The sequence below is a fragment of the Arachis ipaensis genome, chromosome B8, assembly GCF_059453495.1.
Source record: "Arachis ipaensis isolate K30076 ecotype BB chromosome B8, ASM5945349v1, whole genome shotgun sequence".
NCBI lineage: Eukaryota > Viridiplantae > Streptophyta > Magnoliopsida > Fabales > Fabaceae > Arachis > Arachis ipaensis.
Window position 1 is genome coordinate 81,860,593 of NC_142443.1, and position 72,089 is coordinate 81,932,681.

Below are 72,089 nucleotides of genomic sequence, written 5' to 3' on the forward strand. Positions count from 1 at the left end.
GAAGATCTCAGGAGTGGAAGAGACTAGAAAACAAGTCTAGATCTCAAATCCTTCCTTGATCCAACAAGAGCAATTGCAAAAGGAAATAAAGAAAAGTAAATTGCAAAATTAAAGAGAAGATGAAGCAGTAAAGTAAACAAAAATGGACATTCAATTATGCAGAGAAAGTAAACAAGAGATCTCAAGGTGAGATTGAAACAGAAGTTCTTCAATTCTTCACCCAAGATACAAAGCAAGAAAAGTAAAAAGTGCTCAAGCAAGAACAAGGAAGAAGAGAGATCAATTCTCCTTTCCAATTCTCTAAGATCTAAATTCAAAGTAAAAGCTCAAAATTACAAAAATGAAAATTCTTCAAGAAGTAAAAGGTAAAAAAGTTTTTCTTCTAAATCAAACTAACACCTATTTATACACTCCCTAATTTAGATCTAAGAATTTGGGTGGGATTTTTAATGAATTTTTGGCCCAATATTGCACCTCCAAGGGACGGCTCAGTTGGAAAACCAAACTGAGCACCCCAATGTTGCTGTCCGTGTCCAATTTGGTGCGTCTAGCCTTGGTTGAGTTGATTTTCAATAGAGCTCAGTTGAAAAATTGAACTGAGCTCTATGCTTGCCTTTGGTGTGTCAATGTTGTGCGCATCATGGCATCCTTGGCCGTGTCAATGTGCGCTTCTTATTGCTCCTTGGCGTGCCAAAGTATGGGGAGATGGGGAGGAGTAGTGCTCAGTTGGAAAAACCAACTGAGCTCCCCATTGTAGCGTCCTCATGCTTCGAAGTTCGAACCTTGGTGGAAGCAAACTAAAGCTAATTTCCTTGGAAGAGTGGAGAGTGAGGAGTGCTTGTACAAGGAAGCTACAGGTTCGAGCCTTGTTGAGTGAAATGTTGTACCCATTTTTATTTCAAGGAGTAGCGCTCCTTCCTCGCAAGTGAGAGACTCCCACTTCGATTCCCAGTGAATGCAATTTGTGGAGCCAATTTTCCTTATGCCTAGCAATATAATGTAGCGCTCGGTTAAGTAAAGCAAATGAGTGCCCTTGCCTCCTTGGAGTAGCGCCATCTTGTCATCCTTTAGGTGCAAGGTTCAAGTCTTGGTGAATGCTTTTTGGCAAATTTTGGCTTATTTTTTTCCTTGCAAGCTTGGTAGCGTGAGGTTCCTTGTTCGAACCTTGGGGAAGGCTTTTTGGCCCATTTTTCCTTGTTTTCCTTGTAAGGAGCGTTCCTTGCCTCCCTTGGATCATTGGTTCGAAACTTGGTGGCTTCATACATGGGAATTTTGCTTTGAATTAATTCTTGAAGGAGCCCGATAAAGCTCACTTAGTGAACTGAGCCTTATGTTGTTTCCTTGCTTTCTTCAGCGCTCAGTTAACTAATTGAACTGAGCTTGGTGCCTTGTTCTCTCCCATTTTTCCTTGTGAAGCTCAGTTTGCTTTCTCAACTTAGCTTTCCTTCTTCCTCAATGTTGCCACGCTTTTTATTCCCTTGGGCACGTTTTTTGCTTCCTTTGGACACGTTCCTTATGCCACGCTTTTCTTATTTTCTTCTTTCTTCACCTACAAGTAATCAAAACAACCAATCAAAGTATCACCAAATTCACAGAGTTTATAAATCAATTATTTATCAATTAAATTTAGCTTAAACCTCATGATTTTGTATCAATTAAAGGGTGGTTGGTTGATTCAAAGAAACCATGCAATTCCACTCCAAATTACTTACTTATAATGCAAGAAAGTGCATAAATCCTATTAAAAATAAAGAAAAAGACTAGTTAAACTAGGCTAAGATGACTTGTCATCACAACACCAAACTTAAAACTTGCTTGTCCCCAAGCAAGAAAAGAATTATTCTCCAAGGTTCTTTCAATTAGAATGGATTTGAAGAATAACATGTAGTGTCTTCTGAGTGAAGTGATTAAGTGACAGTGGGGTAAACTCTAAATTATATGCTCATGCAAGGGCTTCAGTGCTTACTAGTCCCCACATCTTGGAAGTCTTAGGTCTTAGGACTTTCATCCAAATGGTATCATGGAGATCTCTCTATAGGTAATCACCTTGAAGCAACTTATAGTTTCTGTGCTTTGGCCTTGACTCTAAGTGTCATGTCTCAAAGCGGCTCTTTAGATAAGCTTTCAATCAATACTCCTAAACCAGTTGGTTTTAAGGTATTAGGTGTTAAAAGCACCCCTAAGGATTTACTTGCTCAAGCCTCTCTCTTTGACACAATTCGACCACAAGCATTTACTAGGATAACAACTTTTTGAGTTTTTGTTTCTTCCTTCTTTTCTGCCTAGTAATTGATGCTCAGAGCCTTGGGCCATGTTCTTTCATTTTTGTGTTTTCTTTCTTTTGTTTGCTGCTTCTTGGATCAATAAATGTTTGAGAATCTCCACAACACTTCTTTGAACTCTATGTCCTGCCTATGAGCTCCCATGCAAGTTTTCATAAGCATGCAACCTCAATACATAATTATACAACTAGAACCACCACTTTCCCTAATCTTTTGCTTGCCTCAAAATTCTTAATTCCTCAATCCTTCTTTTCAAAGAACTGTCCTGTGATGCCTTTTTGAGACATTGAGTGCAAGCAAGTTTTGGAGAGTATAGTGTTGTAAACAACCAAGTATCTCAATTATTGAATTACAGAGGAACTATACTAGACAGACAGATAGGCGTACAATATCACTTTCAATCCTAGCAGTGTTTGATGTAAAATAATCACTTAACAGTACAATCTTTTGGAGTTTACTTGCTTTACTCCTCATCATCATTGTTGGTCTTCACATTCCTCTTTCATCTCTTTGGTTGATGATGCTTAATCCTTCCAAAAACTTGTATGAACCTCTGCAATGATATTGAAAGTTGCTTGTTCCCCAAGCACTTGAAAAATGGTTAGCATGCATGAATTATTTGTGGGCTTTTGAATTTACTTTGGTATGGGAACACCAAACTTAGTACCTTGCCAATGGTTCTCATGCATCAAATTGACCATATGTGGAACTCTTTTTATTTGCTAAAGGCAATAAGACTAAAAAAAAACTAGAAAACAGACATTGGTTAAGTAGTTTCTCTGCTTGCTTGGATCTAGCAACCATTTATGTGAAAGGTGAGAATGTGTTTTTAAAAGAGATTTTTGGTGGAACACCAAACTTAGCATTCTTCATTCTTCCTTAAATTGTTTTGGTGTGCAATACCAAACTTAGCACCTAACAATATAGAGAAAGTTACTTAGCCTTTTATTAAATAGAAAGAAAACTACCTTAGGTTGGGTTGCCTCCCAATAAGCGCTTCTTTATTGTCACTAGCTTGACATCCTCCATTCTTTGATCATGGAGGTTGAAAATCCTGTTGCCTTTGATTTTCTCCTATCACTATGGACTTCCTTCCGGTCTCCTCCATTTCTTGGTGCCCTTCTTCAGAAATTCCAGAGGTGGAGAACTCTCTCCTGGTTCATGTCATACAACCAAAATAGCAAAGATACACAGAGCACTCTGTAGCTTGAGTGCAGTGGGAGTTAGTAGAGACAAAGTCTCAAACAGTTAGTGTGCAAGTTAGAAATAAAGAAAATGAACAAAAATAAAGAAAAAGTGCTTAATCTAGATCTCCACTTCACTTAATCATTGTCAATCTAATCAATCCCCGGCAACGGCGCCAAAAACTTGATGTGTGGAAAACGATCCAACACAAAACTCACCGGCAAGTGTACCGGGTTGCATCAAGTAATAATAACTCACATGAGTGAGGTCAATCCCACAGGGATTGAAGGATTGAGCAATTTTAGTTTAGTGGTTGATTTAGTCAAGCGAATCAAGTATTGGTTGAGTGATTTGGAATTAACAGAAACTAAATTGCTTAGAATGTAAAGGGAGAGGGAAGAATTGCAGTGAATTAAAGATAACAGAGGAAGTAAAGAAGCTGAATCTTAAAGAACAAGTAAATGAAATTGCAGAAACTTAGATTGCAAGAAATATAAATGGCTGAAGCTTAAAGTGCAAGAAATGTAAATTGCTTGAATCATAAAAGGGATTGGGAATTGGGATTGCATAATTTAAACAAGACAAAGTAAATTGCAACAAAATAGAAGAGTAGAATGTGGATTGAAGTAAAGTAGATCTAAACAGAAAAGTAGAAATGCTTGAGAAATTAAAAACAGAAAATGACTTGTGCTTAAATTGCAGCAAATTAAAAGAAGTTGAAGATCTCAGGAGTGGAAGAGACTAGAAAACAAGTCTAGATCTCAAATCCTTCCTTGATCCAACAAGAGCAATTGCAAAAGGAAATAAAGAAAAGAAAATTGCAAAATTAAAGAGAAGATGAAGCAGTAAAGTAAACAGAAATGGACATTCAATTATGCAGAGAAAGTAAATAAGAGATCTCAAGGTGAGATTGAAACAGATGTTCTTCAATTCTTCACCCAAGATCCAAAGCAAGAAAAGTAAAAAGTGCTCAAGCAAGAACAAGGAAGAAGAGAGATCAATTCTCCTTCCCAATTCTCTAAGATCTAAATTCAAAGTAAAAGCTCAAAATTACAAAAATGAAAATTCTTCAAGAAGTAAAAGGTAAAAAAGTATTTCTTCTAAATCAAACTAACACCTATTTATACACTTCCTAATTTAGATCTAAGAATTTGGGTGGGCTTTAAAATTTGGTGAAGAAATGAATTAAATTGGATTTTTAATGAATTTTTGGCCCAATATTGCACCTCTAAGGGACGGCTCTGTTGGAAAACCAAACTGAGCACCCCAATGTTGCTGTCCGTGTCCAATTTGGTGCGTCCAGCCTTGGTTGAGTTGATTTTTAATAGAGCTCAGTTGAAAAATTGAACTGAGCTCTATGCTTGCCTTTGGTGTGTCAATGTTGTGCGCATCATGGTATCCTTGGCCGTGTCAATGTGCGCTTCTTGTTGCTCCTTGGCGTGCCAAAGTGTGGGGAGATGGGGAGGAGTAGTGCTCAGTTGGAAAAACCAACTGAGCTCCCCATTGTAGCATCGTCATGCTTCAAAGTTCGAACCTTGGTGGAAGCAAACTAAAGCTAATTTCCTTGGAAGAGTGGAGAGTGAGGAGTGCTTGTACAAGGAAGCTCCAGGTTCGAGCCTTGTTGAGTGAAATGTTGTACCCATTTTTATTTCAAGGAGTAGCGCTCCTTCCTTGCAAGTGAGGCTCCCACTTCGATTCCTAGTGAATGCAATTTGTGGAGCCAATTTTCCTTATGCCTAGCAATATAATGTAGTGCTCAGTTAAGTAAAGCAACTGAGTGCCCTTGCCTCCTTGGAGTAGAGCCTTCTTGTCATCCTTTAGGTGCAAGGTTCAAGTCTTGGTGAATGCTTTTTGGCAAATTTTGGCTTATTTTCCTTGCAAGCTTGGTAGCGTGAGGTTCCTTGTTCGAACCTTGGGGAAGGCTTTTTGGCCCATTTTTCCTTGTTTTCCTTGTAAGGAGCGTTCCTTGCCTCCCTTGTATCATTGGTTCGAAACTTGGTGGCTTCATACATGGGAATTTTGCTTTGAATTAATTCTTGAAGGAGCCCGATAAAGCTCACTTAGTGAACTGAGCCTTATGTTGTTTCCTTGCTTTTTTCAGCGCTCAGTTAACTAATTGAACTGAGCTTGGTGCCTTGTTCTCTCCCATTTTTCCTTGTGAAGCTCAGTTTGCTTTCTCAACTTAGCTTTCCTTCTTCCTCAATGTTGCCACGCTTTTTCTTCCCTTGGGCACGTTTTTTGCTTCCTTTGGACACGTTCCTTATGCCACGCTTTTCTTATTTTCTTCTTTCTTCACCTACAAGTAATCAAAACAACCAATCAAAGTATCACCAAATTCACTGGGTTTATAAATCAATTATTTATCAATTAAATTTAGCTTAAATCTCATGATTTTATATCAATTAAAGGGTGGTTGGTTGATTCAAAGAAACCATGCAATTCCACTCTAAATTACTTACTTACAATGCAAGAAAGTGCATAAATCCTATTAAAACAAAGAAAAAGACTAGTTAAACTAGGCTAAGATGACTTGTCATCATGAGGAGAGGTGGGAAAATGTAAAGGGTTTTTATAGGGGTGGAAAGTGTGGTCTGAATGGTGGGAATTGGAAGCAATTCAATGTTTTCCCACTTGGGGAGTGGCGCCTAGCGTGGGAAGAGGCGTCAATCCTTATCCTACTTTGCTTCCTTCATGTGTTGAGTTCCAAAGTGCAAGTACACTTTGACTCTCTTCTTGATGACTTATCAATCATGTGGGCCCCATTCTCTCTCTTAAAAAGTGAAACAAAAATCCCATCAGTAATGACAAAAGAATCCTTCACATTCCTTGAGCAAATGAACTTGCAACTGATGAGTGTCCCTTGAGACACCAAACTAAATCCCATTATATCTAATAAATTTGGTTCATCCTTGGGTTTTTAATGTGTTCATAAGGGTGGATTAAATCTCATCTTTTCACTTTCCTTTGCTTCCAACCCCTTCCGATCACATTTAAAACCAACTTTCATGCACTTACCAACTTATTAAATGCTTTCAATTTGGGTGGTATTGGGTTTGCTAGATGGGGTTTCGTATGGTGATGGCCACACCAAACTTAATCTCTGGGCTTACTTTCAATTTTAATTTTCTCAAAAGGTTGTAAGCCTAGATTAAGTGGGTTGGTGGCCACACCAAACTTAGCTTTTTAGCTAATTGTTAGCCCAATTACTCATCATCAGAAAATATGTTCATCAAGTTGCATTTTCAGAAAATGAAACTATACTGAAGATCTTCTAACTTTCAAGGACTGAAATTTTAAACTTCTTAATCTACCTCTTACATCCTACCTTTAGAAAGCAATGAAACAACAATATTAAACTGAGATTTAAACTACCTAAGTTGACAAGTTTAATCTACTTCTAAGAAAGCAGTAAATCAAAAGGATATAGCGTGTTGGGTGCCTCCCAACTAGTGCTTCTTTAGCGTCATTATCTTGACATTCTTCCTTCTTTAGCTGAGATGGTAGCTCACTCTCTTCTCATCTAGTGAGTTTCCCAAATAATGCTTGAGTTTATGGCCATTCACAGTGAAAGTTCTTTGTGTTTTGTCCTCCATGAGCTCCACATGACCATAAGGTGATACTTTGAGGATGGTGAAGGGTCCAGACCATTGAGACTTAAGTTTCCCTGGGAAGAACTTAAGTCTTGAATTGTACAGTAACACTTTCTGTCCTTCTTTGAACTCCCTCCTTGCTATCCTTTGATCATCCACCTCTTTTTGTTTTCCTTGTAAATTTTTTCATTGTCATAGGCATGATTTCTGAATTCCTCCAGCTCATTGAGTTGCATTAGCCTCTTGTCTCCAGCAGCTTGATCATCAAAGTTCAACATTTTTAGAGCCTAGAATGCTCTATGTTCAAGCTCAACTAGTAAGTGACAAGCCTTGCCAAACACCAATTGGTATGGAGATATCCCAATAGGTGTTTTGAAGGCTGTCCTGTAGGCCCATAACGCATCATCCAGCTTCTTAGACCAATCCTTTCTTGAGCTTCCAACAGTTTTTTCAAGAATTCTTTTTAGCTCCCTGTTTGAGATCTCAGCTTGCCCGTTAGTCTGTGGATGGTATGGAGTTGCTACTTTGTGTTTCACTCCATATTTAGAGAGGAGTGCTTCAAGTTGCCTATTGCAGAAGTGTGATCCTCCATCATTGATGAGAGCTCTAGGAACTCCAAATCTACTAAAGATATTCTTTCTCAAGAAGTTCATCACAACCTTGTTGTCATTTGTTGAAGTGGCTATGGCTTCTACCCATTTTGTCACATAATCTACAGCCACCAATATATAATTGTTTGAGTAGAAGGGTGGGAAAGGTCCCATAAAATCAATTTCCCACACATCAAACAATTCTAACTCCATTATAAACTTCTGTGGCATATCATTTTTCTTGGGTAGACTACCAGCCCTTTAGCATTCATCACACCTTGACACTAATTCCTTTGCATCCTTGAACATGGTTGGCCAATAGAACCTACATTATAGTACCTTGGCTACAGTTCTTTCTCCACTGAAAAGGCCTCCGTATGCAGAGCCATGACATTGCCAAAGTACTTCTTGCCCTTTTTCATGGGAAATGCACCTTCTCAAGATCCCATCAGCACACTTTTTAAACAAAAAAGCCTCATCCTAAATGTAGTGTTTAGCATCTTTTCTTAGCTTCCTCTTCATGTGTTTGTTGATGTTGGTTGGTAGTTCTCCAATAGCCTTGAAATTGGCTATGTCCGCAAACCAAGGAGCTTCTTGGATCATCATCAACTGCTCATCAGGGAAACTCTCATTCAATGCAATTTGGGGCGCATCATCTTCTTCCCGTGGGATCCTTGAGAGGTGGTCAACCACTTTGTTCTCTGCTCCACTCCTATCTTTTATCCTATCTTTTATTTCAATGTCAAACTCTTGGAGAAGCAGGATCCACCTTATTAGTCTGTGCTTGGACTCTTGTTTGGTAAGCAAGTATTTGAGTGCTGCATGATCAATTAATACAATTACTTTGGAGCTAATAAGATATGATCTAAATTTATCAAAAGCAAAAGACAATGGCAAGTAATTCCTTTTCTGTAGTGGTATAGTTTCTTTGATTCTCATTGAGGACTTTGCTATAATAGTAAATAACATCCACCAATTTGTCCCTCCTCTATCCTAAAACAGCACCAACAGCAAAATCGGATGCATCACACATCAACTCAAAGGGTAGATCCCAGCTAGGTGGTGCTATGATAGGTGCAGAGGAGAGCTTGTTCTTAAGCTCCTCAAAGGCTAGCATGCATTCTTTATCAAAAACAAAAGGTACATTAGAGACAAGCAGGTTGCTCAATGGTTTGGCAACCTTGGAGAAGTCTCTAATAAACCTCCTATAGAAGCCAGCATGTCCTAGAAAACTTCTAATTGCTTTGACATTGCAAGGTGGGGGTAATTTTGCAATCACCTCCACTTTGGCCTTGTCCACCTCTATGCCTCTTTTTGAGATCTTGTGGCCAAGAACCACCCCCTCTGTAACCATAAAGTGGCATTTCTCCCAGTTCAAAACAAGGTTGGTTTCTTAGCATTTCCTTAGGACCAAGGCCAAGTGGTGCAAGCAATTAGAATATGAATCACCAAAAACAGAAAAGTCATCCATAAAAACCTCAATAAATCTTTCAATCATGTCTGAAAATATAGAGAGCATGCACCTTTGGAATGTTGCAAGTGCATTGCACAATCCAAAGGGCATTCTCTTATAAGCAAAAACACCATATGGACAAGTAAATGAGGTTTTTTCTTGGTCCTTGGGGTCTACAACAATTTGATTGTACCCAGAATAACCATCCAAAAAGCAATAATACTCATGTTCTGCCAATCTTTCAAGCATCTGATCCATGAAAGGTAGGGGGAAGTGATCCTTCCGGGTGGCCTCATTAAGCTTCCTATAATCGATGCAGATGCGCCAACCGATCACTGTTCTTGTAGGTATCAACTCATTCTTCTCATTTGGCACAACAGTGATCCCTCCTTTCTTTGGGACTACTTGCACTGGGCTTACCCAAGGGCTGTCAGAGATAGGGTAAATCACCCCAGCTTGCCACAATTTCAGCACCTCTTTTTGAACCACTTCATTCATGGTTGGGTTCAGCCTTCTTTGTTGCTGTCGTGAGGGCTTGGCTCCTTCTTCAAGTAGGATTTTGTGCATGCACATTGAAGGACTAATTCCCTTCAAGTCTGCGAGTGTCCATCTTATAGCATCTTTATGTTGTCTCAGCACTTGGAGAAGCTCCTCACTCAAGCTTGAATTAATGATCATTGGGTAAGTGTTGTTGTCACACAAGTATGCATACTTCAAGCTGGAGGCAGGGTCTTCAGCTCTAGTTTTGGTGCCTCTACGTCCTTGTTATCCTTGTGGTTCAGTATGATTGAATTCTCCATGATCTCTTGTGGTAACTCACCACCTGATGCTTGTTGTTCCAGCTCCATAATCTCTTCACATTGTTCTTCCTCCAACACTCCTTGAACTATCTTCTCTATGGTATCTACCATCATGCACTCTCCTATAGATTCTTTGGGGTAACTCATTTCCTTGAAGACATTGAAGACCATCTTCTCTTCATGTAACCTCAAGACTTGTTCCCCTTTTTAGACATCAATAATGGCTCCAACAGTAGCTAGGAATGGCCTTCCTAGGATGATAGATGTGTTGGATTCCTCTTCCATATCTAGCACAACAAAGTCAGCTGGGAAAATAAACTCTCCCACTTTCACCAACAAGTCCTCCACTATCCCATGAGGGAACTTGAATGTTCTGTCAGCCAATTGGAGTGCCATCTTTGTTGGTTTGGCTTCCTCAATTTTCATCCTCCTCATCATGGGCAGGGACATGAGGTTGATACTAGCTCCCAAGTCACACAATGCTTTTTCAATGGTGATATCACCTATGATACATGGAATTTGGAAACTCCCAGGGTCTTTCACCTTCTGAGGAAGCTTCTTTTGTATGATGGCACTGCACTCCTCAGTTAATACTATGGTTTCTTTCTTTCCCCAGTTCCTCTTTCTTGTCATGAGCTCCTTTAAAAATTTGGCATAGAGGGGGCATTTTCTCTAATGCCTCAGCAAAGGGTATGTTGATTTGGAGCTTCTTGAAGATCTCTAGGAACCTTGAAAACTGGATGTCTTTTCCTTCTTTCCTTAGTCTTTGTGGATAGGGTGCTTGTGGCACATAAGGCTTTAGGACTGACTTTGATGAGGGTGGTGCAGGGATCTCTTCTTCTTTCTTATTTTCAGGCTCCTTTGCAGCTTCTTTTTCTTGATTGCTTTGATTTGGCTCTACAACTTTTCCACTTCTAAGTGTGATTACCTTGCATTCCCCTCTTGGGTTGACCATGGTATCACTAGCAAATGTATGTGTGGGCATTGGAATTTTCTTGGATAGGCTTGCTACTTGTGCTTCCAACTTTGAAATTGCTGCGCCTTGATTCTTAATGTTTGATCTGCACTCTTCTTGGTTGGCATCCATCTTCCTTTCAGCCTGTATTTGTCTTTCCAAAACATTAGAAATAGCTCCTGTCAGCTGTGATGACATATGTGCTATTGCAGCCTCCATTCTCTCAAAATTGCTTTTGATCTCACATGGCTGCATGGTCAAGGTTGACGTTTCTTGGTGATGGTTATTGTGTGGTTGTTGGGTAGAGTGGTATGATGTATTTTGTGCATTGTGGTAGGGTCTGTTGTTGCTTTCTTGATGGTTGGAGTTATGGTTGTTGTATTGGTTGGATTGGTATGGTTTGTTATAGTCTTAGTTGTGGCTTTGTTGGTTTTCCCACCCAAAGTTTAGGTGATTCTTCTAACCTGGGTTATATGTCTTGGAGTTTGGGTCATATGGTGGTTTAGAAGAGTTGTTCAAGTAATTCACTTGCTCCCATTCAGTTTCAACTTCTGAGATATCTTCTTCCTGTGATGGTGCTTGAGTTTGGACAGCTGAAACTTGACCAGTCTCCATCCTCTTTGTTAGGGCTGCTAGTTATGCTGCAATCATCTTGTTTTGTGCTAACAAGGCATCAATAGGATTTAGCTCCAGCACTCCTTTCTTTTGATATCTTTCCGAAGTATAGAAATATTCATTTTCAGCTACAGTCTCTATGACATCTATGGCTTCTTCAATGGTTTTCTTCTTGTTGAGTGAACCCCCTGAAGAGTGGTCCACAGCCTTCTTTACTTCATATGATAGCCCTTTATACAAAATGTGAAGTTGAATCTATTCGTTGAACATATCTAGAGGGCACTTCCTTGTCAAGTCTTTGAACCTCTCCTAGGCCTCATAAAGTGTTTCACCATCTTGCTGTCTGAAAGTCTGCACCTCAGTTCTCAATCTATTGACTCTCTGTGGAGGGTAGAATCTTGCTAGAAATTTGTTTACAACTTCATCCCAAGTTGTTAGGCTCTCCTTGGGAAATGCTTCCAACCACTTTGCTGCCTTATCTCTGAGTGAAAAAGGGAACAAAAGTAGCTTGTAGGTGTCAGGTGTACACCGTTGGACTTTATAGTGTCACAAATCCTCAAGAACGTAGTGAGATGTTGGTTTGGGTCCTCCTGGGCTCCCCCTCCATATGAGCAATTATTTTGGACAAGTGTGATGAGTTGAGGTTTTAACTCAAAGTTGTTAGCATAGATTGTTGGCTTGAGAATACTGCTGTCGCAGTTTCCTGGATTTGGGTTGATGTAGGAGCCTAAGACTCTCCTTTCTTGCCTAATATGATTGCCAGCATCCACTCCAACATGGTCTTGTACCTCTCCTTCCATAGTAGCTCCTAGATCTCCCTCTACTACTTCCTCTCTAACTATGCTTTTGCCTCTTGCTTCCCTCCTTAATCTGAAGAGGGTCCTCTCAGGTTTACTATCAAAGGAGGATAAAGTTTCTCCCCTTCTACCTATCATATATTCAAGAAACAGCAAGTAGAAGGCAAGTGAAAGAATCACTCTTGTTAAGATTAATGGTTAGCTTGGTTGATGCAATTAATCAAACAGTTAGAAGAATGGAAATATGAACAATGAATAACTGAAATCCAAAGTAAAACCAAAATAAAACAGAATAGAAAGAGAACTAAAGAACTAAAAAAACATAACAATGTAATTAAAATGCTTAATCTAGCTCTCCAATCAATTTAATCATTGTCAAATTCAAACCAATCCCCAGCAACGGCGCCATAAAACTTGATGACCGAAATTCACACCCCATATAAAAATGATGAATCCGTTCTTTTGGCAAGCGCACCAAAAATTATCGTCAAGTAATAACCCACGGTGGAGTGGGATCATATCCACAGATATTGGTAGATTTGAGCAACTTTAATTAATTGGTGAATTAGTCAGGCTAAGCAGAATAAATGGTGATTGCAGAATTGTAATAGGCAGAAACATAAATGACTCAAAAGTAAATGTAAGCAGTAAAGTGTAGAAAAGAAAATGGCAATAATGTAAAGTGCAGAAATGTAAATGACTTAATTGTAAATGGGAATGTGGATTTGCAGAATGTAAAGAAAGGTATAAAGAAAGTGGAAGATAAGAATAAGGGGAATTTATTGAGATCAGGAGATATTGTCTCTTTGGATTAAATTCAGTTCATATCCTCTTCAATCAAGCAACTCATTGACCTCTTGACAATCATGATTGATTGAGCCCCAATCCCTTGGTGACTCAATCTTTCAGGTCTTGATCAATAGCCAATTCCTTGGTCTAATTGCTCATGAAGAGAGATATGCTTAGTCCCTGATTATACCACACATCATCATAGGTCCAAGTAGAGGGAGGATTATATGTCACCATATCCAAACACTAAAACTCAGATCCTACTTAAGTGTGAGAAGGGATTTCTAGCATGGTTTCATGCTTCCTTTTCCAAGGTTCCCATGAAACCTATTTTCCATTCAACCCCTTTTCCAAGGTGATTGAACACTAGCATTAAAACGAAATTCCTTCTAGCAAATCAAAGAGAAGATGAAGAGAAGAAGAAATTCACTATCATTAATCCATCAAGTACAACAGAGCTCCCTCTCTCAATGAGAGGAAATTTAGCTACACATAGCTTAGAGAAAAGTACAAGAGATGGAAGAGATGATAAAGTAAAAAGTACATCTAAATATAGCTAATAGCTCAACTGCTTAACCCCTTTTCCAGTACTTCCAGGGGTTATTTATACTACTCCTAGCACTAGAAAATAAAGAAAATACAAAAGTGAAAAGAAAATTACAATTTGGAGGGAAAATAAACTCAATAAACATGATCTTCCAGCTAGCGTGTGACTGGTGCTTCAGTGGCGTGCCTCACCCAGCTCTAAATCTGGCTTGGCATGCCACGCTCAACTCCTCAAGTGGCATGCCCCCTTCATAGGCATCCCTGGCATGCCACGCCTTCGAGCCCAAGTGGCACGCCCAAGGTTCTTTAAGCACTTGTGTAGCCTGGCATGCCATGCCTTCAACCTCAAGTGGCACGCCCAGGCCTTCTCCCTCTTCTTCTTGCTTCTGGAAAGTTGAATTAGCATGGCACGCCCATTATGTGTGCTTGGTCTTTCTCTCTGGAAAACTGAACTAGCGTGGCACACCCAGGATCTGGCATGCCACGCCCATTTGTGTGCTTGGTTCCTTCATTAGCGTGCCATGCCCATAACTGAAGTGGCACGCCCAGAGCTTCTTCTTGTTGATGGGTGATGTTGGCGTGCCACGCCTGAGGCTCAAGTGGCACACTGAAGTGAAAAATGGTAGCTGGCGTGCCACGCCTTCGATACCAAGTGGCACGCCCATATGGTTGGCCTCCTAACTCCTCCTCTGGAAAATATAACTGGTGTGTCACGCTCAGGGTCTGGCGTGCCACGCCCAGTATTTTGCCTTGGTCCAGTGGCTAGCGAGCCACGTTTGGTCCTTCAAGTGGCACAGCAAAGTGGGAATTAAGAGTTGGCGTGCCACGCCTTCGACACCATGTGGCACGCCCAGCCTTTTTGGCTTTCAACCTCTTCCTTGGAAACTTGTACTGGCGTGCCACGCCTTGATGCTCAAGTGGCATGCCCACTTCAATGTGGCTCTTTCCAGCTTGGCGTGCTACGCCTGGCTCTTCAAGTGGCACGCCAAAGTTACAATTTGAAGCTGGCATGCCATGTCTTTGATACCAAGTGACATACCCAGCCTTTTGGGTCTTCAATGTTGCTCTCTGGAATCTTGTACTAGCGTGCCACGCCCTAATGCTCAAGTGGCACGCCCCTTTAGTGTGATACTTTTCAACTTAGCGTGCCACGCCTGGCTCTTCAAGTGGCACGCCCAAGTGACTTTTGAAGCTGGTGTGCCACGCCTTCGATACCAAGTGGCACGCTGGTGCACGGATTTGCAATCACACCTTTGCAACTCCACACAACTAACCAGCAAGTGTACTGGGTCGTCCAAGTAATAACTTACGTGAGTAAGGGTCGATCCCACGGAGATTGTCGGCTTGAAGCAAGCTATGATCGTCCTGTAAATCTTAGTCAGGCAGATTCAATTGGTTATGAGTTTTGATAATTGAAAGATAAATAAAACATAAATTAAAATAATGATACTTATGTAATTCATTGGTGGGAATTTCATATAAGCATTTGGAGATGCTTTGTTGCTTCTGAACCTCTACTTTCCTATTGTCTTCATCCAATCATGCGTGCTCCATTCCATGGCAAGCTGTATGTTGGTGGATCACCGTTGTCAATGGCTACCATCTGTTCTCTCAGATGAAAAATACCAGGTACAGTTTCTGCACGGCTAATCAACTATCGAATTTCTCGTCTCGGATGAAAAATACCAGACACAGCTACTGCACGGCTAATCATCTGTCGGTTCCCACTTGTGTCGGAATAGGATCTCTCTATCCTTTTGCACACTGTCACTGCGCCCAACATTTGTGAGTTTGAAGCTTGTCACAGTCATCCCATCCCAGATCCTACTCGGAATACCACAGACAAGGTTTAGACTTTCCGGATCTCAGGAATGCTGCCAATTGGTTCTAGCCTCTACCACGAAGGTTCTAATCTCACGGATTCAAATGCTCTGTTGTCAGGAGAGGCAAGTCAAATCCGTGGATCAGAGACCCAAGAGACTATACTCCAGCTGTCGTCCAATGACTACGTTGAACATCATGTAGACCGCTTGTGGTTGTCAGGCATGCGGATCTTGGCTAAGCAAGTAACGAAGATAGTGGGTGATATGGCGGAAATTGGCAAGTTACAAAATTGTTATAAGAGATACGTTGCAAGTACAGTTCTTAACCAGCCGAAAATCCACTTATCAATTTAGAAGGGGTTGTCAAAAAATTAAAATTAAAATACTAGGAGTATGAATCTCAGGTCGTCTCCCAATGAGTTGCAGAAATGTGTGCTATTTTATTAATCAGATGTTTTTTAAAATGGTTTGAGTTGATAAATAGGAAATTAAATCAGAGAAATTATGTAATTTAAATAAAAACCTTGACTGGGAGTAGATTAGTTGGAAGCCCTATCCTTGATAGAGTTCTCCCAAGATTAAAATGATAATTGAAGGTTGTTTTGCTTAGTTATCCTTTACTAGGTAAAGGAAAGTCAAGCAAGTTGGAAGGAAATTTTTATTCACAAGTCCTAGTCCTCTCCCTTGGGAAGGACTAGTGTTAGTGACTAGAGGGCGATCCAAAAATAAACCCAATTATAATTTTTCTCTTGAGTAATCCAACTCAAGGTTTCCTTTCAATCATCTCCCAATCAAGTTATGGAACTACTCGCTCATTATGAATGTAAATTTCACAAAATAAGGAAGAGAAATACTGAAAGACATGATAAATAATAATCAAAAGGATTAATTAAAAATAAAAATAGTTCTTGTATAAATAAATTCTAGAAATAATCCAAGAGTAACTCTGAGTAAATAAAGGACATGAAAGAGTAAGTGACAAGTAAGGAAACAAACTAGAATGACGAAGTCTTGATGGAGGTAATAACTCTTCTCAATATCACAATCCAAAAAGCAATAAAATCAAAATCCTAAGAACTATGAATGTGTAGAGAGAAAACCTAGAGGAGGAGTAAATTCAGATCTAAAACTAAAACTATGCGGAATGAATATTGTTTCTGGTCTCTGCATGTTCTCCGGCTCTAATCTGCTTTTCTGGGCCGAAAACTGGGTCAAAACAGGGCCCAAAATTGCCCCCAGCGAATTCTGTAGATTCTGCAGATCGCACATGTCACGCGATCGCGTCATCTAGGCGTTCGCGTCATCCAGCGTTTTGCCTTGCCACGCGTGCGCGTCGTCCACGCCTTCGCGTCACTTGTGCAGTTCCCAATCCGCACGGTCGCGTGAGTCATGCGTCCGCGTCACTACAATTTCCTCTATGTCGCGCAGTCGCGTGAGCCATGCGTCCGCGTCACTTCTCGCTGGTTATCTCCTGAGTTTCTTGTGTTCCTTCCATTTTTGCAAGCTTCCTTTCTAATCTCCAAGTCTTTCATGCCCTATAAAGCCTGAAACACTTAACACACAGATCACGGCATCGAATGGAATAAAGGATAATTAAAAATACAAAATTAAAAGTCTCTAGGAAGCAAGTTTTCAACCATGAAGTATTTTTAGGAAGGAATTATAAATGCATGCTAATCATATGAATAAGTGGGTAAAGATTTGATAAAACCGCACAATTAAGCACAATCTAAACCATAAAATAGTGGTTTATCAACCTCCCCACACTTAGTCATTAGCATGTCCTCTTACTTAGTTGAAGGAGATAAAATAAATGAGTAGGAACATGTAAAACTCATGCAATGCAATGCAACCTATATATGTGAATGCAACTATATGATTCTTGTCCACTCGGTCAAAATTCCACTAGTTTAATTCTTATACAGTAACAACAGATAAAAAATGCAAGAACGTAGCTCATGAAAGCAGGGAACATAGAACTCAAGCATTGAACCCTTACTGATGATGTATGTATGCTCTAATCTCTCTAGTGTATAGGGTAATCACTCTATCCTTCTCTAATCATGCTTTCTAATTTTTGTTCTTCACCTAACCAATCAACAACAATTAATATACTAATGCAAACATCATGAGGTCTTTTCAAGGTTGTAATGGGGCCAAGGTAAGGGTAAGGATATATATATATGGCTAAGTAAGCTTATAAATTGAATCTTTAATTAACCCAAGCTTTCACCTAATCACACACATATATATTCTATGTAACTTAAATTTCATACTTAGCTACCCAAAATTTTTCCTTTCACATTCCATACTCATGTATCAACTTTTATTTTAATTTTATCATACATGCATTGATCTTTGAATTCTTAACTTAACATTAGGATAATTTTGTCCCCTTATTTAATTATTGAATATTTTTGGATTTATATATATATATAGTATATTTTAAATAAATATAAACGTAGTTTATCAATGCACATAGATTTTTAATTTTCTATAGTTTCACATGAGTAGGTACCCAAATTCCCATTATATCATCATGACACATTCCCTTATTATCTTTTGTTCCCACAATTTTCCCATACTTAATTGACACACAATTTGATCTTAAGCTAACCAAAGATTCAATTGGGATATATAATTATTTTTCTGCTTAAGGCTAGTAATGTGGTAAAATAAAGAACAAATGGGATTTAAAAGCTCAAAGTGGCAAACAAAGGTAATTGAAAGGGTAGGCTTATTTGGGATAAGTGAACTAAACAAATAATGGCCTCAATCATATACAAGCATATAAATATATTAAACATTGGACATATAGGATGAAACAAAATATAAATTACAATCATAGAGAAGTAAACACACAAGAACAAAATAATTATGGTTAAATAATGTAACCATGTATAAAGGCTCAAAGTCTCACAGGTTGTGTGTTCTTTAGCTCAAAAACCATGTTCCAAATACAACTTCAAGCAAATTTAACACAAAAGTTTTAATTAAAATTAGTGAAATTTTGTTCTAAAAATAGGGTCTTAGAAGAAACATATTGTCTTTTCAATCAAGTAGAACATGCATGAAACTAATCTATTATTATGCAATCTATCCTATTCTACAAAAGAAAAATTAACTAAATATCCTATTTTATTGGTGTTAGGGAAGAGAATTTACCTCCGAAAGTCAGGTACTGACCGACCTCCCCACACTTAAGGCTTTGCACCGTCCTCGGTGCCATCTGTTAGGAACAAAGGTGGGTTGGTAGCAGTATCTCCACAGTCGGGACCGTCATGGCTCCCTATGCTGCTAAAGGAAGTGGAGTCTGGGATGTCTGAGTCTCTGTATTTTCCTTTAAGTATCTCCTTGAGGTATGTGAATCGACGCTTGTTACGGCGCTCTCTTAGCTTTGCTGTGTGTTCCTGCCGATCCAACCTTTCAAGTATCTGATGGAGTAGTTGATTGGTTGTAGGTGCTTGTGGTGTTGAAGGAGGAATGTCTTCAGCCAGTTCAGTAGGTTGGCTTGTGGTGGCTGCGGGAAGTCTGATATATTTTCCGTTAGGGACATACTGATCATCCAGTGGAAGCATGGCTTTGGTGTCCCCAGCTCTGTAGGAGACTCCGGCTGCTGAGATTAGATCTGAGACCAAGACGGGAAAAGGTAAGTTGCCCGTGATTTATACGTGTCCCATAGCATTCCGGATGTGTCTTGGTAGGTTCAGAGGTTGATCTGTAAGGATGCACCATAGTAGAACGGCCATGTCTGCAGTGAAGGAGGACTCGTGGGTGCTCGGAAAGACGTAATGGGACATAATCTGTGCCCAAACTCGAGCCTCCAAGGTAAGTGCGGAAGCCGATATTCCCTTAGGACGGGAACGATGGTATCCATAGATCCATCTGCTGCCAGGTAGTGCGATAACTCTGAGAACAGCGTCCCAGTCAAATTGGTACATCTGGCGCTTTGAGTGCGGCTTCTTGAAATGCGTCCAGTCCTTTTGGAGTAGGGGGAAGATCTAAAGTTTGTTGAATGGCCTCTTCTGTAATGGGGATTTGCTTCTGACAGACATAGACAGACTACAGTGTCGGCAGGTGGAAGTTGGAGTAGAATTCGACTACCCAGGAAAGATTAACCTGCCGTGGCTGTCTCTGTAGGAAACCCCATTGTCTTCGTGCAATTTGTGGCTCAACAAATTCAGCGATATGGTTGGGAGGATAAGAAGGTATTCGTTGTTGTAACTCCTTTCTGCCAGGATGGAGAACATCTGCTCACAGTAACGATTGGTAAATCGCACAGTGTCCTTTGCTGGGAAGGCTTTCTCTTTATCATCAACCTTTATAATCCTCTTAATTCTTTTTGTTGAGGGTTTAACTGCACTTGAAGATGGCTCTACCACTAATGCTTATTTTGTTCCTCTCCTTGCTGTTGATTTGGGAGCAGCTTTCTCCTTGCCTTTCTTGGTGGCCATCCTGAAAGAAAGAAAGAAAGGAAAAGTATGTTAAAATGTCAAGGGTTGGAGCAAGGAAGAGGGCGGAAAAAGTGGTAATCAACGCACATTAAAAGATGAATGATGTTAACACATGGTCATGACTACATGTGAAAAATCATCAATGGAAATATAGCAAGTGCATATGGGGACAATTAAATGCTAGGTGTTTATTGGCATGCAGGCAAAGGCATGAGTAGCATAGATCAAGCATTTAATGTCCAAGTTAGATTACCAAGCCTTTCAAACTGATAATTTGTTTGTAATGACAATTATATTTAAATAATAAAATATAAAAAAAGAGTTTTGTGAAAAACAGGCATATAGAGTGGTAGATTAAAAGAAATCCAAAAATAGTGCACAATGCCATATGGGTGTTTTCACAAACACATAGCATGCATGACAAAAAGTTAATAAAAATAATACATTGAACATGCAAGCAACCCTGAAAAATTAATATATCATTTCCAAATGAGTCCTTAACAATCCACAAGCAAACCATAAGGAATAATAATGACCCTAATAAATTTCCAACACCAATTAAAAGAAAAAGAAAGAAAAGGAAAACATGGATAATGCAAGTAAAAAGAAAAAGAAAAGGAGAAGAAAACATAAATGAAGAAAAGAAAAGAAAAACCTTGATAATGGTGGTGAGAGAGAGAAAGTAAAAAGTGAGAAAGAAGGAAGGAGGAAGAAAGGGGAAGAAAATAATGAGGAGGAAAAGAAAAAGTAGGATTTGGGGAATAGAAAGATAAGATATTTGGCAAATTAGGATAAGCTGTGCGGCGCAAGCGACGCGGACGCGTGGGGTACGCGTTCGCGCGGATGGCGCTTAAATGAATTGACGCGGTCGCGTTGGTCACGCGGACGCGTGACGCGTTTTGTGCTACTGGCCCGAGGGCAGCCTCGCGCTCGCACAACTCTCTGTTCAAAACTCATTATTGCCTAATTCCAGGGTGACGCGGTCGCGTGGTCGACGCGATCGCGTTAGTGGCCATTAGTTGGATATGACGCGGACGCGTGAGCCATGCGTCCGCGTGATAAGGCTTGTGCGTTCAGCACCAGTCCAGCACCACTCTAGCACAACTTTCGGTCGTGCACCCTTTCTTACGTCGATTTTCAGGTCATGCATCCGCGTGAGTGACACGGACGCGTGGGAGGCATGTTTCCCATGTGACGCGGACGCGTCAGCGACGCGGTCGCGTGGGGTGATTTGTGCCAAAGGCACGCCTCCAGCCACGCTCCCGCGTGACTTTTTGTTCGATTTCTTATTCTTTCTGAGCCACCCGCAACGCGGACGCGTCGACGACGCTGTCGCGTCGCGTGCTCTCCCTTTCTTTTTCTTTTTTTAAATAAAAATATGCAAATACAGATGCAAACTAAATGTGCTAATAAGGAGAAGAGTTATTGAAAAAAAACTAAGAATAAAGAAAGGAACGATCATACCATGGTGGGTTGTTTCCCACCTAGCACTTTGCTTTAACGTCCGTAAGTTGGACGCTCCACTAGCTCAGTCTTCTGCTGTGAGTGTATCTTCCAAGAGGAAGATTTCCAACTCCTTATTTTTCGTCACCTTCTCACCATGATATAGCTTCAAACGATGTCCATTAACTTTGATGAATTCAGATCTTGAAGGATGACTCAGATGGAAAACTACGTATGGCTCAGCCTTCTCTACTCTATATGGACCTTTCTATTTTGATCTCAACTTGCCTGGCATGAGCCTCAGTCTAGAGTTGTAAAGGAGGACTAAATCCCCAGGTTGGAACTCTCTCCTCTTGATGTGCTTATCATGTATAGCCTTCATCTTTTCCTTGTATAGCCTTGAGTTTTCATAAGCTTCTAGGCAAAGGCTTTCTAATTCTTGCAGTTGCAACTTCCTTTCAGCTCCGGCTTTCTCAAATCCCATGTTGCATCCTTTACTGCCCAAAAGGCTTTATGCTCTACCTCAACTGGGAGGTGACAGGCCTTTCCATAAACTAAGCGGAAGGGACTCATCCCAATGGGTGTCTTGTATGCAGTTCTGTATGCCCAGAGTGCATATTGTAGCCTGGTGCTCCAGTCTCTTCTATGAGGTTTAACTATCTTCTACAATATATGATTTATCTCTCTGTTTGACACCTCAGCTTGCCCATTAGTCTGAGGGTGGTAGGCTATTGCTACCTTATTAATTATCCCATGCTTCTTCAGTAATCCTGTTAGTCTCCTGTTACAAAAATGGGTGCCTTGATCGCTCACGATTGCTCGTGGTGATCCAAAGCGACAAATAATGTGATTTCTCACAAAGGAAACAACAATGTTAGCATCATCAGTGTGGGTAGGAATTGCTTTCACCCATTTAGAAACGTAATCTACATCTAACAATATATAAAAATAACCATTAGAATTTGGAAATGGACCCATGAAGTCGATGCCCCAAACATAAAAAATTTCACAGAAAAGCATAGTCTGTTGAGGCATCTCATCCCTCTTGGATATATTACCAAACCTTTGGCATGGGGAATAATATTTACAAAATTCAGCAGCGTCTCAAAAAAGAGTAGGCCACCAGAATCCACAGTCTAAGATTTTTCTAACTGTTCTTTGAGGGCCAAAATGTCCTCCACTATCAGATGAGTGACAAGCCTCTAAAATGGACTGGAATTCTGATTGAGGCACACCTTCTAATTACCTGGTTAGCGCCACATCTCCATAAATATGGGTCATCCCATATATAATATTTAGACTCGCTTTTTAGCTTGTCTCTTTGATGCTTAGTAAAGTTTGGAAGAAAGGTGCGACTAACCAGATAATTAGCTACAGGCGCATACCAAGGGACTACTTCAGATACTGCTTGCAGGTTATCAAATGGGAAATTATCATTTATAGGAGTGGAGGTATTCTTAATGTGCTCAAGGCGACTCAAGTGGTCTACCACTAGATTTTGGTTACCACTCCTATCTTTAATTTCTAAATCAAATTCTTGTAGTAGCAGTATCCAACGTATAAGCCTTGGTTTGGACTCCTTTTTAGCTAATAAATACTTTAGAGCTGCGTGGTCTGAGTACACTCCTACTTTAGTACCAAGTAAATGGGCTCAGAATTTATCCAGAGAAAAAACAATAGCAAGAAGCTCTTTCTCAGTAGTAGTGTAATTAGACTGAGCTGTGTCTAAAGTCTTAGACGCATAAGCAATGACAAAAGGATCCTTACCTTCACGCTGAGCCAGCGCTGCTCCTACTGCATGGTTGGAAGCATCGCACATGATTTCAAATGGCTGGCTCCAGTTAGGTCCTCTCACAATTGGAGCTTGAGTCAGGGCGGTCTTTAGCTTATCAAACGCTTGTTTGCAATCCTCACTGAACTCAAACTCAATATCTTTCTGCATTAATCTGGATAAGGGAAGTGCTACCTTACTGAAGTCGTTAAGGAATCTCTGGTAAAAACCTGCATGGCCAAGGAACGAATGGACTTCCCTCACAGAGGAGGGGTAAGGTAAACTAGAAATAACATCCATCTTTGCTGGATCTACAAAAATACCAGTATTAGACAAAATATGTCCTAGTACAATCCCTTGTTTAACCATAAAGTGACATTTTTCAAAATTCAATACAAGGTTTGTACTGACACATCTATCTAATAATCTAGATAAACTATCTAAGAAAAGGCTAAAGGAATCACCATAAACACTAAAATCATCCATAAAAACCTCCATACAGTCCTCAATAAGGTCTGAGAAAAGACTCATCATGCACCTTTGGAAAGTAGCTGGTGCATTGCACAAGCCAAAGGGCATTCTCTTATAAGCATAAGTCCCAAAAGGACATGTAAAAGTAGTCTTTTCTTGATCTTCAGGAGCTATATGAATCTGGAAATAAACTGTGTAACCATCTAAAAAGCAATAATGTGATTTACCTGACAGGCGATCCAACATTTGATCAATAAATGGAAGGGGGTAGTGATCCTTACGAGTGGCCTGGTTGAGGCGCCTGTAATCAATGCAGACTCTCCAGGCGTTCTGTACTCTGGTTGCTATGAGCTCTCCATGCTCATTCTTCATTGTAGTGACTCCAAACTTCTTGGGTACCACTTGTACTGGGCTTACCCATTCACTGTCTGAGATGGGGTAGATGATATCTGCCTCAAGTAGTCTGGTCACTTCCTTTTTGACAACCTCCAAGATAGTGGGATTCAGTCTTCTCTGGGGTTGACGAATAGGCCTAGCTCCCTCTTATAAAAATATTCTATGCTCACAAACTTGAGGGTTGATGCCTTCTATGTCTGCCAAGCTCCATCCAATTGCTCTTTTGTGTTTCCTCAGCACACTGAGTAGCTGTTCTTCTTGTTGGGAAGTGAGTTCCCTTGCAATAATAACTGGAAACTTTTGCTTGTCCTCAAGGTAAGCATACTTGAGGTGTGGAAGGAGGGGCTTTAATTCCAATTTCTGCTCATGGTCAGGCTCTGGATTATCTGGGGCTGGTGATAATGGCAAAGTGCCCTTATTGTCCTCCAAGAGTGTCCCCACACTTGGACCTTGTCCCGTGTACTTCTCTTCTAACTCCTCCTGGTGAACTTCAGCCATGGTTTCATCTATGATGTCACACTGGGAGATAGAATAATCATCCAGAGGGTGCTCCATAGCTCCATTTAAACTGAATTTCACTATTCTGCCATCTATTTCAAAAGAATAAGTTCTAGAAAATGCGTCCAGCTTGAATTTTGAAGTCTTCAGGAATGGTCTTCCAAGCAGGATTGATGATGGCCTTCCTGAATCATTAGGGGGCATTTCCAGAATGTAGAAGTCAATGGGAAATGTGAGCCCCTTAATGCTCATTAATACATCTTCAGCAACTCCAACCACTGTAATAATGCTTTTATCTGCTAACACAAAACGAGCTACCGACCTTTTTAAGGGAGGGAGCCTCAAAGTATCATATATAGACAAAGGCATTATACTGACGCATGCTCCTAAATCACACATGCAGTCAGAAAATATCACACCACCAATAGTACAATTAACCATACATGGACCTGGATCACTACGCTTTTCAGGTATACTGAAGAATGGGAGATTGATTGTTTAGAGGTTATAGTAAACTCTCGTTGCAAGTATAGTTACTAAACCAAGCAATCAACCTTTCTTACAAACATTTTGGTTGTCACAAGTAACAAACCCCTTAAAAATTGATAACCGAAGTATTCAAACCTTGGGTCGTCTTCTCAAGGAACTGCAGGGAAGTATGTTCTTATTATTGGTTATGGAGATTGTAAATCGGGGTTTTGAAGATGGGGAACAAGTAATTTAAATTGCAATTAAAATAAGTAAAAGACTGTAAAATAAATAAATAACTGTAAAATAAACTTTTGGCAAGGTATGAGAAATTGGAAGTCCTATCCTAGTTACCCTTATCAATGATAATGAAGATTGAATCTTAATTCCACTTAGTTAGCCTCTACTTAAAGTAAAGAAAGGTCAAGTGACTAATTATGTTGATCTTCAAATTCTAGTTAATCCCTAAGGAAAGATTGGGATTATCGAAGTTCAATTCAATTAGCAAAGATAACAATTATTAATCATGTTGAGTATGATAACTCCTGAGTTACTGATTTCTTAACCAAGACCAAAAGGGGAAAAGTAAATCTACTGGAATAAAAATGTGTTCAAATTGGAAGCAACAGTAACATAAATAAAAGAGAACAATAATGAACTGAAATACCTCAAATAAAATTAATTCAAAGAATAATCCGTAACATAGAAGAATTCGTAAATTAAATTGAGAAGCTAAATAAAAAGGAATGTTGAACCTGATAAAAATAGATAATCCTGAAAGCAAAAGAAATCATAATTCTAAATCCTAAAAGAGAGAGGAGAGAACCTCTCTCTCAAAACTACATCTAATTCATGAAAAGTAAGAGACTCCCCTTTGGAATGGATGTATTCCCCCACTTCATAACCTCTGATTTGTGCCTTCTGGACTTGGATTTGGGCCAAAAAGGGCTTCAAAAATCGTTGGGAGCATTTTTTGTACTTTCTGGTGCGTAGCCTCTGTCACGCGTCCGCGTGGGTCACGCGGTCGCTTCAATCATGCGTCTGCGTCATATGTGTTTCGCTCAAGGCGCGTGATCGTGTCATTCACGTGGTCGCGTCACTACCATTTTGCGCTGGCATGCGATCGCGTCACTGCCAGTTTCTTCAAAAACTCCGTTTTGTGCTTTCCTTCCAATTTTGTATGTTTCCTTTCCATCCTTTAAGTCATTCCTACCTTAGAAGATCTGAAACTACTCAACACACGAATCACGGCATCAAATGGAAGTAAAGGGTAATTAAAATAATTATTTTTAAAGCATAGGAAACATGTTTTTCACATACATCACATAATAAGGACGGGAAAATAAAACCATGCAATTTATATGAATAAGTGAGTGAAGGATTGAATAAATCACTTAAATTAGGCACAAAATATATCATAAAATATGGGTTTATCAACCTCCCCACACTTAAACAATAGCATGTCCTCATGCTAAATCCAAGATAAAGAGTAAGGTAAGGTTAAAGTGGTGGAATCTCATGCAATGCAGTCTATTCTAAATGCAACTACCTAAATGAATCATGCAATTCTAATTTTTATTCACTTGTATATAAAACTTACATGTAGTTAAATTAATTCACATTCTCAAGGAATCATATATGCATAGCCAAACCTTGGATAATGATAAAGCACTTTTACAATTGAGATGGGAAAGAAAAATATTTTACAAACTTGCAAGACAATTAGCAATTTAAGCAGAGATATATGTTGATGAGTTATTGAACCCTCACTGGATTTTGTGTTTACTCTCTAGTCACTCAGTGTTTATTGGGTTAATCACTCTATTCTTCTTTTTATCCTTACTTTCTATAACTTTGTTCTTTATCTAACCAATCAACAATTATAGAATATAGGCATACAAAAATCATGAGGTCTTCAACAATATAGACTTTTAATTTTCTTGTGTTCCTTCCATTTTTGCAAGCTTCCTTTCTAATCTCCAAGTCATTCATGCCCTATAAAGCCTGAAACACTTAACACACAGATCACGGCATCGAATGGAATAAAGGAGAATTAAAAACACAAAATTAAAAGTCTCTAGGAAGCAAGTTTTCAACCATGAAGTATTTTTAGGAAGGAATTATAAATGCATGCTAATCATATGAATAAGTGGGTAAAGATTTGATAAAACCGCACAATTAAGCACAATATAAACCTTAAAATAGTGGTTTATCAGTGGGTGATTGTCATGGGTCACCCCTTCATTCTGACTTAACTGAATTAAGTACGAGAGTATATCTTGGAGAAGAAGTAGGCGTGAATTGAAAGAGAAACAATAGTACTTGCATTAATTCAAGAAGAACAGCAGAGCTCTGTACCTTAATCTATGAGGTGTAGAAACTCCACCATAGAAAATACATAAGAGAAAAAGGACTAGGCATGGCCGAATGGCCAGCCTCCCAAATGTAACATAAAAGTGAAAGATAGATGATTACAAGCCAAAAGATCCGAATACAATAGTAAAAGGTGCTATTTATACTAAACTAGTTACTAGGGATTACAGAAAATAAGTAACTAGGTGCAGATAGTGCAGAAATCCACTTTCGGGGCCCACTTGGTGTGTGCTTGGGCTGAGAATTGATCTTTACACGTGCATAGGCCATTTCTAGAGTTAAACGCCACCTTGGATGCCAGTTTGGGCGTTTAACTCTAGTTCTGGTGCCAGTTCTGGCGTTTTACGCCAGTTTAGACGCTAGTTTGGAAAGCCCAAGATGTCTACTTTCCAACGCAATTGAGAGCGCGCCAATTAGGCTTCTGTAGCTCCAGAAAATCCACTTCGAGTGTAGGAGGGTCAGAATCCAACAGCATCTGCAGTCCTTTCTCAGCCTCTGAATCAGACTTTTGCTCAGATCCCTCAATTTTAGCCAGAAAATACCTAAAATTATAGAAAAATACACAAACTCATAGTAAAGTCCATAAAGGTAATATTTGCATAAAAACTAATAAAAATATAATAAAAAATAACTAAAACATACTAAAAACTATGTAAAAACAATGCCAAAAAGGGTATAAAATATCCGCTCATCACAACACCAAACATAAATTATTGGTTATCCCCAAGAAACTTAAAACAAAATAGGATAAAGAGAAGAGAAAATACGATAAATTTCAAAAATATCAATGAAGATTAGTTTTAATTAGATGAGCGGGACTAGTAGCTTTTTGCTTCTGAACAGTTTTGGCATCTCACTTTATCCTTTGAAGTTCAGAATGATTGGCATCTATAGGAACTCAGAATTTAGATAGTGTTATTGATTCTCCTAGTTTAGTATGTTGATTCTTGAACATAGCTACTTTATGAGTCTTGGCCATGACCCTAAACATTTTGTTTTCTAGTATTACCACCGGGTACATAAATGCCACAAACACATAACTGGGTGAACCTTTTCAGATTGTGACTTAGCTTTGCTAGAGTCCCCAGTTAGAGGTACCCAGAGTTCTTAAGCACACTCTTTTTGCTTTGGACCATGACTTTAACTGCTCAGTCTCAAGCTTTTCACTTAACACCTTCACGCCACAAGCACATGGTTAGGGACAGCTTTAGTTAGCCGCTTAGGCCAGGATTTTATTCCTTTGGGCCCTCCTATCCATTAATGCTTAAAGCCTTGGATCCTTTTTACCCTTGCCTTTTGGTTTAAAGGGTTATTGGCTTTTTCTGCTTGCTTTTTTTTTTCTTTCTTTTTCTTTATTTTTCGCCATTTTTTTCCGCGAGCTTTGTATTTTTCACTGCTTTTTCTTGCTTCAAGAATCAATTTTATGATTTTTCAGATTATCAATAACATTTCTCTTTTTTTCATTATTCTTTCAAGATCCAACAATTTTAACATTCATAAACTTACTATAAAAAATATGCATTGTTCAAGCATTCATTCAGAAAACAAAAAGTATTGCCACCACATCAAAATAATTAAACTATTTTCAAGATAGAATTCGAAACTCATGTACCTCTTTTTGTTTTTCAGAAAACATTTTTCATTTAAGAAAGGTGAAGGATTCATGGAACTTTCATAGCCTTTAAGACATAGACACTAGTGATCATTTAATGAAGACACAAACATAGACAAAACAGAAAGCATAGAAACGATAAACAGAAAAATAAGAACAAGGAAATTAAAGAACAGGTCCACCTTAGTGACGGCGGCTAGTTCTTCCTCTTGAAGATCCTATGGAGTGCTTGAGCTCCTCAATATCTCTTCCTTGCCTTTGTTGCTCCTCTCTCATGGCCTTTTGGTCCTCTCTGATTTCATGGAGGATGATGGAGTGCTCTTGGTGCTCCACTCTTAGTTGCTCAATGTTGGAACTCAATTCTCCCAATAGTTGTGTGGAGGAAAATGCATCCCTTGAGGCATCTCAGGGATTTCTTGATGAGGGACTTCCTCATGCTCTTGTTGAGGTCCATGAGTGGGCTCTCTTGTTTGCTCCATCCTCTTTTTAGTGATGGGTTTGTCTTCTTCAATGAGAATGTCTTCCTCTATGACAATTCCAGCTGAATTGTATAGGTTACAGATGAGATGAGGGAAGGCTAACCTTGCCAAAGTGGAGGGCTTGTTTGCCACCTTGTATAGTTCTAGAGGTATGATCTCATGAACTTCTACTTCTTCTCCATTCATGATACTATAGATCATGATAGCCCGGTCTATTGTAACTTCAGACCGGTTACTAGTAGGAATGATAGAGCGCTGGATGAACTCTAACCATCCTCTAGCCATAGGCTTGAGGTCAAGCCTTCTCAGTTGAACCGGCTTGCCTTTGGAGTCTCTCTTCCATTGAGCTCCTTCCACACAAATGTCCATGAAGACTTAGTCCAACCTTTGATCAAAGATGACTCTTCTAGTAAAATGGTGAGGATCTCCTTGCATCATTGGAAAATTGAATGCCAACCTCACGATTTCTAGACTGAAATCTAAGTATTTCCCTCAGACCATTGTGAGCCAATTCTTTGGGTTCGAGTTCATACTTTGATCATGGTTCTTAGTGATCCATGCATTAGCATAGAACTCTTGAACCATTAAGATTCTGACTTGTTGGATGGGGTTGGTGAGAGCTTCCCAACCTCTTCTCCGAACCTCACGTCGGATCTTCGGATATTCACTCTTTTTGAGCATGAAGGGGACCTAGGGGATCACCCTTTTCTTGGCCACAACTTCATAGAAGTGGTCTTGATGGACCTTTGAGATGAATCTCTCCATCTCCCATTACTCGGAGGTGGAAATAATTGCCTTCCTTTTCCTCTTTCTAGAGGTTTCTCCGGCCTTAGGTGCCATTAAAGGTTATGGAAAAACAAAAAGTAGAGCTTTTTCCACACCAAACTTAAAAGGTTTGCTCGTTCTCGAGCAAAAGAAGAAAGAAATGAGTAGAAGAAGAAGAAATGGAAGAGATAGAGGGGTGTGTTGAATTCGGCCAAGGGGGGTTTAAGTGTTTATGATGTGTGAAATTGAAGGTGGTAAGGAGGGGTATTTATAGGGTAAGAGAGAGAGGGAATTCGTGTAAGAGGGGGTTGGGTTTAGGTGGGAAATGTTTTAAATTTGAATGGTAAGGTAGGTGGGGTTTTATGATGGGTTTTTGGGGAATAGTGGATGGATGTGAGTGGTGAAGAGATCATGGGGAAGAGGGTAGGATTTGATAGGTGAATGGTGTTTGGGGAATAGGTATTAAGGTGATTGGTTAAGGGTATTTGGGGAAGAGTATTTTAGAGAGGTGTGAAGAGGAGAGAGAGTGAGTTAGGGTAGGTGGGGATCCTGTGGGGTCCACAGATCCTGAGGTGTCAAGGAATTCTGGTCCCTGCACCTTTCTGGCGTTTAAACGCCCTCTGTGTGCCATTTCTGGCGTTTAACACCAAGTCTGCTACCTTTTCTGGCGTTAAACGCTAGGCTGATGCCCCTTTTCTGGTGTTTAATGCCAACCAGACACCCTTTTCTGGCATTAAACGCCAGTTTGTCTGCCATTTCTGGCATCTAACACCAACCAGATAGCCAGACACCTTTTTCTGGCATTAAACGAATAGAAAGAAAAAAGGTAGGTTCTCAATCTCAGGTCGTTGTGCTCATCCTGATCTAAGGATGGCCCCATAGTAACACTTAATAGAGCTCATCCGGCTTGAGACTAAGCTTTCTACCTTTGCTATACTTCCTTTTAGGTAGCTTGGTAAGAAGAAAAGAGAATGATTCTAACTTGACTTTCTGCCCTTCTTCAAAAAGGAATTCTTTAAGAGCTAAATCAATTCATTAGAGCTCCCCGGTTGACTATGACTTCTTTGCAGCTTATGATTTTGTAATGCTCCTACCTTACTAGACTTTCTTACTTTCGGATCCAACTGATGGGAATTCTTTAAGTCTGTCTGACAATTCTGGCGTTTAACGCCCAGAATGCTGCCAGACTGGGCGTTAAACGCCCATTTTGCTATCTTTACTGGCATTTAAACGCCAGTAAGCCTGGCCTCCAGGGTGTGCTATTTTTTATGCTGTTTTTTATTTCGCTTTAATTCTTTAGCTGTTTTTGTGACTTCACATGATCATCTACCTAAAGAAAACATAACTTGACAATGGAAAACAAATGTCTATAAAAATAAATATAATTAAATAATTGTGGGTTGCCTCCCAATAAGCGCTTCTTTAACGTCAATATCTTGACAGTGAGCTCTTAGAGAGCTTCACAGAGACACAGAGCTTAATGGTGGCCTCCCAACACCAAACTTAGAAGTTGAGTGTGGGGGCTCTGTTTGACCCTGTATTGAGAGAATTGGATGAAGCTTTTCATGCTTCTTCTCCATGTTTACAAAAGAAGATCGTTGAGCCTTAAACACAAGGTAGTCCTCATTCAATTGAAGGACTAACTCTCCTCTGTCCACATCAATCACAGCCCTTGCTGTGGCTAGGAAGGGTCTTCCAAGGATGATGGATTCATCCTCATCCTTCCCAATGTCGAGGATTATGAAGTCAGTAGGGATGTACAGGCCCTTCCCTAAGACATCCTCTACAAGTCCATAAGACTATTTCATTGATTTGTTTGCCATCTCTAATGAGATTCTTGCAGCTTGTACCTCAAAGATCCCTAGTTTCTCCATTACAGAGAGTGGCATGAGGTTTATTCCTGACCTCAGGTCACACAGAGCCTTCTCAAAGGTCATAGTGCCTATGGTACAGGGTATAAAGAACTTTTCGGGATCTGATTTCCTCTGAGGTAATTTCTGTTGAACCAAGGCATTCAGTTCATTGATGAGCAATGGAGGTTCATCCTCCCAAGTCTCATTACCAAATAACTTGGCATTTAGCTTCATGATTGCTCCTAGATACTGAGCAACTTGGTCTTCAACAGTATCTTCATCCTCTTCAGAGGAAGAATACTCATCACAGCTCATGAATGGCAACAGTAAGTTCAGTGGAATCTCTATAGCCTCTGTATGAGCCTCAGATTCCTTTGGTTCCTCAGTAGGGAACTCCTTAATGGTTAGTGGACGTCCAGCAAGGTCTCCCTCATTGGAAATCATTGCCTTTTTACTCTCTCCAGGTTCAACGACTTTGGCTATGGTTATGGCCTTGCACTCTCTTTTGGGATTCTCTTCTGTTTTGCTTGGGAGAGTACTAGGAGGAGTTTCAGTAACTCTTTTACTCAGCTGACCCACTTGTGCCTCCAAATTTCTGATGGAGGACCTTGTTTCAGTCATGAAACTGAGAGTGGTCTTAGATAGATCAGAGACTATGGTTGCTAAGTCAGAGAGGCTCTGCTTAGAATTCTCTGTCTATTGTTCAGAAGATGATGGAAAAGGCTTGCTATTGCCAAACCTATTTCTCCCACCATTATTATTATTAAAGCCTTGTTGAGGTTTCTGTTGATCCTTCCATGAGAAATTTGGATGATTTCTCCATGAAGGATTATAGGTGTTTCGATAGGATTCTCCCATGTAATTCATCTCTTCCATTGTAGGATTCTCAGGGTCGTAAGCTTCTTCTTCAGAGGAGGCTTCTTTAGTACTGCCGGATGCAGCTTACATTCCAGTTAGATTCTGAGAAATCATATTGATTTGCTGAGTCAATATTTTATTCTGAGCCAATATGGCATTCAGAGTATCTATCTCAAGAACTCCTTTCTTCTGAGTCGTCCCATTATTCATAGGATTTCTTTCAGAAGTATATATGAACTGGTTATTTGTAACCATTTCAATGAGTTCCTTGGCTTCTGCAGGTGTTTTCTTCAAATGAAGAGATCCACCAGCAGAGTGGTCCAATGACATCTTGGACAATTCAGACAGACCATCATAGAATATACATAAGATGCTCCATTCTGAAAGTATGTCAGAAGGACACCTTCTGATCAATTGCTTGTATCTTTTCCAAGCTTCATAGAGGGATTCACCTTCCTTCTGTTTGAAGGTTTGGACTTCCATTCTAAGCTTGCTCAACTTTTGAGGTGGAAAGAATTTGGCCAAGAAAGCATTGACCAACTTTTCCCAAGAGTTCAGGCTTTCTTTAGGTTGTGAGTCCAACCATATCCTAGCTCTGTGTCTTACAACAAAAGGGAAAGCATAAGTCTGTAGACCTCGGGATTAACCCCATTGGTCTTAATGGTGTCACAGATTTGCATCAATTCAGCTAAGAACTGATGAGGATCTTCTAATGGAAGTCCATGAAACTTGCAATTCTATTGCATTAGAGAAACTAATTGAGGCTTAAGCTCAAAGTTGTTTCCTCCAATTGCAGGAATTGAGATGCTTCTTCCATAGAAGTTGGAAGTTGGTGTAGTAAAGTCACCAAGAACCTTCCTTGCATCTCTACCATTGTTGTTGGGTTTGGCTGCCATGTGTACTTATTTTTCAAAAATTTCTGTAAGGTCCTCTCCGGAGTGTTGTGCTTTAGCTTCTCTTAGCTTCCTCTTCAGAGTCCTTTCAGGTTCAGGATCAACTTCAACAAGATTGTCTTTATCCCTGTTCCGGCTCATATGAAAAAGAAGAGAACAGAAAAGAAGAGGAATCCTCTATGTCACAGTATAGAAATTCCTTTATGTGAGTATAAGAATAGAAGAATAGAAGAATGAGGTAGAGCGAGAATGAGAAGAATTCGAACACAGAGAGAGGAAGAGGGTTCGAATTATGAGTAGAAGAGAAGTATTAGCAAATAAATAAAATAAATAAATAGAAAGAGATGAGAGAGAGAGAGAGTATTTGAATATTACTTAAAAGGAAAGAAAAATGTTTTTGTTTTTATTTTAATTATAAGTTAGAATTCGAATTTTAAGAAAAGAAATAGAAGCGAATTGAAAACTAAATAAATTAATTAATTAAAAAGATTTTTGAAAAAATTATTAGTTAGTTTTGAAATTAATGAGAGAGAAAAGTAGTTAGCTGGTTTTGAAAAAGATAAGAAATAGTAAACTTTTTTTTTAAAATTAAAACAAATAAATCAAGTAATTAGTTGAAAAGGTTTGAACGTCAAATTTTTTAAAAGGTAAGAAGTTAGAAAAAGATTTTGAAATTAAATTTTGAAAAAGATATGATTGAAATTTATTTTTGAAAAATAATTAAAAAAGAAATTAAAAAGATTTGATTTTTTAGAATTAAAGTTGATGACTTGACTAACAAGAAACAAAAAGATATGATTCTAGAATTTAAAAATTGAACCTTTCTTAATAGGAAAGTAACAAATTTGAAATTTTTGAATCAAAACGTTAATTGCTAGTAAAGTTTTCGAAAATATGAAATAAAAATTAAGAAAAAGATTTTGAAAATTTATTTAAGAAATTTGAAAATATTAAGAAGAAAAATAAAAAAGATTTGATTTTTGAAAAAGATTTGAAAAGATAAGATTTTTAAATTGAAATTTTGACTTGATTAACAAGAAACAACCAAATTTTAAAATTTTGACTAAGTCAACTCAAAATTTTGAAAATTATAAGAATAAGGGAAAGATATTTTTTTTTATTTTTGAACTTTTAATAAGGAGAGAGAAAAACAACAAAATGAAACAAAACATAAAAATTTAAGATCAAAACAATTAATGCATTAAAGAACACTTTGAATGTCAAGATGAACACCAAGAACACTTTGAAGATCATGATGAATGATGGGAGGGCGTAAGTCGGCCAATTAAGAAATCAATATAGGAAATACGTTGCGAGTATAGCTCTTAACCAGCAAAAATCCGCATCATCAATTTAGAAAGGTTGTTACAAAAGTTTAGAATAAAAATACTGGGAGTATGAGTCCCAGGTCGTCTCCTAACGAGTTGACAAAAGGGTGCTAATTTATTAATCAGGAGTTTTCTGGGCAATTTTGAGTTTGGGCAATGGGCAAATAAATAATTGTAAATTAAAGCAGTAAAAATTAAAAGAGATTTATAATATTCAAAATAGAAGTTCTTGACTGGGGGAATGATTAATTGGAAGTTCTATCCTTGTCGGAATTCTCTTAAGTGTAGTATAAAGAGGTTGTTGTTTTCACTTAGTTAACCCTTACTAAATAAAGGAAAGTCAAGTGATTGAGCTAACTCTTATTCGCAAATCCTAGTCCTCTCCCTTGGGAAGGTCTAGTATTAGTAAATACAGAATTAGCCAACAACTTCCAATTTAACTAATCACTTGAGCATTCCAACTCAAGTGTCTCTTCTTAATCAACCCCCATGTCAAGTTGGGAGTCTACTCCATCAACATGGATACCATCTTCGTTATTGGGAGTAGGGAATAGAAAAGAGACATAATAATTTAAATAAAATAGGAATTCAAAATTAATTAAAAGTAAAAGTAATCCTTTGCATTAATAAATTCTAAAAATAATCCAATTGTAACTCTAAACAAGAATTAAGAATATGGAATAATAAAAGAGTAAGAAAACAAACTAGAATAGTATCTTCAATGGAGGTGATGACTCTTCAGTATCCAAAGCAAAAGCATAAAACTATAAATATGTGAATGTAAAGAAAACCTAGAGGAAGAGTAATTTTCTCTCTAGATTCAGATCTAAAAACTAAAACTATGCTAATGAGAATGTGTGTTGAGTCTCTGCACGTTCCCTGGCTCTGGGTTTGTGTTTCTGGGCCGGAAATTGGGTCAAAACTCGGCCCAAAATCGCCCCCAGCATTTTCTGTTAATTCTGCAGATTGCGCATGTCACGCGTATGGTCAGTCACGCGTGCGCGTCGCTGGTCGTTTTAGCGTGTCACGCGTACGTGTCATCCACGCGCACGCGTCTTCGTGCAAACTCCAATCCATGCGTACGCATCGGGCACGCGCACACGTCGCTGCAAATTTCTCCATATCGCGCGCTCGCGTGAGCCATGCGTGCGCGTCGATGCTTGCTGGTTATCTCCTTGGTTTCTTGTGTTCCTTTCATTTTTGTAAGCTTCCTCTCCATTCTCTAAGCCATTCCTGCCCTATAAAGCCTGAAACACTTAACACACAGATCACGGCATCGAATGGTATAAAGGAGAATTAAAATACATAAATTAAAGATCTCTAGGAAGCAAGTTTTCAACTATAGAACAAAACTAGGAAGGGATTGTAAAATCATGTAAATTATATGAATAAGTGGGTAAGGACTTGATAAAAACCACTCAATTGAATACAAGATAAACCATAAAATAGTAGTTTATCAACCTCCCCACACTTAAACATTAGCATGTCCTCGTGCTTAGCTTAAGGAGATCAAAAGACTAAATAAGGGAAAGTAAGACTCATGAAATGCAACCTATGTATGAATGCAACTACATGCTAAGATGATTTTGCCTACTTGGTTAAAAGCAAAAAAGTTCTTCAAGACAAACATAAATCAAACATCACTAATTAAAATCATACAATAAAGACAAGTGGACTTGTAAGAAGACAGCTTAGTGAAAGCAGGGAACATAGAATCAAGCATTGAACCCTCACTGATAGTATATGTGCACTCCAATCACTCAAGTGTATAGGGTAATCACTCTACTCTTCTCTAGTCATGCTTTCTAAACCTTGTTCTTCACCTAACCAATCAACAAGTATTTAATGTACCAATACAAACATCATGAAGTCGTTTCAAGGTTATAATGGGGCCAAGGTAAAGGTGAGGGTATATATATGGCTAAGTGAGCTATAAATTGAATCTTTGATTAACCTAAGCTCTTTACCTATACATAAACTCTATATACTTTTTAAATTCATGCCTAGCTATCCAAAATTCCCACTTTTGCATTACATACTCATACATCAAGTGTTCTTTTAATTTGTATCACATATGCATTGATCTTTTCATTAACTTAACTTAGCATTGGGGTAATTTTTTCCCCTTATTTATTTACTTATTTATTGAATATTTTTGGATTTTTTTATAAGTAAAAATAAACATAACTTATCAATGCACATGGATTTTTAATTTTCTGGTCTTACATGAGTAGGAACCCAAATTCTCAATATCTAAATGAAATAGAAACATAAGACATTCCCTATTAACCCATGTTCCCACAGTTTTCCCACACTTGATTGATACACAATCTGTATCTTAAACTAACCAAAGATTCAATTGGGGTATTTAATTTGTTTTTCTTCGTAAGGCTAGTGATGTGGTAAAATATAGAATAAATGGGGATTAAAAGTCTCAAAGTGGCTAACAAAGGTGAATAGAAGGGTAGGCTTTTTGACCATGTAATTAAGCTCAAATCTCATAGGTTGTGTGTTCTAACTTTAAACCATGTTCCAATTTACAGTCTTCAAACAAGTTTTAACACAAAGGTTTTGATTTAAATTAGTGAAATTTTTCAAAATAGGGTCTTAAAAAGAAACTTATTATTTTTTCAACCAAATAGAACATGCATACAAATACCTATTACTATGCAATCAATCCTATTCTAAACAAAAGAAAAATAAATAATTTACTGGTGTTAAGAAAGAGAAATTACCTCCGGAAGTCAGGTACTGACCGACCTCCCAACACTTAAAACTTGGCACCGTCCTCGGTGCCATCAGTCAGGAACAAAGGGGGGCTGGTAGCAGCATCTCCACAATCGGGACCGTCATGGCTCCCTGTGCTGGTAAATGAAGTAGAGTCCGGGGTGTCTGGGTCTTCTTCAGGTGGGTGGTTACCAACAAGTAGCTCTTTGAGGTATGTAAATCGGCGCTTGTTATGGTGCTCTCTTTGCTTTCCCTACTGCTCAAGCCAGTCTAACCTCTCAAGTATCTGAAGGAGAAGTTGATTTATTTAAGGTTCTTGTGATGTGGAATTAGAAGGAATATCTCCATCCGGTTCTGCAGGCCGGCTAGTAGTGGTTGCTGGAGGTCTGATATACTCCCCGTTAGGGACGTACTGATCATCCCGTGGAATCATGGCCTTGGTGTCCCCAGCTCTGTAGGAGACTCCGGCTGCTGAAACTAGATCTGAAACCAAGGTGGGAAAGGGTAGGTTGCCCGCAATCTGTACGTGTCCCATAGCATGCTGAAGGTGTCTTGGTAAATTGAGAGGCTGGTCTGTAAGGATACACCAGAGAAGAATAGCCATGTCTGTAGTGAAAGAGGACTCGTAAGTGCTCGAAAAGACGTAATGGGACATAATCTGTGCCCATACTTGAGGCTCCAAGGTGAGTGCTGAAGCCAATATGCCCTTAGGTTGGGATCGATGGTATCCATAGATCCATCTGCTGCCAGGTTGTGCTATAATTCTGAGGACGGTGTCCCAATTAAATTGGTATGTCTGGCGCTTGAAAGAGGCTTCTTGGTATACGTCCAATCCTTCTTGAGCAGGGGGAAGATCTAGAGCTCACTGAATGGCCTCTTCAGTTATGAGAACTTACTTCTGACGGACATAGATAGACTACATGGTTGGCATATGTTGGAGTAGAATTCAACTACCTATGAAAGGTTAACCTGCCGTGGCTGTCTCCATAAGAATCCCCATTGTCTCTGTTCAATGTGGGGCTCAACAAATTCAACAATGTGGGTCGGGAGGATGAGTAGGTACTTATTGTTATAGTTCTGCTCAGCCAAGATGGGGAACATCTGCTCACAGTAGCAGTTAGTGAACCGCGCAGTGTCCTTTGCTGGGAAGGCTTTTTTCTTTTTCATCGACCTTGATAATCCTTTTGACTCGCTTTGTTGAGGGTTTTACTGATGTTGAGGATGGTTCCGCAGCTAGTGCTCTTTTTGTTCCTTTCCTTGCCAGTGGTTTGGGAGTAGCTTTCTCTTTACCCTTCTTGGTGGCCATCCTAAAAAGGGAAAAGGAAAGTAACATGTAAAGCTAAGGGTTTGGCAAGGAAGAGGACGGTACAAGTGATAATCAATGCCAAGGTAAAGAAGGATGACTTTTATCACATGGTCGCGACTACATGTGACCAGTTCATCCATGGAAATATAGCAAGTGTATATGTTGGCAAGATGCAAGATGTTTATTAGCATGCCGGCAAAGGCATGAGTAGCATAGATCAAGCATTAATTGCCCAAATTGATTATCAAATGTTCCATACTAACAATCTATTTTATTGACAATTATATTCAATCAATAAAATATTAAAAGGGGTTTTGTGAAAAATAGGCATTAGAGTAGAAGAATAGAATAATTTAAAAATGTACAATGCCATACGGGCTTTTTCACAAACTCTTAGCATGCATGGTAAATAAGTTATTGAATGTATTAGATTTGAACATGCAAACAACCCAAAAATAATTATTGATAATTGTCAAACAACTCCTTAATAATCCACAAGCAAAATATAAAAGAAAACAATCACCCAATTAAATTTCTAACACCAAGTAAAATAATGTAAAAAGAAAAATAAAGATAAAATAACATAGATAATGAAATTAAAAAGAAAAAGAAGAAGAAAACATAAATAAAAGTAATAATGGAAAAGAAAAAAGGGAAAAAAGAAAAGAACCTTGATGAAGAAGATGAAGAAGGGGGCATAAAGTAGTAGAAAGTAAGAAAGAATAAAGAAGAAAGAAGGAAGAAGAAAGAAATAAGAAAGGAGAAGAAAGAATTAGGATTGGGGGAGAAAAGATAAGAATTCTGGCGCAGATCTAGTTAAACTGTGCGTCGCATGCGACGCGGACGCGTGTATCACGCATTCGCGTGGGTTGTGCTATTTTCAAGTGACGCGTACGCGTGGATGACGCGTACGTGTGAAATGAATTGTGCTATTGGCACGAGAGCAGCCTCGCGTACGCACAACTCTCTGTTCAATTCGTACATTTGCCAAAAATTCAACCGACGTATAAGCGTGAGGGACGCGCACACGTGGATGGCCTGGAGGGTAGAATGATGCGTTTGCATCAGGGATGCGCATGCGTGATGTTGCTTGTGCTACTAGCACCATTCCAGCATCAAGGCATCACAACTCTCTGCCCAAACCTTGTTTACGCCGATTTTTCAGGGTCACGCGTACGCGTGGGCGACGCGCACGCGTGGAAGGCTGATTTTGCAAGCGACGCGGACGCGTCAAGGAAGCGTTCGCGTGGGCGTATTTGTGCCTAAAGCACGCCTCCAGCCATGCTCCCGCGCAACTCTCTGTTTCATTCTTCTTTTTCAAGCATGCACTTATGACGTGTACGCGTCAGCGACGCTTGCGCGTCGTTTGCAATTTTTTTTATGCAGAATGCAAAATGAAGATGCTGATGCAGATGTTATGAATGATACTAATAAACATAAAGTAGAATAAAATAAAATAAAACTAAGACTGAAAGGGAATGATCATACCATGGTGGGTTGTCTCCCACCTAGCACTTTGCTTTTACGTCCTTAAGTTGGATGGTCTTTAGGCTCATTTTTCTTCTGTTGGTGGGTTCTCCAAGAGGAAGACCTTTAGCTCTTTGTGATCCTTCATCTTCTCACCATGATAAAGCTTTAGGCGATGTCCATCGACCTTGATGAATTTGGAGCTAGAAGAATGACGCAGGTGAAAGACTCCGTATGGCTCTGCTTTTTCTACTCTGTAGGGACCTTCCCATCTTGATCTCAGCTTGCCTGGCATGAGACTCAACCTGGAGTTGTAAAGGAGAACCAACTCCCCTGGTATGAACTCTCTCCTTTTTATGTGGTTGTCATAGACAGCCTTCATCTTCTCTTTGTATCGCCTGGAGTTGTCATATGCTTCTAGACGAAGGTTCTCTAATTCTGCTAGTTGCAGCTTCCTTTCAGCACCAGCTTCCTCAAATCCCATGTTGCATTCCCTTACAGCCCAGAAAGCCTTGTGTTCCACCTCTATTGGAAGGTGGCAAGCCTTTCCGTACACTAAGCGGAAGGAGCTCATCCCAATGGGTGTCTTGTACGCTGTCCGATACGCCCAGAGCGCATCAACAAGTCTGGTGCTCCAGTCCATCCTATGAGGCTTTACTATCTTCTTCAGAATGCGCTTTATTTCTCTATTAGATAATTCTGCTTGCCCATTGGTCTGGGAATGGTATGCTGTTGCTACTTTGTGAACAATCCCATGCTTCTTCAGTAATCCTGCTAATCTCCTGTTACAGAAGTGAGTGCCTTGATCACTCACGATTGCTCGTGGTGATCCAAAGCAACAGATAATATGGTTTCTAACAAAGGAAAAAATAGTGTTAGCATCATCAGTATGGGTAGGAATTGCTTCCACCCATTTAGAGACATAATCTACAGCTAACAGTATATAAAGGTAACCACTAGAGTTTCGAAATGGACCCATGAAGTCAATGCCCCAAACATAAAAAATTTCACAGAAAAGTATAATATGTTAAGGCATCTCATCCCTCTTGGATATATTACCAAACCTTTGGCATGTGGAACAAGATTTACAAAAGGCAGCAGCATCTTTAAAAATAGTAGGTGGTGTGCGAAATCGTGATCATTCCATTCCTTGGTAACGGCGCTAAAAACTCAATACGCACGTTCATGATCTTATATCTGTTTCACAACTTCGTACAACTAACCAGCAAGTGCACTAGGTCGTCCAAGCAATAAACCTTACGTGAGTAAGGGTCGATCCCACGGAGATTGTCGGTATGAAGCAAGCTATGGTCATCTTGTAAATCTCAGTCAGGCGGATATCAAATGGTTATGGAGTTTTCGAATAATAATAATAAATAAACAAAAAATAAAGATAGAAATACTTATGTAAATCATTGGTGAGAATTTCAGATAAGCGTATAGAGATGCTTTCTTTCCTCTGAACCTCTGCTTTCCTGCTGTCTTCATCCAATCATTCCTACTCCTTTCCATGGCAAGCTTTCTGTAAGGCATCACCGTTGTCAATGGCTACATCCCATCCTCTCTGTGAAAAAGGTCCAAATGCTCTGTCACGGCACGGCTAATCATCTAGAGGTTCTCGATCATACTAGAATAGGATTCACCCTCCTTTTGCGTCTGTCACTACGCCCAGCACTCGCGAGTTTGAAGTTCATCACAGCCATCCCTTCCCAAATCCTACTCGGAATACCACAGACAAGGTTTAGACTTTCCAGATCTCAGGAATGGCCATCCATGGGTTCTAACTTATACCACGAAGACGCTAATAACTCGGACTCGGTCCCCTGTATTAGATATCCAAGAGATATTCATTCTAGCTTGTTTGCATGTAGAACGGAAGTGTTTGTCAGGCACGCGTTCATAAGTGAGAATGATGATGAGCGTCACATAATCATCACATTCATCATGTTCTTGGGTGCGAATGGATATTTTAGAAGCAGAATAAGTTGAATTGAATAGAAAAATAGTAGTACTTTGCATTAAATCACGAGGAACAGCAGAGCTCCACACCTTAATCTATGGTGTGTAGAAACTCTACCATTGAAAAATACATAAGTGAAAGGTTCAGACATGGCCGAATGGCCAGCCCCCATGATCTAAGAACTAAACGTCCCATGATGTCTAATACAATAGTAAAAAGTCCTATTTATACTAAACTAGTTACTAGGATTTACAGAATTGAGTAAATGATGTAGAAATCCACTTCCGGGGCACACTTGGTGTGTGCTTGGGCTGAGCTTGAAGTTTACACGTGGAGAGGTCATTTTTTTGGAGTTGAACGCCAGTTTGTAACATGTTTCTGGCGTTGAACTCCACTTTGCAACTTGTTTCTGGCATTTGACTCTAGAATGCAGCATGAAACTGGCGTTGAACGCCAGTTTACGTCATCAATCCTTATTTAAAGTATGCACTATTATATATTGCTGGAAAGCCCTGGATATCTACTTTCCCAGGCAATTGTAAGCACGCCATTTGGAGTTCTGGAGCTCCAGAAAATCCACTTTGAGTGCAGGGAGGTCAGAATCCAATAGCATCTGCAGTCCTTCTTCAACCTCTGAATCTGATTTTTGCTCAGGTCCCTCAATTTCAGCCAAAAAATACCTGAAATCACAGAAAAACACACAAACTCATAGTAAAGTCTAGAAATGTGATTCTTAATTAAAAACTAATAAAAATATACTAAAAACTAACTAAATCATACTGAAAACATACTAAAAACAATGCCAAAAAGCGTATAAATTATTCGCTCATCACAACACCAAACTTAAAATTATTCGCTCATCACAACACTCTGTTTTTGCTTTGGACCTTGACTTTAACCGCTCAGTCTCAAGTTTTCACTTGACACCTTCACGCCACAAGAACATGGTTAGGGACAGCTTGGTTTAGCCGCTTAGGCTAGGATTTTATTCCTTTAGGCCCTCCTATCCACTGATGCTCAAAGCCTTGGATCCTTTTTATTACCCTTGCCTTTTGGTTTTAAGGGCTATTGGCTTTTTGCTCTTGCCTTTTGGTTTTAAGAGCTTTTGGCTTTTTCTGCTTGCTTTTTCTTTTTCTTTCTCTTTTTTTTTTGCCATTTTTTTTTTCCTGCAAGCTTTTTGTATTCACTGCTTTTTCTTGCTTCAAGAATCATTTTTATGATTTTTCAGATTATCAAATAACATTTCTCCTTTTCATCATTCTTTCAAGAGCCAACATATTTAACATTCATAAACAACAACTTCAAAAGACATATGCACTGTTCAAGCATACATTCAGAAAACAAAAAGTGTTGCCACCACATCAAAATAATTAAACTAGTTTAAAGGATGAATTCGAAACCATGTACTTCTTGTTCTTTTGTTTTTAAAACATTTTTCATTTAAGAGAGGTGATGGATTCATATTCACTACTTTAAGGCATAGACACTTAGACACTAATGATCATGTAATAAAGACACAAACATAGATAAACATTTAACATAAGAAAACGAAAAACAAAAAATTTAAGAACAAGGGATGAGTCCACCTTAGTGATGGTAGCGTTTCCTTCTTGAGGAGCCAATGATGTCCTTGAGCTCTTCTATGTCTCTTCCTTGTCTTTGTTGCTCCTCCCTCATTGCTCTTTGATCTTCGCTAATTTCATGAAGGATGATGGAGTGATCTTGATGTTCCACCCTTAGTTGTCCCCAATAATTGTGTGGAGGAAAATGTATCCCCTGAGGTATCTCAGGGATCTCTTGATTTGCAGTCAAATGTTCTACCACTGAGCTATAGACCCTTGAGATGAATCTCTCCATCTCCTATGACTCGGAGGTGGAAGCTTTTGTCTTCCCTTTCCTCTTTCTAGAAGTTTCTCTGGCCTTAGGTGCCATCAATGGTTATGGAAAAACAAAAAAAAAAGCTATGCTTTTACCTGCCAAACTTTGAATGTTGCTCGCCCTCGAGCAAAAGAAGAAAGAATAGTAGAAGAAGAAGGAAATATGGAGAAGATGGAGGGATGTGTGTATTCGGCTATATGGGTGGGCTTGGGTGGGAAAGAGATTTTGAATTTTGAAGGTAGGTGGGGTGTATGGATGTGAGTGGTGAATGGAAAACAGAAAGGATGACTGTGAATGGAGAGAGGGAGGGTGATATAGGATTATGAGGAGGGAAGGTGAGTGGAGGTATGTGGGGATCCTGTGGGGTTCACAGATCCTGAGGTGATCTTGTGGGATCCACAGATCCTGAGGTGTCAAGGATTTACATCCCTGCACCAATTAGGCATGTAAAATGCCCTTGCATGTATTTTTGGCGTTTAGACGCCGAAGTGATGCTTGTTCTGGGCGTTCAACGCCCATATGCAGCATATTTCTGGCGTTGAACACCAGCTTCCTGCTTGTTTCTGGCGTTCAGTGCCAGCTCCATGCTTTGTTCTGGTGTTAAACACCAGCCAGATGCTCCTTACTGGCGTTTAAACGCTAGTAAGCCCTTCCTCCAGGGTGTTCTGTTTTCAATGCTATTTTTCATTCTGTTTTTGATTTTTTTGTAGTTTTTGTGACTCCACATGATCATCAACCTAATAAAACACGAAATAATAAAATAGATATAATTTAAATAACATTGGGTTGCCTCCCAACAAGCGCTTCTTTAATGTCAATAGCTTGACAGTGGGCTCTCACGGTGCCACACAGGTGATCAGGTCAATTTTGTAGACTCCCAACACCAAACTTAGAGTTTGGATGTGGGGATCTAACACCAAACTTAGAGTTTGATTGTGGGGGCTTTGTTTGACTCTGTACTAAGAGAAGCTTTTCATGCTTCCTCTCCATGGTTATAGAAGGAGGACCTTGAGTTTTAAACACAAGGTAGTCCTCATTCAGTTGAAGGACCAACTCTCCTCTGTCCACATCAATCACAGCTCTTGCTGTGGCTAGGAAGGGTCTTCCAAGGATGATGGATTCATCCTCTTCCTTCCCAGTGTCTAGGATTATGAAATCAGCAGGGATGTAAAGGCCTTCAACCTTTACTAACACGTCCTCTACTTGACCATAAGCCTATTTTCTTGAGTTGTCTGCCATCTCTAATGAGATTCTGGTAGCTTGCACCTCAAAGATTCCCAGTTTCTCCATTACAGAGAGGGGCATGAGGTTTATCCCTGACCCAAGGTCACATAGAGCCTTTTCAAAGGTCATGGTGCCTATGGTACAAGGTATTAAGAACTTTCCAGGATCCTGTTTCTTCTGAGGCAATCTCAGTTGATCCAGATCACTCAGTTCATTGGTGAGCAAGGGAGGTTCATCTTCCCAAGTCTCATTACCAAATAATTTGGCATTCAGCTTCATGATTGCACCAAGGTACTTGGCAACTTGCTCTTCAGTGACATCTTCATTCTCTTCAGAAGAAGAATACTCATCAGAGCTCATGAATGGCATAAGGGGGTTCATTGGAATCTCTATGGTCTCAAGATGAGCCTCAGATTCCTTTGGTTCCTTAGAGGGGTACTCCTTGTTGATCACTGGACGTCCAGGAGGTCTTCCTCACTGGGATTCACGTCCTCCTCCTCTTTTGTGGTTTCAGCCATGATGGTCATGTCAATGGCCTTGCACTCTCCTTTTGGATTTTCTTCTGTATTGCTTGGGAGAGTACTAAGAGGGGTTTCAGTGATCCTTTTACTCAGCTGGCCCACTTGTGCTTCCAGATTTCTAATGGAGGATCTTGTTTCATTCATAAAACTTAAAGTGGCCTTAGATAGATCAGAGGCTATATTTGCCAAGCTAGATGGATTCTGCTCAGAACTCTCTGTCTTTTGCTGAGTGGATGATGGAAAAGGCTTGCTATTGCTAAACCTATTTCTTTCACCATTATTAAAGCCTTGTTGAGGCTTTTGTTGATCCTTCCATGAGAGATTTGGGTGATTTCTCCATGACGGATTATAGGTGTTTCCATAGGGTTCACCCATGTAATTCACCTCTGCTATTGCAGGATTCTCAGGATCATAAGCTTCTTCCTCAGAAGATGCCTCTTGAGTATTGTTGGATGCAGCTTGCATTCTATTCAGACTCTGAGAAATCATATTGACTTGCTGAGTCAATATTTTATTTTGAGCCAATATGGCATTCAGAGTATCAATTTCAAGAACTCCCTTCTTCTGAGGCATCCCATTACTCACAAGATTCCTCTCAGAAGTGTACATGAACTGGTTATTAGCAACCATGTCAATGAGTTCTTGAGCTTCTGCAGGCATTTTCTTTAGGTGAATGGATCCACCTGAAGAAGTATCCAATGACATCTTAGCTAATTCAGACAGACCATTATAGAATATATCCAGGATGGTCCATTCTGAAAGCATGTCAGAAGGACGCTTTTTGGTCAGTTGCTTATATCTCTCCCAAGCTTCATAGAGGGATTCACCTTCTTTCTGTCTGAAGGTTTGAACATCCACTCTAAGCTTACTCAGCTTTTGAGGAGGAAAGAACTTGGCTAAGAAAGCCGTGACCAGCTTATCCCAAGAGTTCAGGCTAACTTTGGGTTGAGAGTCCAACCATACTCTAGCTCTGTCTCTTACAGCAAAGGGAAAAAGCATAAGCCTGTAGACCTCGGGATCAACCCCATTGGTCTTAACAGTATCACAGATCTGCAAGAATTCAGTTAAGAACTGAAAAGGATCTTCAGATGGAAGTCCATGAAACTTGCAGTTCTGCTGCATCAGAGAAACCAATTGAGGTTTCAGCTCAAAATTGTTTGCTCCAATGGTAGGAATGGAGATGCTTCTTCCATGTAAATTGGAATTAGGTGCAGTAAAGTCACCAAGCATCCTCCTTGCATTATTATTATTTTCGGCTGCCATCTCCTCTTCCTGTTCGAAAATTCCTGTAAGGTTGTCTTTGGATTGTTGTATTTTAACTTCTTTTAGTTTCCTTTCAGAGTCCTTTCAGGTTAAGGATCTGCTTCAACAAGAATGTTCTTGTCCTTGCTCCTGCTCATATGACAAAGAAGGGAATAACAAAGAAAATATGGAATCCTCTATGTCACAGTATAGAGATTTCTTTGTGTGAGTAGAAGAAGAAAAGAATGTAATGTAAAGAAGAGAAGAGAAAAAAACTCGAACACGGATAGGGAGGTGGTGTTCGAATTTTTGGGTGAAAGAGAAGTGTTAGTAGATGAATAAATAAATAGAAGGAGATGAGAGGTGAGAGAATTCAAAAAATAAAAATAAAAATTTAAAGTTAAATTTCGAAAATAGTTTTTGAAAAAGGTTAGTAAGTTTTGAAAATTAAGAATGAAATAAAATTAAAATTAAAAATTGAAATAATTAGTTAATTAAAAGAATTTTGAAAAAGAGGAAGGTAATTTTCGAAAATTAGAGAGAGAAGATTAGTTAGGTGGTTTTGAAAAAGATAAGAAACAAACAAAAAAAGTCAATTAGTTAGTTGAAAAAGATTTGAAAATCAATTTTGAAAAGATAAGAAGATAAGAAGTTAGAAAAAATGTTTTAAAATCAAATTTTTGAAAAAGATATGATATGAAAAGATATGATTAAAAAGATATGATTTTGAAAAAGATAAGATAAAAAGATATTTTTGAAAAGATATGATTGAAATTAGTTTTGAAAAAGATTTGCTTTTTTTTTTAAATCACAATTAATGACTTGATTCACAAGAAATCACAAGATATGATTTTAGAACTTAAAGTTTGAATTTTTCCTAACAAGAAAGCAACAAACTTGAAATTTTTGAATCAAAACATTAATTGTTGATGATATTTTCGAAAATATGATATAAAATTAAGAAAAAGATTTTTGAAAAATATTTTTAGAATTTTTGAAAATAAATAAGAAAAATGAAAAAGATATGATTTTTGAAAAAGATTTTGAAAAAGATAGGATTTTTAAATTGAAAATTTGATTTGACTCATAAGAAATAACTAAATTAAAAAATTTTTGAAAAAGTTAACTCAAATTTTCGAATTTATGAGAAGAAAAAGGGGAAGATATTTTTTTGATTTTTTGAATTTTTAATGAAGAAAGAGAAAAACATGAAAAGACTCAATGCATGAAAATTTTGGATTAAAACATGTGATGCATGCAAGAACACTATGAATGTCAAGATGAACACCAAGAATACTTTGAATGTCAAGATGAACACCAAGAACTTATTTTTGAAAAATTTTTTGATGCAAAGAAAACATGCAAGACACCAAACTTAGAAATTTGCAAACTTCACACACTAACAAATTGAAAATGCATATGAAAAACAAGAAAAGACACAAAACAAGAAAATATGAAGATCAAACAAGAAGACTTACCAAAAACAACTTGAAGATCATGAAGAACACTATGAATGCATGAATTTTAAAAACTTTTTTAGAATAACAAAAATATGCAATTGACACCAAACTTAAAAATTGACTCAAGACTCAAACAAACAACATAAAATATTTTTTATTTTTATGATTTTATTAATTTTTTTGGATTTTTGTATATTTTTATTCTTTTAAAAACATATAGGGAAAAGGAAGCAATGAATTCAAAGTCCTCAATCAAGATTCCAGGAATCATACCAGGTTAGTCTAAAGCTTGATGGCCAGCCAAACTTCAGCATACCATTTTGAAACTTTAGAATTCACTCTTAAAAATTTTGAATAATTTTCGAAAACAAAAGGAAAATAAAATTTTTTTTGAAAGATTTTTGAAAACAAATTTTTTTTTTTGAAAATAAAACGAAAAAGAAAATTACCTAATCTGAGCAACAAGATGAACCGTCAGTTGTCCAAACTCGAACAATCCCCGGCAACGGCGCCAAAAACTTGGTGTGTGAAGTCGTGATCATTCCATTCCTTGGTAACGGCGCTAAAAAATCAATACGCACGTTCATGATCTTATATCTGTTTCACAACTTCGTACAACTAACCAGCAAGTGCACTGGGTCGTCCAAGTAATAAACCTTATGTGAGTAAGGGTCGATCCCACGGAGATTGTCAGTATGAAGCAAGCTATGGTCATCTTGTAAATCTCAGTCAGGCGGATATCAAATGGTTATGGAGTTTTCGAATAATAATAATAAATAAACAGAAAATAAAGATAGAAATACTTATGTAAATCATTGGTGAGAATTTCAGATAAGCGTATAGAGATGCTTTCGTTCCTCTGAACCTCTGCTTTCCTGCTGTCTTCATCCAATCATTCCTACTCCTTTCCATGGCAAGCTTTCTGTAAGGCATCACCGTTGTCAATGGCTACATCCCATCCTCTCTGTGAAAAAGGTCCAAATACTCTGTCACGGCATGGCTAATCATCTGGAGGTTCTCGATCATACTGGAATAGGATTCACCATCCTTTTGCATCTATCACTACTCCCAGCACTCGCGAGTTTGAAGTTCGTCACAGCCATCCCTTCCCAGATCCTACTCGGAATACCACAGACAAGGTTTAGTCTTTCCGGATCTCAGGAATGGCCATCCATGGGTTCTAACTTATACCACGAAGACGCTAATAACTCGGACTCGGTCCCCTGTATCAGATAACCAAGAGATATTCATTCTAGCTTGTTTGCATGTAGAACGGAAGTGTTTGTCAGACACGCATTCATAAGTGAGAATGATGATGAGCGTCACATAATCATCACATTCATCATGTTCTTGGGTACGAATGGATATCTTAGAAGCGGAATAAGTTAAATTGAATAGAAAAATAGTAGTACTTTGCATTAAATCACGAGGAACAGCAGAGCTCCACACTTTAATCTATGGTGTGTAGAAACTCTACCGTTGAAAAATACATAAGTGAAAGGTTCAGGCATGGCCGAATGGCCAGCCCCCATGATCTAAGAACTAAACGTCCCAAGATGTCTAATACAATAGTAAAAAGTCCTATTTATACTAAACTAGTTACTAGGGTTTACAGAATTGAGTAAATGATGTAGAAATCCACTTCTGGGGCCCACTTGGTGTGTGTGCTTGGGATGAGCTTGAAGTTAACACGTGGAGAGGTCATTTTTGGAGTTGAATGCCAGTTTGTAACGTGTTTTTGGCATTGAACTCCACTTTGCAACTTGTTTCTGGCGTTTGACTCCAGAATGCAGCATGGAACTGGCGTTGAACGCCAGTTTACGTCGTCAATCCTTATTCAAAGAATGGACTATTATATATTGCTGGAAAGACCTGGATGTCTACTTTCCAACGAAAGTGGAAGCGCGCCATTTGGAGTTCTTTAGCACCAGAAAATCCACTTTGAGTGCAAGGAGGTCAGAATCCAACAACATCTGCAGTCCTTCTTCAACCTCTGAATATGATTTTTGTTCAGGTCCCTCAATTTCAGCCAGAAAATACCTAAAATCACAGAAAAACACACAAACTCATAGTAAAGTCCAGAAATATGATTTTTAATTAAAAACTAATAAAAATATACTAAAAACTAACTAAATCATACTGAAAACATACTAAAAATAATGCCAAAAAGTGTATAAATTATCCGCTCATCAGTAGGCCACCAGAATCTACAGTCTAAAATTTTTCTAGCTGTTCGTTGAGGGCCAAAATGTCCACCACTCTTAGAAGAGTGGCAGGCCTCTAAAATAGACTGGAATTCTGATTGAGGCACACACCTTCTAATTACCTAGTCAGCACCACACCTCCATAAGTATGGATCATCCCATATGTAATATTTAGATAATTAGCTACAGGTGCATACCAAGGAACTACTTCAGATACTACATGCAAGCTATCAAATGGAAAAGCATCATTAATAGGAGTGGAGTCATCTTTAATGTGCTCAAGGCGACTCAAGTGGTCTGCCACTACATTCTGGTTACCACTCCTATCCTTAATTTCTAAATCAAATTCTTGCAACAGCAGTATCCAACGTATTAACCTTGGTTTGGATTCCTTTTTAGCTAATAAATACTTTAGAGCTGCATGGTCTGAGTACACTACCACCTTAGTACCATGTAAATAGGCTCGAAATTTATCCAGAGCAAAAACAATAGCCAAAAGGTCATTTTCAGTGGTGGTGTAATTAGACTGAGCAGCATCTAAGGTCTTAGACGCATAAGCAATTACGAAAGGATCCTTACCTTCGCGCTGAGCTAGCGTCGCTCCTACTGCATGGTTGGATGCATCACATATAATCTCAAAAGGCTGGCTCCAGTTTGGTCCTCTCACAATCGGAGCTTGAGTCAGGGCGATCTTCAGCTTATCAAATGCTTGCATGCAATCCTCACTGAACTCGAACTCAATATCCTTCTACAGCAGTTTGGATAAAGGCAATGCTACCATACTGAAGTCCTTAATGAATCTCCTGTAGAAACCTGCATGGCCAAGGAACGAACGGACTTTTCTCACGGAGGAGGGGTAAGGTAAACTAGAAATGACATCTACCTTTGCTGGATCTACAAAAATACCAGTATTAGACTCAACACGTCCTAGTACGATACCTTGTTTTACCAGAAAGTGACATTTTTCAAAATTCAATACAAGGTTTGAACTAACACACTTGTCTAATACTCTAGCCAAACTATCCAAGCAAAGGTTAAAGGAATCACCATATACACTGAAATCATCCATAAAAAATTCCATACAGTTCTTAATAAGATCTGAAAAGATGCTCATCATGCATCTTTGGAAAGTAGCCGGTGCATTACATAAGCCAGCATCATTTTATATGCATACGTTCCAAAGGGACATGTAAAAGTAGTCTTTTCCTGACAGGCGATCAAGCATCTGATCAATAAATGGCAAGGGGTAATGATCCTTGCGAGTAGCTTGGTTGAGATGCCTGTAATCAATGCAAATTCTCCATGAATCTGCACTCTAGTTGTCAGGAGCTCTCCATGCTCATTCTTTACTGTTGTGACTCCAGACTTCTTGGGCACCACTTGTACTGGACTAACCCATATACTGTATGAGATGGGGTAAATTATATCTGCTTTAAGTAGCCTGGTCACTTCTTTCTTGACAACCTCTAAAATGGTGGGATTCAATCTTTTTTGGGGTTGACGGACAGGCCTTGATCCCACTTCTAAGAATATTTTGTGCTCACAAACTTGAGGGCTGATGCCTACACTACAAGAAAATGGAACATTTGTAACAAAAACTTTGTAACATATTTAAAATTATTACAAAAAATTATTTTTTTGTAACAAAAATTAATAATTGTTACGTAATAATAATATTTTGTAACAACAATATAATTTGTTACAAAACATTTTGTTATTTGTAACGATTTGATTTTTTTGTTAAAAATTATATTGATTTTTTGTAACGAACCAGTGTTTTGTTGCAAAATTTTATAATATTTTGTAACAAAACATAAAGTTGTTGCAAAAGTTCAAAATATTTTGTAACAAAATATTCATTTGTTTCAAAAATTCTAATTATTTTGTAACAAAAAATTAATTTGTCACAAAATTCAATATTATTTGTAACAAATTATTTGTTTGTCACAAAATATAAAAATTTTTATAACTAAAAAAAATTATTTTAAAATATTAAATCTTTAAGATAATTTTATTTTGTTTTAAAAATTTAATTTTTAGAATATTATTTGTATTAATTAATTATTTTTTATAAAAAATTAAAGATTAAATGATGAATTTTTAAAAATAATATATATTATTTTATATTTTTTTATAAAATGAATATATAATTTTTACAAATATTATTTTTGTTTCATTACCACTGTAAAATTTAACATATTTTTATATTTCAATAAATTTTTGAAAAACTTCCATAAAAACAAAATATAGAGTTATGATTTTTTTTTCTCTACAAAAATCCTAAATCCACCATAACCCAACATTTATTATTAAGCTTGTAAAATTCCTAGTTATTAAAAAATAAATAATAAATTATTTGTGATTTATTATAATTATTCATAATTTTATTTTCATAAATATCTAATACTCTATACCCTAATTTAATAAAAATATCCAATTCTCAATTTACCCAAAAATCGATAATTTTACATTTTCTTCCAAAACAAATCCTGATTCTCAAATTAAAAATTTTAACCCCAATTTTATCCTAACCCTACCCACACTCACTAACTCACTCTTATTCATCCTAACCCTAAACCCTCCCCGCCGCCACACAACACAAAAATGCACAAATTGCACACACACAACACAAAAACGCGTACACACAGAGCAAGAGAAAGGGAAGAATGGAGAGGGAAAGAAAGGAAAAGAAAGGGGGAAGCTGGAATCAAAGAGCAAGAGAAGGAGAAGGGGAAGAGGGAGGACGGCGCCGACGGGCATCACTGTCGCCGCGCCGTCGTTTCGCCGTCAAGAAGGGGGAGATGTTGAGCGAGAGGAAGAGCTGAGGGAGGAAGGAGCGCCGCTGTGCCTCCATCACCGCCGTCAGTTCGCGTTCTTCTGTCGCCAAGGGAAGCCGTCGCCGTCGTCGTCTTCATCGCGAGTGGGTCATTGCTAGCTTCCACCGCATCGCATCTCCCATCACGGACGACGCTGAGGAGACGTAGGAGAGATAGACGCGTGGAGGGAGGAAGACCGAGGAAGAAGGAGGAGTCGCTGTTCCCGTTGCTACGCCCAGTCTCCGTTTGTGGAGTCACCGTTGTCGCCGCTGTTAGGGGTTGTGTCACTGAGCCCGTCTCGCCGAAAAATAGCACTGCCTCGCTGGGATCCACTACTGGTAAGGGCGTTCTCTCCTCTGATTTTGATTTTCTTTAATTTCTGGGAATATTGTTGTCATTGATTTCCTTTTAATTTGTTTTATAACTAGTTAACTATAAATATTTGTTATGAGGTGATTATGTTTTCAGCTGTTAGTGGCAGGGTAGCTTTATGGAGCTTCCAAAAAATTTGAAGTTGGTTTCATTTTTAGCTACTGAGTTGTATAGAATTAGGAGTGTGTTTTGTGTTGGTACTGGATTATTAGATTTGGAATTATCACTTCAAGTTAACTGTAGTTGGTTGTATATTATCTTCCATCCTGGGACTGGAATATTTACTATTGTATTATTGTATAATATATAGTTTAGTACGTCTTGATATGAATAGAATTTTTTGCTTCAACTGTAGGCAGAGCAAGCTCAAATAAGTTACTTGATAACTTATATACATTATTTGGTGTTTCATATCTATTCGGTAGTTGCTTTTTTATGTTGAAGATATTTTGTACTGAAGATTTTAAATAAGTTACTTGATATTTTCATGTGTTAGCTGACTTGTTTGGTACTGTCCCAAGTTGAAATGTGTGAAAAGGGATCGCAGTTGAGCCAAATAAATAATTGAAGTTAAGGTTTAACTAATTTAGTTATTGATCAAGATTTTAGTTTTAGTACTTAGAGAAAATTTAATTAGTTGAATTCATAGGTTACAAAGACTGCTCAAATTCAACTGTCAAAACTAAACTCCAGTGCATCACGCTAATCCAAACTGATCTTTGGTAATAATTTTGTTGGTTGTTTGAACACTTATCTTTATCTTTAAAAAAATTGTTTTGGAAGTGCTATTATTTTAATTAGTTCTATTTTAGAATTAGGTATATACAGTAGTTATTCTGAGATTGTGGGGGATGGTGCTAGACTTTTAGTTAGTGGAAATCATAGTGAACCTATATGCTTGAATTAAATATGCCACTCCTATCCTTTGAGATTATAGGGGATGGTGCTAGACTTTTATAATAAGTTATAAATATGCTTGCATTGCATAAGTAATGTACTTTTTTCTAAATGAAAATATGCTAGAGGAATTGTTTGGTATTGATACTAAAACAGCAAGCATAGTTATTCTATGTTTGCTTTCTTCACTTGACATATTCGTATAAAATTTTGCTTATTTGTGCTACTGCAGGATCTTGCTCCTGAAGGTCTCTTTGCTGATGCTGTTCTTTGCAATTTGGTTCACCATTTGGTGATCATACACTTTCTCAGTTACATTGAGTTTATTTGCCTTCAATTGAACCCCAAAGGCTAAAATGAAAAGTAGAATACAAGAATCTTGTATTTGTTATAGTATTTGTAGACTCAATGACATTATGAGTCCTTGTTTAAATATATTTTTGTCTTTGGATTCCGAATGTACATAGGTTTTTTTTTCTCTTCATGTAAATGGAATAAGGGTTTAGCGACCGATTTTTCTCCGATTTTCAAGAAAAATTGATTGCTAAATCGGTCGCTATTTTTGTAATTTTTGTAGTGATATATCAATTAATTTAATAAAAAACAATTTGGCAAATTATGTGTATAATTTTTATTTAAAAACTTTTTATAAAATAAATATTATGATTTTGTAACTAAAAGAATAAAAAATGTTACAAAATCAAGTTATATTTTGCAACAAAATTTTGTAATAGGAAAAATTATATTGTTACGAAAAACATCTCATTGGATAAAATTTGTTATCACTTTTGTAACAACTCTTAGTTTTTTGTATCAGAAAAATTTGTTACAAAATATTAATTTGAATTATAACAATTTCATTTTTTGTTACAAAAACTTTTTGTAACGGGACATACTGCAACGGCCCCTTTTTTTGTTACAAAATTCTTTTGTTTCAAAATTTCAATTTTTTGTAACAATTTTTTTTGTTACGAATATTACTTTTTCTTGTAGTGCTACTATATCCGCCAAGCTCCACCCAATTGATTTCTTGTGTTTTCTCAGCACACTGAGCAGCTGCTCCTCCTGTTGGTAAGTGAGTTCCCTTGCAATGATAACTGGAAACTTCTGATTATCCTCAAGGTAAGCATACTTGAGGTAGGAAGGAAGGGGTTTTAATTCTAATTTCTGCTCATGGCTAGGCTCTCGATTATCTTGAGCTAATGATAATGGAAAAGTATCCTCATTGTGTTTAGAGGGTGTCTCCACACTTGGACCTTGCTCCATGTGCTTCTCTTCTACTTCTTCTTGGTGAACTTCAGCTACAGTTTCATCAATGATGTCACACTGGAAGATAGAATGATCTTCCGGAGGGTGCTTCAGAGCTTCATTTAAACTGAAACTCACTGCTCTGCCATCTATCTCAAAAGAGTAAGTTCCTAAGAATGCATCCAGTTTGAACTTCGAAGTCTTCAGGAATGGTCTTCCAAGCAGGATTGATGATGGTTTTCCTGAGTCATTAGGGGGCATTTCCAAGATATAGAAGTCAATGGGAAATGTGAGCCCCTTAATGCTCTCTAATACATCTTCAGCAATTCCAACCACTGTAATAATGCTCTTATCTGCTAACACAAAACGAGCTACCGACCTTTTTAAGGGAGGGAGCCTCAAAGCATCATATATAGACAATGGCATTATACTAACACACACTCCTAAATCACATATGCAGTCAGAAAATATTACACCCCAATGGTACAATTAACCATACATGGACTTGGGTCACTACATTTTTCAGGTATACCCCCCCATTAAAGCAGATATAGAACTACCTAAAGGAATAGTTTCTAGTTCATTAATTTTATCTTTATGTATGCATAAATCTTTCAGAAACTTTGCATATTTAGGTACTCGCTGAATAACATCAAAAAGAAAAATAGTTACTTCAACCTTTTTGAAAATTTATACCATTTTGGGATCAAGTTCCATCTGCTTCCTGGAATTCCTTGCATGGTTTGGAAATGGGATAGGAATGGTGCCACTTGCAGCTTCTGTGTCCTTTGGTGCTCCATTCCTTGGCTAAACTACTTCTTCTTCAACCATGTCTTGTACTTCCTCTTCCTCTTCAGCATCTTCCACTTCAACCAAGTCTTCAACTGGGGCATGTTCTTGTGGGCTTGGCTCTTCCTGGTTCCTCTCTTGCAGTGTGGTTTCAGACCTCAAAGTGATGGCATTGATGCCACCCTTGGGGTTAGGTAAGGGTTGAGAAGGAATTTCACTGGAGCTTGAAGGCTGGTTGGTAGAAGCAGGTAATGAATCTATCCGGGAGACAAGAGCTTGTAAAGTGGCATCCAGACCATTTAGAGTAGATTTCAGTGTAGTTTTCATGTCTTGTTGTCCTTGTGCAAGAGAACAAAGCATTTCGTCATTTGATGAGGAAGGAGGATAAGTGATCTGAGGGGCCTGTTGTTGGTTGTGCTAGGGTCTTTGTGACTGCCTTAGGTGAGGTGCTCTGTAGGGCTAGTTCTGATTCTGGCGTCTGTTGTTGTTATTCCACCTCTGATTTCCATTGTTGTCTCTGCCTCTTCTGCTAAAGTTGTCCCTCCAGCCATTGTTGGAATTATCTCTCCAGCCCTGGTTGGAGTTGTCATGCCACCCTTGGTTGTAGTTGCCGCCTTGTTGATTGTATCCTTGATTCGGGCGGTCATAGAAGTTATGAGTAGCTGCCACGGTGTTGTCTTCTTGTTGGAGCTGCGGGCACTCATCAGTGTAGTGACTATAATCAGCACAAATTCTGCATACTCTTTGTGGGACCAACTGTTGGCTTTGTTGTGGAGGGAGAGGCTGTTGTTGTTGTTGATTCAAATGCATCTGCTTCAGTAGGTTGGTCATTTCACATATAGCTTGTGTAACGGCAGTAGTCTCACTACTAGAGGAGACCTCTGCAACAGCCTTTGAGTGGCTGCTCCTGTGCTTGTGATTCCTGGTGGACACAGCTAAGTCGCTAATCAGTTGCCATGCTTCATCTGCGGTTTTGTACTTTTTCAGAGAACCATTACTAGCACCATCCAATGTTGTCTTATCCCGAGGCTTCATGCCTTGAGTGAAGTAGCTGATCAATACCAACTTGTCAATCATGTGGTGGGGGCATGCGTCCAGAAGGTTCTTAAAATGCTCCCAGTACTCATAGAGAGTCTCTAATTCACCTTGAACAATGCAGGAGATCTCTTTCCTCAATCTATCTGTAACTTCAGCTAGAAAGTATTTTTCCAAGAATTCTCTCCTGAGCGTATCCCAGTTGGTAACAGTTGCTTCAGGTTGGGAGTAGTACCACTCCCTTGCCTTTCCCTCAAAAGAAAATGGGAAGGCGGTTAACAGAATAGAAGTTTTATTTGCACCATGACGCCTAAGCTCGGATCAGGCAGTGAACGCGTCATTCAATGAAAGAAATATATAGCTCATGGTAATAAAATAAAATAAAATATGCAAAAATTAAAAATATGTACACTAATTAATAATCTAGCACACAATTGCCACTCTCTGGCAACGGCGCCAAAAATTGATGGGAGGACGTAAGTCGGCCGATTAAGAAATCAATATAGGAAATACATTGCGAGTATAGCTCTTAACCAGCAAAAATCCGCCTCATCAATTTAGAAAGGTTGTCACAAAAGTTTAGAATAAAAATACTAGGAGTATGAGTCCTAGGTCGTCTCCTAATGAGTTGACAAAATAGTGCTAATTTATTAATCAGGAATTTTCTGGGTGATTTTAAGTTTGGGCAATGGGCAAATAAATAATTGTAAATTAAAGTAGTGAAAATTAAAAGAGATTTATAATATTCAAAATAAAAGGCCTTGACTGGGAAAATGATTAATTGGAGGTTCTATCCTTGTTGGAATTCTCTCAAGTGTAGTATAAAGAGGTTGTTATTTTCACTTAGTTAACCCTTACTAAATAAAGGAAAGTCAAGTGATTGAGCTAATTCTTATTCGCAAATCCTAGTTCTCTCCCTTAGGAAGGTCTAGCATTAGTAAATACAGAATTAGCCAACAACTTCCAATTTAACTAATCACTTGAGCATTCTAACTCAAGTGTCTTTTCTTAATCAACCCCCATGTCAAGTTGGGAGTCTACTCCATCAACATGGATACCATCTTCGTTATTGGGAGTATGGAGTAGAAAAGAGACATAATAATTTAAATAAAATAGGAATTCAAAATTAATTAAAAGTAAAAGTAATCCTTTGCATTAATAAATTCTAAAAATAATCCAATTGTAACTCTAAATAAGAATTAAGAATATGGAATAATAAAAGAGTAAGAAAACAAACTAGAATAGTATCTTCAACGGAGGTGATAACTCTTCAATATCCAAAGCAAAAGCATAAAACTATAAATATGTTAATGTAATGAAATCCTAGAGGAAGAGTAATTTTCTCTCTAGATTCAGATCTAAAAACTAAAACTATGCTAATGAGAATGTGTGTTGAGTCACTACACGTTCCCTGGCTCTAGTCTATGTTTCTGGGCCAGAAACTGGGTTAAAACTCGGCCCGAAATTGCTCCCAGTATTTTCTGTTAATTCTGCAGATTGCGCATGTCACGCGTACGTGTCAGTCACGTGTGCGCGTCGCTGGTCGTTCTGGCGTGTCACGCGTACGCGTCATCCACCCGCACGCGTCTTCGTGCAAACTCCAATCCACGCGTACGCGTTAGGCACGCGCACGCGTCGCTGCAAATTTCTCCATATCGCGCGCTCGCGTGAGCCATGCGTGCGCGTCGATGCTTGCTGGTTATCTCCTTGGTTTCTTGTGTTCCTTCCATTTTTGTAAGCTTCCTCTCTATTCTCTAAGCCATTCCCGCCAAATCAAGCCTGAAACACTTAACACATGGATCACGACATCGAATGGTATAAAGGAGAATTAAAATACACAAATTAAAGATCTCTAGGAAGCAAGTTTTCAACCATAGAACAAAACTAGGAAGGGATTATAAAATCATGTAAATCATATGAATTAGTGGGTAAGGACTTGATAAAAACCACTCAATTGAATACAAGATAAACCATAAAATAGTGGTTTATCAATGAATATTAAGAACATATTTTTGAAAATTTTTTAAGGAAAGAAAGACATGTAAGAAACCAAACTTAAAAATTTTTAAACTTTAGACACTAATAATTTGAAATTGCATATGAAAAATAAGAAAAGACACAAAACAAGAAAAATTAAAGATCAAACAAGGAAAATCATCAAGAATAACTTGAAGATCAAAGAAGAACACAATGCATGAATTTTTGAAAATTTTAAGAAAATTAAAAAAAGAATGCAATTGACACCAAACTTAAAATTTGACACTAAACTCAAACAAGAAACACAAATTTTTTTTGGTTTTTATGGTTTTATTAGAAAATTTTTTTTATTTTTTGAAATTAATTTGGAAAATGAAAATAAAGAAATTCAAAATTTTTAATAAGAATTCCAAGATTCATGCAATGTTAGTCTAAAGCTTCGGTCCAAAAGAATTAGACATGGCCAAATGGGCAGCCAAGCTTTAGCATAACAAATACAGACATGTCCTTTCTACAATGGAAAGTGGAAATCTCAGTCCAAAAGATTAGACATGGCTTAACAGCCAGCCAGGCTTCAACATATCTCATGAAACTCTAGAATTCATTCTTAAATTTTATTTTTGAATTTTTCGAAAACAAAATTTTTTTTTCTAGAATAAAAATAAAAATAAAAAGCTTAAACATAAAATAAAATTACCCAATCTAAGCAACAAGATGAACCGTCAATTGTTTAAACTCGAACAATCCCCGACAAAGGCGCGAAAAACTTGGTGCACAGAATTGCAATCACACCTTTGTAACTCCGCACAACTAACCAGCAAGTGCACTGGGTCGTCCAAGTAATACCTTACGTGAGTAAGGGTCAATCCCACGGAGATTGTCAGCTTGAAGCAAGCTATGGTCATTCTGTAAATCTTAGTCAAGTGGATTCAATTGGTTATGAGTTTTGATAATTGAAAAATAAATAAAACGTAAATTAAAATAAAGATATATATGTAATTCATTGGTGGGAATTTTAGATAAGCGTTTGGAGATGCTTTGTTGCTTCTAAACCTCTGCTTTCCTATTGTCTTCATCCAATCATGCGTGCTCCCTTCCATGGCAAGCTGTATGTTGGTGGATCACCGTTGTCAATGGCTACCATGCATCCTCTCGGATGAAAAATACCAAGTACGGTTTCTGCACAGCTAATCAACTGTCGGATTTCTTGTCTCGGATGAAAAATACCACGCACGGCTACCGCACGGCTAATTCGTGAGTTTGAAGCTTCTCACAGTCATCCCATCCCAGATCTTACTCGGAATACCACAGACAAAGTTTAGACTTTCCGGATGTCAGGAATGCTGCCAATTGGTTCTAGCCTCTACCATGAAGGTTCTAATCTCACGGATTCGAATGCTCTGTTGTCAGGAGAGGCAAGTTAAATCCGTGGATCAAAGACCTAAGAGACTATACTTTGGCTGTCCTCCAATGACTACATTGAACATCATGTAGACTACTTGTGGTTGTCAGGCACGTGGATCTTGGCTAAGCGAGTAACGAAGATAGTGGGTGATTGTCACGGGTCACCCCTTCATTCTGACTTAACTGAATTAAGTACGAGAGTATATCTTGGAGAAGAAGTAGGCGTGAATTGAAAGAGAAATAATAGTACTTGTATTAATTCATGAAGAACAGCAGAGCTCCGCTCCTTAATCTATGAGGTGCAGAAACTCCACCGTAGAAAATACATAAGAGAAAAAGGTCTAGGCATGGCCGAATGGCCAGCCTCCCAAATGTAATATAAAAGTGAAAGATAGATGATTCCAAGCCAAAAGATCCGAATACAATAGTAAAAAGTGCTATTTATACTAAACTAGTTACTAGGGATTGCAGAAAATAAGTAACTAAGTGCAGATAGTGCAGAAATCCACTTCCGGGACCCACTTGGTGTGTGCTTGGGCTAAGCATTGAGATTTACACGTGCATAGGCCATTTCTAGAGTTAAACGCCATCTTGGATGCTAGTTTGGGCGTTTAACTCCAGTTCTGGTGCCAGTTCTGGCGTTTTACGCCAAAAAAGTGTTTCTGGCTGGCATTTAGACGCCAGTTTGGGCCATCGAATCTCGAGTAATTTATGGCCTATTATATATTTCTGAAAAGGCCTAGATGTCTACTTTCCAACGCAATTAAGAGCGTGCCAATTGGGCTTCTGTAGCTCCAGAAAATCCACTTCGAGTGAAGGAGGGTCAGAATCCAACAGCATCTGCAGTCCTTTCTCAGCCTCTGAATCAGACTTTTGCTCAGATCCCTCAATTTCAGCCAGAAAATACCTAAAATTACAGAAAAACACAAAAACTCATAGTAAAGTCCATAAATGTGATCCTTTCATAAAAGCTAATAAAAATATAATAAAAAATAACTAAAACATACTAAAAACTATGTAAAAACAATGCCAGAAAGGGTATAAAATATCCGCTCATCACACGCTCAGGTGATGATCTCTTCTGGAGTGATGAACTGGCGTGTCATGCCCATGGTTCAAGTGGCACGCCCATAGTATGTGAGGGGTTATGCGTGCCACACCCCTTTAGTGGCCTTCAACATTGCTTTCTGGAAAATTACACTGGCGTGCCACGCCCATACATTTTCTTCAATCATGCTCCTTTGGAATTCATAACTGGTGTGCCACGCCCAATTCCTGGAGTGCCACGCCCATATAAATAGCTTGAGGATCGTTTCTAGAACTTAGTACTGGCGTGCCACGCCCAGCTCCTGGCTTGCCACGCCCGTATCTTTTTGTGGCGTTTGCTCCAAGTGGCACGCCAGTTTCACACGCCCAGCTTGTTTTGTTGTTTTCTTCCCCTTTTTGATGTCTTTTTCACCTGAAATTCAGCATAAACCCATTTCAAAGTAATGTACCATAATATTCATCAAATAGTGGATGAATTGCAATGATCAAATGAGATTATGCTCTTTTATGGTCCTTTTTATGCAAGAAAAGAGGGTAGATGATGCAAGTCATCAGTCCCCACCACAAGATTGACCAGTTGGTGTTGATTAGCTACTTCACACAAGGCATGAAGCCTCAGGATAAGACTACATTAGATGCTGCGAGCAATGGTTCTCTGAAGAAGTACAAGACGGCGACAGAAGCGTGGCAACTGATCACCGATCTAGCTGAGTCTACCTGGAATGTCAGGCACAGGAAGAAACATCCAAAGGCTATTGCAGAGGTTTCTTCTATTAGTAAGATTGCTGCTCTCACACAGACTCTGGGAGAGATGACCAAAATACTGAAGCAGCTACAGCTAAATCAACAACAACCTCAGCCTCCCCCACAACAACAGTGTCAACAGTTGGTTCCTTAGAGAGTGTGCGGAATATGTGCCTGCTATACTCATTACACTGATGAGTGTTCGCAGCTCCAACAAGAAGACAACACCTTGGCAGCTACCCATAATTTCTATGACCATCCGAATCAAGGATACTATTAACAAGGCGGCAATTATAACCAAGGTGGGAACTACAGTCAAGGTTGGCAAGAAAACTCCAACCAGGGATGGAGAGATAATTCCAACCAGGGGTGGAAAGATAATTCCAACCAAGGATGGAGGGATAACTACAACCGACGAGGCAGAGACAATAGTGGAACTCAGAGGTGGAACAACAACAGCAACAGGTAGCAGAACCAAAACCAGCCTTACCGAGCACCTCACCAAAGGCAATCCCAAGTGCCTCAAAACAACCAACAGCAGGCCCCTCAAATCACTTACCCCCCTTCTTCTTCTAATGATGAGATGCTTTGCACTATTACGCAAGGACAACAAGACATTCAGAATACAATTAACTCTTCTATAACTGGTCTTAGCTCCACCATACAAGCTCTCATCTCCCGGATGGAATCACTAACTACCTCCAACAATCAACCTTCAAGCTCCAGTACACTTCCTTCTCAACCTTTATCCAACCCCAAAGGTGGAATCAATGCCATTACTTTGAGGTCCGAAACCACATTGCAAGAGAGGAGTCATGAGGAGCCAAGCTCAAAGGAAGACATTCAAGTTAAAGACATTGTTGAGGTAGATGATGTTGAAGAAGAGGAGGAAGTACAAGACATGGTTCAAGAAGAAGTAGCTCAACCAAGGGATGGAACCCCAAAAGAAGATGAAGTTACAAGAGAAACCATTCCCATTCCATTTTCACACCTTGCTAGGAAGTCCAAGAAGCAAATGGAGCTAGACCCCAAGATGGTAGAGATCTTCAAAAAGGTTGAGGTAACTATTCCCCTTTTTGATGTCATTCGCCAGGTACCTAAGTATGCTAAGTTTCAAAAAGATTTATGCATGAATAAAGATAAAATACAGGATTTAGAAACTATTCGTCTAGGTAGCTCTATTTCTGCTTTAATGGGTGATATACCAGAAAAATGTAGTGATCCAGGTCCATGCATGGTTACTATTACTATAGAGGGTGTGAAGTTTTATGACTGCATGTGTGATTTAGGCGCGTGTGTGAGTATTATGCCATTATCTGTATATGATGCTTTAAGGCTCCCTCCCCTAAAAAGGTCGGCAGCACGTTTTGTTTTGGCAGATAAAAGTATAATCTCAGTGGTAGGAATTGCTGAGGACGTACTAGTGAGCATTGATAAGGGAAAAACGATTCCACACAAAACTCACCGGCAAGTGTACCGGGTCGTATCAAGTAGTAATAACTCACAGGAGTGAGGTCGATCCTACAAGATTGATGGATTGAGCAACTTTAGTATGGTGATGAATTTATTTAAGTGAATATTTGATAATTTGGGTGAAATTTGATCAACAGAAGTAAAATTACAAGGAAATTAAAGTGCAGAATTGAAACTGGCCGAATCTTAAAGTGTAGGAGAAATAAATTGCAAAAACTTAGAGTGCAAGAAATTAAAAGCGCTGAAACTTAAATTGCAAGAAAGGTAAATAACTGAAACTTAAAGTGCAAGGAATTTAAATTGCTGAATCTAAATTGACAGAAAACTTAAATTGCATGAAGAATAAAGGGATTTGGGTAAATGGAATCAAAATACAACTAGAAAATGTAAAGTGCAGTGAATAAAAGAACTCTCAGATGACAAAACTTAGAAATTAGATCACTTCAGTACTAAAACAGAAATGGAAAATTTCAGAAGAACCAAAACAGAATGTAAACAGAAATTGACAATTGCAGTAGAATAATGAAAACAAAATGAAAATTTGATCTCAAATGCTCAATTAACAAGACAGAATCGAGAAATTGCAAAAGAGAAGTAAAACAAGAAGTGAACTATGATCAGATCTTCAATTCTAGAAACTATATAAAAGGAAAAGTGAAGGATGATTCTCAGATGAAGAAATTCAGTAGAATTCTTCAACCCAAGTTCAAGACCCAAAACAGAAGAATAAAAGTTGCAGAAAGGAGAAAGCAAAACAGAAAAGAAAATTCAGATCTAATCTTAATTCTAAATTCTAAAAAATGAAAACTGAAAGAGAGCTCTCTTTTTCCCAAAAAAAAGATCTCCTATTTATACACTTTGTAGTTCAGTCATTCAGTGCTTGGAGTGGGCTTGTTGGCTTTCTGATGAAGTGGGTCTGAAATGGTAATTCCATGCAGCATCAGGTGAACGTAGCGTTCTCAAACTGAACGTAGCGTTCTTTCACCGACGCATGCGCGTCCTTAGTACATGCGCGTCCATTGCGCTTTTCCCCATCGACGCATGTGCGAACCTGATGACAAGTTATCTTATGCTAGTTTTACAAGCATTTTTCATTAGTTTCATTAGGTTTCATGCACTTTCTTGCACAATAAGTAAGTCATTGGAGTGGATTTTCATGATCATTTTGAATCAATCAAACATCAATTATTTTACACAAAATCACAGGGTTAATGCTAGAATTAATTGATTTCAAGAATGATGCAAAGACCTTGTGAATTTGGTGATACTTTGATTAGTTGTTTGATTGCATGTAGGTGAAGAAATGGAAAAATGAAGAATCAGGGAAGCGTTGCGTTCAAAGAAGCAATGCCACACTCAAAGAGAACGCTTTTAGCTAGCGTTCACTTTGGAAGTAAACGTAGCGTTCACTTTTTCCACCTTTTTCGTGGATTTCAGTTTGGGGAGCGAAGGATTTGCCTTCCAGCGCTCAAAAAAACCAAACGTAGAGCTCAACCAAGGGAGCGCTAGGTAGCACTCAACCAAGGGAGCGCTAGGCAGCGCTCAAGAAAGGAACAGAGCGCTCAATCAAAGGAAGCGCGCATCAAGGAGCCACGTTCAAAGAGTGAACGTAGCGTTCACTACAACAACGCTATAGGAAGGCAATTGTGGTACGAGGAAGGCACGCAATAATAGTGAATGGGACGTTCACAAAGCGCACGGAGCACTTCCCTAGGAGCTAGCCAACACCACCCCAACCCATTTTTCATTCAAGGCCAAATCCAAATTTAAAAAGCCCATTCCAAATGCTTAGTGACAAAAATAGAAAGTGTATAAATAGGAGAAAATTTGATTTGAAGAGGACCTTTTGCTCATTTTTAGTTTTCTCACTTTTAAATTTTCATTTGTTTGAATTTGGGGAATTGGGGATTAGATCTAGTTTTCTTTCTGTTTGTTCTTTCTTCTGCAACTTCTTCTTTCTGTTTTGGGTTTTTGAATTTAGATTGAAGAATTCCATTGAAATCCTTCATCTGAGAATCATCTTCTACTTTTCTTTTGATAGTTCGAAGAATTGAAAGTTGGATCTGAACTTCCTTTTTTGTTTTCATTTTCATTTCTTCTGCAATATCTTTTCTATTTTGTCAAGAGAGAAATTGAGATCTAGATCTGATTTCTGTTCTCATTACTCTTCTTCAATTGTCACTTTCTCTTTTAAGATTTCATAATTGAGCTGAGATTTCTTGTTGTTTTAATTCTTCTGCAATTTTTCATTTCTGTTTTGGTTCGTCTGCAATTCTCTTCATCTCATAGTTCTTAGTTTACTGCACTTCAATTTTCTAGTTCAATTTGAATCCCAATACCCAGATCCCTTTTATTCTTTAAGCAATTTATATTTCCCAGCAATTTAGATTCATCAATTTAAGTTTCTTGCACTTTAAGTTTCAGTCATTTACCTTTCTTGCAATCTAAGTTTCAGCTCTTTTACTTTCTTGCTCTTGAAGTTTCTGTAATTTACTTCTTTTGTACTTTAAGATTCTGCCAATTTTTATTCTGCACTTTTATTTTCTTCCAATTTCACTTCTGTTAATCAAAATCACTCAAATCATCAAATATTTGCTTAACTAAATTCATCACCTAACTAAAATTTCTCAATCCATCAATCCCTATGGGATCGACCTCACTCTTGTGAGTTATTACTACTTGATACGACCCAGTACACTTGCCGGTGAGTTTGTGTGGAATCGTTTTTCCCTCATCAAGTTTTTGGCACCATTGCCGGGGATTGATTTAGATTGACAATGATTAAGTAGGGTGATAGTTTAGATTAAGAATTTTTTTTCTTTTCTTTCATTTTTATCTAGCACACTAACTGTTTGAGACTTTGTCTCCACTAATCCTAACTGCACTCAAGTTATAGAGTGCTCTGTTTGTGTTTCTTGGTGTTTTATGTGTATGACAAAAGCAACGAGAGAGATCTCCACCTCTTGTGACCATGATGAGAGAACTCTCTGAAGACTAAGAAGAGAAGCAAGAGGAAAGGGGATCATTAGTGAAGAGGAATCAGAGGAGGAGAACCAAGAGATGGAAGGGAATGCCCCTAATCCACCAGAGGGAGTGGCTAACAATGGCCAGCCGCAAAGGAGGATTCTAGCCTCCTACACCTTCCCTAATCCAAGGCACTGTGGGAGTAGCATACTTACTCCAAATGTCAATGCAAACAACTTTGAATTGAAGCCTCAACTCATCACTTTGGTGCAGAACAACTGTTCTTATGGAGGAGGCCCCTTGGAAGATCCAAACCAGCACCTATCCACCTTTCTAAGGATATGTGACATAGTGAAGACTAATGGTGTGCATCCAGACGTTTATAAGTTGCTGCTATTCCCATTCTCATTAAGGGACAAAGCTGCTCAATGGTTGGAGGAATTTCCAAGAGAAAGCATCAACAGCTGGGAGGATTGATGCCAGGGCATTTTGGCTAGTTTCACTGACCTTTTTCTTTACTATTTTAGGGTAGTTTCATGCATTTTCTTAGTAAATAAGCAAGTTTTGGGTGAATATACACTTACATCTTGATTCAAGCAAACATTGTGAACTTTACATGATTTCATGAGAATTATGCATGAATTGAATGATAAAATGGATGATGCATGATCTCATGACTTGAAACAAAGCTTTGATGCACCTTGTTTGTTTGATTCCAGGACAAAGGAAGCAAAGAAGAGCCATGTTAGCAGCCACGTTAGCTTCACTAATGTGACCACTAACGTGGAATGGGAGCGAGCTTGCAACGTTAGTGGTAAGGTTACCACCAATAACGCCTTTGAAAGCCATCATAACCCACATTAGTTGCCACGTTAGTTACACTAACGTGGGAACTAATGTGGAAGAAAGGAGAAGCTCCAACGTTAGTGGTAAAAGTGAACACCACTAATGTTCCAAAAGACCACACTAAGCCATGTTAAGAGTCATGTTAATCCAATTAACGTGAACTCTAACATGGAGTAAAGAGGAAGTCGCAAGCGTTAGTGACACTCACCTTTGTCACTAACGCTAGACCAAGCCTAGATTGCCTACGTTAGTGGTCACGTTAAGACCACTAACGTGAAGGGTAACATGGAGCAATGAATGATAGGCCAACGTTAGTAACACTCACCTTTGTCACTAACGTTGGAGATGGCAAATACAACCACATTAGTGGTCACGTTAAGCCCTTTAACGTGAGGCACTAACATGGAAAGAAGGGGCGTTTTGAAGCGTTAGTGACAAAGGTAAATGTCACTAATGCTCTCGAGCCTTGGCATGCCCACGTTAAGGGCCACGTTAGTCACACTAACGTGGACCATTAACGTGGAAGAGAGGGACAAAGAGCAATGTTATTGGTAAAAGTGAGTGCCAATAACGCTTGCGAAGGGCTAAGAGGCTACGTTAGTGGTTACGTTAGTACCACTAACGTTGAAGTTAATGTGGATCAACTAGTTTGGAACGTTAGTGACAAAGTTATCGTCACTAACGCTTTCGAACCCAAGTTTACACTTAACGTTAACGCCATTAACGTCCTAACTAACTTCCCATCATGCCTAACTCACACTTTCTTTGCAAGCAAAGCTGAGCCCACTAAAGACTGTAACTGCTTCAATTAAAGATCAAGGGCCCATATCCAAGACTTGAAGAGCTAACTAGAAGATCAGAAGAGTAGTATATATAGGGATAGTTTTGAATTAAAAAGGGAGATGGGACTTGAGAACTACACTTTTTATATTTTACTTTCTCTACAACTTCTAGTTTAATTTCAGAATGCACTCTTCTCTATCATCTTCCATTTCCAGAGCTATGAACAAATAAACCCCTTTTCATTGGGTTAGGGAGCTCTGTTGTAATTTGATGGATCAATAATAGTTTTCATTATTCTTCTTCTTTCTTTTCTCTTGATTTTACTAGAAAGCTTTCAATCTTCATCCAATTGGGTAGTTGTCTTGGAAAAGAGGCTATTCATACTTGGATATCCTCAGAACCTTGGAAGAAGAATGAGGATCTCATGCTAGAAATGCTTTCTCATATTGGACCAAATTGGGGTTTGGATGGATATAGTGACATATAATCCTACCAATACTTTGATTTGGAAATACATGTGGTATAATCAGTGACCATACTTCATCTCTTCCCATGAGCAATTAAATCAAGGAATTGGGCAATTGTTCAAGCTTAGAGAGATTGGGTTGCCAAGGAATTAGGATCCAATCACTTAAGATTGCCAAGGAGATCAATGAATGCATTGATTGAGGAAGAGATGAGAATGAATTTGATCCAGAGAATGCAACTTCTCCTAAGCCCAATGAATCCCCCATTTCTGATATTACCCATTCTCTTTAATTTCTGCCATTTACTTTTATGCTCATCTCCCCAAATCCCCATTTAAGATTCTGCAATTTACTTTCTGTAATTTACTTTCTGCCATTATTTCTAGCATTTACATTTTCTGTTATTTACTCTCCTGCCATTTAATTTTCTACAATTCCTCAACTCAATTTTTGCTTAGCTCAACTAGAACATTCCTCTAATTAAAGTTTCTTAACCAATCAATCCCTGTGGGATTCGACCTTACTCTATTGTGAGTTTTTACTTGACGACAATTCGGTATACTTGCCGAGGGAAATTTGTTGAGAGACAAGTTTCCGTGCCTCAAGTTTATGGCGCCGTTGTTGGGGATTGATTTTGTATCGACAATGATTAAGTTAGAGGATCACTAGATTGATCAATTTTCTTTTGTTTTGTTTAAATTCCATCTGAGTAATTTACTTTCAGTTTTAGCTATTTTCTTCCCTTTTTCCCTTACCCGTTTGTTGTGTTTTCTTAGTTGTTTACAATTTAGTTCACTAACCCACTAACTGTTTGATACATTGCACTACTCACTCTAACAACCATTCTAACAAGAGTAATTTCTTCATTCATTTCTTTTCTTTTCATTTGCTTTTTTGGTTGTATGACAGGTAGAAGAAGTAGGACTTCAACTTCCTTTGATTCTGAACCTGAGAGGACCTTCCTTAGATTAAAGAGGAAAGCAAGAGGGAAGAGAGTCGTTGGTGCTGAGGAAGAGGAAGAATATTTTGAAACAAACATGGAGGAGAATATGGAGAACCACCATGAAGAAGAAGCTCATAACCATGCCAGAGAAGGCCCAGCATGGGCAAGAGAGAAGAGTTCTAGGCTCTTATATCAATCCAAACCTAAAAAATTGTGGAAGTAGCATTCAAAAGCCAACCATACATGCTAATAACTTTGAACTAAAATCCTAGCTCATCACCCTCATTCAGAACAACTGTCTATTCAGAGGAAGCACCCAAGAAGATCCCAATCAACATCTAACCACCTTCCTAAGGATATGTGATACTGTGAAGTCTAATGGTGTTCATCCCGACACTTATAGACTACTTTTGTTCCCTTTTTCGCTCAAGGAGAAGGTATCTAAATGGCTGGAATACTTCCCGAATGAGACTTTAACAACCTGGGAAGATGTGGTAAACAGATTCTTGGCAAGATTCTACCGTCCTCAAAGAATGAACAGGTTGAGAGCTGAGGTACAAACCTTCAGACAACAAGATGGTGAAACTCTCTATGAAGCATGGGAGAGGTTTAAGGACTTAACAAAAAGGTGCCCGCCAGACATGTTCAATGAATGGGTGCAACTACACATTTTCTATGAGGGTCTTTCTTATGAATCAAAGAAGGCAGTAGACCACTCATCCGGGGGATCTCTGAACAAGAAAAAGACCATTGAAGAAGTCATAGATGTCATCGAGACTGTAGCTGAGAATGACTACTTCTATGCTTCTGAAAGGGGCAATACTCAAGGAGTAATGGAGCTTAACAACATGGACGTGCTGCTGGCTCAAAACAAGATTATCACCAAGCAGCTAACTGACCTTACCAAGAAGATGGAAAGAAACTAAGTTGCAGCAATCACCACCTCATCAGCAGCTCAAGAAGGAGTGAATGCAGAGGAAGAGGGTGACCAGAAACAAGCCAACTATATTGGGAACTCACCTAGGCAAACCCATGATCCATACTCCAAAACTTATAATCCTGGTTGGAAGAACCACCCAAACTTTGGGTGGGAAAATCAACAAGATCAAGGCCAAGATACCCCAACAACAATGTAACTCACCAACATTCCACACAGAGATTCATATCAATACCCACCCAATAATACCTCTCAACTCACCATCACCATC

The 72,089-nt window shown here is 38.6% G+C and overlaps 3 non-coding genes and 1 pseudogene across 3 annotated transcripts; 3 read left to right on the top strand and 1 right to left on the bottom strand.

Moving 5' to 3' along the window:
• The first annotated feature begins 11,736 nt into the window (after positions 1-11,736).
• Positions 11,737-11,842, top strand: LOC148548597 (small nucleolar RNA R71). The gene has a single exon (XR_015898136.1). It is a non-coding gene; the product is annotated as a small nucleolar RNA R71 (small nucleolar RNA).
• A 21,412-nt stretch (positions 11,843-33,254) lies between these two features.
• On the top strand, positions 33,255-33,358 carry LOC148548598 (small nucleolar RNA R71). The gene has a single exon (XR_015898187.1). It is a non-coding gene; the product is annotated as a small nucleolar RNA R71 (small nucleolar RNA).
• Positions 33,359-53,680: 20,322 nt separating this feature from the next.
• LOC148548599 (uncharacterized) lies at positions 53,681-55,516 on the top strand (annotated as a pseudogene).
• Positions 55,517-71,420: 15,904 nt separating this feature from the next.
• Positions 71,421-71,524, bottom strand: LOC148548600 (small nucleolar RNA R71). Its single transcript, XR_015897051.1, has one exon. It is a non-coding gene; the product is annotated as a small nucleolar RNA R71 (small nucleolar RNA).
• Positions 71,525-72,089: the final 565 nt, after the last annotated feature.